The sequence below is a fragment of the Nannobrachium achirus genome (assembly GCF_963921795.1).
Source record: "Nannobrachium achirus genome assembly, chromosome: 12".
NCBI lineage: Eukaryota > Metazoa > Chordata > Actinopteri > Myctophiformes > Myctophidae > Nannobrachium > Nannobrachium achirus.
The window spans coordinates 48169196-48240399 of record NC_137832.1 but is presented as its reverse complement, the minus strand read 5'-3'; the positions used below and the strand labels follow the sequence as shown (position 1 = coordinate 48240399).

At 41.1% G+C, this 71204-nt stretch overlaps 6 protein-coding genes across 9 annotated transcripts in view; 4 read left to right on the top strand and 2 right to left on the bottom strand.

The window, feature by feature from the left end:
* malt1 (MALT paracaspase 1) overlaps positions 1–5950 on the top strand; it is a 12491-nt gene extending 6541 nt beyond the window's left edge. For both annotated transcript variants that reach the window (XM_080739012.1, XM_080739011.1), the window contains 9 exons: positions 306–509; positions 1246–1423; positions 1591–1662; positions 1891–2018; positions 2437–2586; positions 3237–3394; positions 3474–3599; positions 4129–4328; positions 4717–5950. In XM_080739012.1, coding sequence (XP_080595138.1) covers positions 306–509; positions 1246–1423; positions 1591–1662; positions 1891–2018; positions 2437–2586; positions 3237–3394; positions 3474–3599; positions 4129–4328; positions 4717–5038 — 1538 coding nt within the window. In that variant the 3' untranslated portion in view covers positions 5039–5950. The remainder of the gene's footprint in view (positions 1–305; positions 510–1245; positions 1424–1590; positions 1663–1890; positions 2019–2436; positions 2587–3236; positions 3395–3473; positions 3600–4128; positions 4329–4716) is intronic.
* A 3885-nt stretch (positions 5951–9835) lies between these two features.
* Positions 9836–14260, top strand: emb (embigin; the record flags this gene model as incomplete). The annotated part of the gene is made up of 7 exons (XM_080738709.1): positions 9836–9863; positions 11059–11130; positions 11751–11937; positions 12726–12817; positions 13193–13329; positions 13790–14072; positions 14226–14260. 7 exons carry the CDS (start codon positions 9836–9838, stop codon positions 14258–14260), a joined length of 834 nt encoding a protein of 277 aa, XP_080594835.1.
* Positions 14261–17192: 2932 nt separating this feature from the next.
* LOC308295658 (large ribosomal subunit protein mL65-like) lies at positions 17193–25942 on the bottom strand (the record flags this gene model as incomplete). Its single annotated transcript, XM_080738708.1, has 6 exons — positions 17193–17713; positions 18176–18352; positions 18917–19022; positions 19398–19543; positions 20254–20395; positions 25454–25942. The coding sequence occupies 6 exons, from the start codon at positions 25940–25942 to the stop codon at positions 17454–17456; spliced, it is 1320 nt and encodes a 439-aa protein (XP_080594834.1). The 3' UTR covers positions 17193–17453.
* A 2076-nt stretch (positions 25943–28018) lies between these two features.
* LOC308296095 (putative HIT-like protein) lies at positions 28019–32231 on the top strand. The gene is made up of 5 exons (XM_080739217.1): positions 28019–28200; positions 29688–29825; positions 30596–30700; positions 30896–30968; positions 31777–32231. Exons 1-5 carry the CDS (start codon positions 28120–28122, stop codon positions 31866–31868), a joined length of 489 nt encoding a protein of 162 aa, XP_080595343.1. The 5' UTR covers positions 28019–28119; the 3' UTR covers positions 31869–32231.
* Positions 32232–33869: 1638 nt separating this feature from the next.
* Positions 33870–56152, top strand: LOC308295979 (long-chain-fatty-acid--CoA ligase ACSBG2-like). Of its 3 annotated transcripts, none has more exons than XM_080739081.1 (15): positions 33870–34294; positions 38058–38126; positions 39068–39162; positions 41424–41665; positions 42245–42333; positions 43729–43849; positions 46345–46425; positions 47510–47659; positions 48142–48309; positions 49035–49216; positions 49929–50162; positions 51650–51867; positions 52492–52631; positions 53196–53439; positions 55334–56152. In XM_080739081.1, exons 2-15 carry the CDS (start codon positions 38068–38070, stop codon positions 55417–55419), a joined length of 2109 nt encoding a protein of 702 aa, XP_080595207.1. In that variant the 5' UTR covers positions 33870–34294; positions 38058–38067; the 3' UTR covers positions 55420–56152. The 3 variants fall into 3 exon arrangements, with proteins under 3 accessions (XP_080595207.1, XP_080595209.1, XP_080595208.1); XM_080739083.1 differs by having other exon boundaries at positions 33870–34365; XM_080739082.1 differs by lacking the exon at positions 33870–34294 and having other exon boundaries at positions 36045–38126.
* A 3811-nt stretch (positions 56153–59963) lies between these two features.
* Positions 59964–71000, bottom strand: LOC308296044 (flavin reductase (NADPH)-like). Its single transcript, XM_080739161.1, has 5 exons — positions 70923–71000; positions 67580–67723; positions 65516–65717; positions 63616–63780; positions 59964–62676 (listed from the first exon to the last, which is right to left on the bottom strand). The coding sequence occupies exons 1-5, from the start codon at positions 70935–70937 to the stop codon at positions 62519–62521; spliced, it is 684 nt and encodes a 227-aa protein (XP_080595287.1). The 5' UTR covers positions 70938–71000; the 3' UTR covers positions 59964–62518.
* Between the last annotated feature and the right edge of the window lie 204 nt (positions 71001–71204).

Genomic DNA, 71204 nt, shown 5'->3' with positions numbered 1-71204 from the left:
AATATTACCAGTTTCAACCTGCCTCCCATAAAAATTCAAACATTCTCAAAATTAGTGAAAATAACAGATCTTTAAGCTCACAATGTGTTGTGATGCAACGCATTATGAGCTTATACAGTAGATCAGCCAATCAAGCTACCCCTAAACATCTGCTGGTTAACAGTCATTTGTCTCACACTGAACTCATAAAAGCTCCCCCCAAAGTGCTCCCCTGAGGCTAGCACAGAAACGTTATTTACCCACAGGGATCAACACAAATACCCATACTTTCCCCTGTCTTTCCTTCCCATGTCCTCCTGTGTTAGCGGCTGACAAAGTGGCCCTGCTGATAGGCAACCTGTCCTACCAGAACCACCCCCAACTCAAAGCTCCCATGGTGGACGTGTACGATCTCACCAACCTGCTGCGGCAGCTCAACTTCAAGGTGGTGTCGCTGCTGGACCTCACCGAGTCCGAGATGAGGAACGCCGTGGACGAGTTCCTGCTGCTGCTCCACAAGGGAGTGTATGGTATGGAACCCGTAGTCTATGGCAGACTAAATGTAATGCCTCAACTCCTACATTCCAAGTGCTTGGGGGGGTCCCAGTTCTAATATGATTATTTTTAGGAGGTCACAGCCTGAAATTGAACACATATCAACGTACATATTATTATTTAATAATAACCCTAACCCTATATTATAATGTTTAGACTGATGATCTCTGATGAGGGTTCATCATCTCTGATGAGGGTTCTTGGTTTACCTATGATCCTAGAATACCGAGGCACTACATCAGGGGTGGTCAAAAGGTAGATTGTGATCTACTAGTAGGCATGACATGCCCCTAAAAATATATATAATTAAAATATAAAGAAATATTTATAAACAAAACTCACAAAACCTCTCATTTTAGCATCTGCCACTTGAATTGAGGTGACTTGATTGATTGACATTAAGAAGGGCCTGTCAGCTCCCTTCTCTGCCTCTAAAGTAGGCAAACCCCCACAATGCAATGCTTTGTTTTCAAGAGTCAGTAGCATTACAAAGAAAAACCTATCACTTCCATACAGAATGAGACTTTCCCCCTCACTATTTCCCTTCTCAAGTGCGTTTGTCTTATAAGTATTGCAAAGCCCCCTCAGCTCTTGATATAAGAGTGTTTGCTGAATGCCTTAAGTGTAAATTGTATTCCTAGGGTTGCTGTACTATGCCAGCCACGGGTATGAGTGTTTGCTGAATGCCTAAAGTGTAAATTGTATTCCTAGGGTTGCTGTACTATGCCGGCCACGGGTATGAGAACTATGGCAACAGCTTCATGGTGCCAGTGGACGCACCTAACCCATACCGCTCTGCCAACTGCCTGTGTGTCCAGAGCATCCTCAAGCTCATGCAGGAGAAGGAGACGGGCCTCAATGTCTTCCTCCTGGACATGTGCAGGAAGAGGTGAGTGGGAAAACAACCCAGAACAGGTCCATAAATTGTTGGACCCCCCAAGGACCACTGGTGGTCCCTGGACCACTGATTGAAAACCACTGACATAGAAGACATTTTCATTGATTTGATCTTATCTTGATGTTTAATGTTTTTTATTTAAATGTATTTAATTCCAGGAATATTCACGATGAAACCACTCCGAACATTGTACTGAGGGTCACGGCTAACATTGTCTTCGGATACGCTACGTAAGTTTATTGATAAATTACCAAATTATATTTTAACCACTTAAGACCTATATACTTAATCACATAACAAATGTGCGAAGATCGAAGATCAGCAAAAATTTGAAGAATCTTTTGAAAGTGTGATTGTAAGTAAAGCATACGAGAAGCGTTGTTTTGTCGTGTGTATAAATCTCTCTATTGCTACTCAGTTGTCAAGAGGCGTGTATAATTCTCTCTATTGCTACTCAGTTGCCAAGACGCTGAAGCTTTTGAGCTGAGCTCCAGTGGGTTTACCAACGGCGTCTTTGTCAAGTTTCTGAAGAAGCGTCTGCTGGACGATGAGAAGATTACAGTGATGCTGGACAGAGTAGCTGAGGGTAAGATTACACTAGAGATTACATTATCTAACACCAGTAACACTGAACCCCTATTTGCTCCTGGTGTGCAGGTTGGTGCCTTGCATTTGCCTGGCGGTGCCAGCCTCTATCACACACTTTGTTTTACCGCCAGGGGGTGGTGTTGTGTGGTCTGGTTTATTAACCAGGCAAGCCTTGCATGGTTTCCTCTTCCATCGGTGTATGAATGTGTTTGTGAATGGGTGAATGTAATGCACAATCCATGTAAAGTGCCTTTGATAAAGGTGCTGTATAAATGCACTATTTACCATTTACTGATTTAGAAGGCATTTGTAGGATCGGGCCTCAAGGTCTTGATGGTTTCCGAAAACAGTGTGCAGGAGTTCTTTAGTAATGTGCGAAGACATGAATGACGTTAACCATCTGTTGAGTCCTGCAGACATGGGCCAGTTTGATGCCACCAAGGGGAAGCAGGCCCTGGAGATCCGCAGCAGCCTATCAGAGAGGAGAGCTCTGACCGATCCCGTTCTGCCCGGCGACAGCGCTGACATGACCCTGCTGCACAGCCGCCAGTGGGCTAAAGTCCACGGTGAGATGCATGCACGCTAAGTAGGGCTATCACGATTATTGACATTTTACATGACGATTAATTGTCACTCAATTAATTGCAATTAATGATTTAGTTGTGTTTTTGTAGTTGACAATAACATTTTTGGCTTGTCGGCTTTGAAGTTGCACATGGCAAATATGACACATAACCTAAATATACAAATGACTGACATATTTGACAACTTTATACTTAAAAAATAACATTGATAGTTGAAATAGGTGATCAAGCTCACAACGCGTCGCATCGTGTTGTTTCAACATGGAAACGATTATGACTATTATGACAAAATAATTGCGATTATGTCAAATAATTGCGATTATGTCAAATAATTGCGATTAGACGATTATGTAATAATTGTGACAGGCCTAGTGCTAACTGGTTATCTATCTGTGTGTATGTTATTACTCCATAAAACATGAAACGAACATGCCATGGAGTTTACTCACATTATAGTGTCTATAATCGACGAGTGGTATATACAGTAGATATTCTAAAAACTTTTGCTTCTTTCTGTGAGGTTTGTGAACCAACTGTTCTGACTCCAGTCAGAGGAATTGTGGAGTGGAGTGGAGTTTTATTTTTGTATTTTTTTAAACCCAGGTCTTGTTGTTTGTCTGTGTTTGTCCCAGAGCTACCTGAGACCATGCGCCTGGACTTTGACTGTGGAGCTCAGATCAAGTTGGGTTTCGCAGCAGAGTTCTCCAACGTGCTGGTGATCTACACTTACATTGTCAAGAAGCCGGACGACATGTCCTTCTGCCAGGCTCACGTCACCGACTTCCCCCCGGTCAGAAAACTGTCAGGATTTCGAGGATATTTGTAGGTCTCAATGGGTTAGAGCTAACAACCACCCTTCCTTTCTCTAGGACCTTGATGTGGATCCTAAAGAGATGAACAGAGAGACTCCAGAGGAGACGGGCATCTACCTGCTGTCCAGCAACCTGCCCCAGCACTGCCTGTACACCAGACTGAGCTCCCTACAGAAGCTCCGGGTACAAAAACATGCTCATTATCACCTATTGATTGATTGATTGATTGATTGAAATATTTATTAGAAGTTTGCATAGGAAAATGTACAGTTGCATGACAGTACAGTTCACTGGTACACAGTCAACTAAAAGGATAAGCTCAGAAAAGCTGCAGCTTATTTACATTGAGATCCTTTTTTTTAACTCATATACCATTGAATGGCCCTGTCAGATATAACAAAGTACTATGCAGAAGTTATCATCAGAAAAAAATACAATGCAAAATAAATGGCATTTACAATAGAAGGGTCAGGGGGAGGGTAAGGTTAGGCTAGGTTTACTGTTACCAGTGTTGAGTGGCAGCCACTTGTAAGTGTTTTTTCAGAGCGGTTTTAAAGGAAGTTAGTGTAACCCCCAGCAAATGATATAATCGTGATGTTGATTTTGAAGTCATATTGCCCAAGCCCTAGGCTCCTGGCTTATGGTTCCAGAGGCTTACAGTACTTGCAGTACTTACTTAATGTGTGATACATGATGTCCTTCCTCTTTGCAGGAGGATCTGGTCTTCACCGTGTGCCTACAGGGCACCTTCGCCGCGCTGGGAGACGAGACGGTCCACTGGAGCAGGAGTGTGGACATCGGCAAGCCGCTGGTGGCCAGGCTGGACCTGCACCGGGCCATGCGCCGCAGCAGCTGCCTGCAGACCTGCCCCATGCCCCACAGCCCATCACACAGCCCCTGCCACAGCCCCGGGTAGGCCTGGCACAGGCATTACATACTCACCTAGTTGCAATTATTTGAGATAATCTCAGTTGTTTTGTATAATCGTCAAAAAAGGTTGAAAAAGGTTCATACGTTTTCCAAATCAGATCAACAAGCTTACAACGCGCCACGAATTGCTTGTAGATCATCTATTTCCACTATTTTAAGGAATACAATTAAATATGTCAGTGTGTATATATTTACGTTATTTGTCATAATCTGCCCTGTGCTATTTACGTATAACAAAATATACATTTTTTTATTCTCAATTATGTTTTTTATCTCCAATGTTCCAACGCCAAAAACACAAATTAAATTGTTTAATCACAATTATTTGCTCTGACAATTAATCGTCAACTTAAATTTCTAATCGTGACAGCCACAGCCCCGCACCCGAGCGCCACCTCCATCACCACCTCCATCATCCACAGCAGCAGCTAGCCCATGGCCGCTTGTCCCCCCAATATCCCAGTCCCTACCTGGAGGTCTACGAGCCTCTGCAGGGGGCTCTGGGGGTTGGGGGTGGCAGCAGCAGCAGGGTTTGCTGCCATCACGACAACCTCAGCGCCAGTCGGGCCTCCTCCGGTGAGGCGGTCCCGGTGGGCTCCCCGGGCGGGCCCAGCATCCCCATCGAGACCACGGAGGACATGAACGAGCTGCAGGCCGTGTTCATCAGCAGTCTGCAGCTCCAGCACCAGTGAGAGGGAGAGGGGAAGGCCGGGACCCATGCACGTATGTGCACACATAGACATCAAAGGGGGCTTGAGGCCCTGCCCTTTTACCCGCCTGTAAAAAGCACCCTCTCCAGACCATGAATGCAGTTTTTACTGTGGTGAAAGAAATGCAAAAGCCCCCTTTCCGGGCCATACCTGAAGGCAGCATTCAAGAGAATTGCCTTTTTCAAACTGAGAGTTGGACGAACGCAACGCCTGAGTAATGTGTGTAATGCGGAACAGTGCTAACGCACCCCCCAGTTTCTTGCCAATATGGCTGCTGTGCATAGAGCCTATTAACACAGAGGATTTTTCTGTGTAAAAACAGTGAGAGGAGAGGAACGCTGTCACTAAGTGCAGAGGACACTTGTCTTGTCTTGTGTGTATACGCTGTAAAGTCCCTTTTAACTCATAAAGAGTACATAAATGTAACACTCTCCGAGTTACAAATGGATGCATTTGGTTCAAATTCACGACTGGTTCTCAAACATTTTCATGTCAAGGACCCCCGCGGACCCCCATTTGGAAAGATTTCGTGCCAGGAACCCCCATAAGAGAAGACTTGATCATTTTACTCTTGACAAGTCTTGAGAGTATACAAATGTTACATTTGTAACACTCTGACTGAGTTACAAATTGATAAATGAACTGAGGATTTGACTGTGTTGGAAATAAGTTCTACAGGGTGGGATTTTATTTTATTTTTTTGATAAAAGATAATTTCCCATATATATTTTTAAGATGTATATTGTTCAGAGTATATGAGAGAGAGAGAGAGATTGATTGATTACTGTATAGATATATAGATTCTACTTGGTGACCAAGAAATGTTTGCTTGTGCAACAATACATTAACAGAAGCAAAACATACTTTAGAATTAAATTGTTATTATTTCCACAAGTGGGCGATGTTGCAAGCTGTAATAAAGTCTTACAGTTACTGGTAGAGTATGAAAAACTGAGATGATTAAACAAGCTGGCAGTTACAAAATCCAGTTGCATTCAGTACTTTTACAAAGGTTTGATCGAACCCTCTTCTTAACATTTCACCGTGTCAACACTTTGATACTAGTTAATTCTGTGTTGTCTATAAATTGGATGATACTGTTATTATTACTAGACCCCCTTCTATTTTAGCTATACACTACATATCTTTGCAGAAAATATCTATAAGCTCACATCAGGTTGCGACAACTTGCGAGCTTTCAGATCCAAATTATTTTAGACTAATGTTTGCCCCCAGAATAGAGATGCTAGTGTTCATGTGGTTAAACATTGAAGAAAAACAGCAATCGCTTTAGGCTTCTAATGGCCCTGGCCTTTATCCTTTCTCTGAGCACTTCCCCTGCCTTGGTCCATGATTATGATGATAATTTGTTTTTATTTATGAATCACTTTTTGAAACGGGGTTGCAAAGTGCTTTTCAATAGCATAATAAAATACAGCCATAACAACATTACAATAACAGTAGAGTAAAAATCTGATTAAATATCAATAGAAACAAATGGCAAATTAACATAACTTTAAACGACTTAAAACAAACATGAACAGGTACCCATGGAAATGAGAGTGGATAAAAAAAGGAAGAAAAACTGTGAAAAGGCTAAACTAGGTTATCAAATGCTGTTTAAAACAGTGGTCCTCAACCAGTGGTCTGGGGATCACCAGTGGTCCCCAGCTAAATGATGGAGACCAAATGGACTCTTATAGATCTTTAACTCTTGAGAACATAAAATGAAGCCAAATGCCGCTCTCAAGAGTTACATTATTTTTCAAGTCTACACAATTGCAGAATGTAGAAGAATTGTTATTTTGCCTGTTATGTCTCCCATTGTTGATTAATGTTAACTCATCAATACAGTGTGGACAAAATCTTATCCAACGACAACAAAATATTCAAAGTCTTGGGTTAGGGTTAGGATGATGACACTGACTTTGCTATATGGGGCGGCATAGCTCAGGGGTAGAGAAACCGTTATTAGAGCACGAAGGGTTCCCCCTGAGTTAATGTCGAAGGGTCCTTGAGCAAGACTCTGAACCCCTAATTGCTCCCGGTGAGTAGGTTGGTGCCTTGCATGGTTTCCTCTGCCACCGGTGTATGAATGTGTGTGTGAATGGGTGAATGTAATGCACAATCTATGTAAAGCGCCTTGGATAAAAGCGCTATATAAATGCACCATTTACCATTTATAGCCTTAGTTCCTCAGGTAGGGAGTGCCTAGCTGCCCAAGCGGCAAAAGCTTGATCACCACAGCTGATGAGGCGAGCTTGGAGCAAACTGATCTCTCACAACCAACCAGTGGTTCTCAAACTTTTTCATGTCAAGGACCCCCAAATTGACACTTATTAGCCTGCGGAAGATATATGTCATGCAGGGACCCCCATTAGATTTTTACAGCTCTAGCAGTGATTCTCAACCATTTTAATTTCAAGAACCCTCATGCATTAGGCTGAGCCCCATTTAATGGCATTTCTATGTCTGAGACACCAATTTATATTGTAAAATCAATGTTAATTTAACTCTGAGATTACAGACCCAATGAGGGTCCATTTGGTTCCGAACTTATTTAGCGGGGGACCCCTGGAACTCCCTCAAGGACCCCTGGATCACTTTGAGAACCAATGCCCTATACCAGGGGTGCCCACACTTTATTGACTTGAGAGCTACTTTTAGAATGACCAGCTCAACATGGTCTACACACCCCAAAGAAAAAAATTACCTGAGGGGGCTTTGGAATAGCGACACTGCAGCATTACATGGGACAAACTCACTGACTTGAAATGGGAAATAGTGGGGGGGGGGGAGTATTCATCCCATTCTGTATGGAAGTGGTGGGTTTTTGGGTTATTTGTAATGCTAGTGACTCTTGAAAACAAAGCATTGCATTGAGGGGTTTGTGAAGGGAGCTGACAAGCCCTTCTTGATGTCAATCAAGTCACCTTAATTCAAGAGACATCAACAAGAGGGGTTTGGTGGGCTTTTTATTTTTTAGGGGCATGTCAAGTGGTCTACCTGCACAGCCTTTGTGATCTACTGGTAGATCACGATCTACCTTTTGGGCACCCCTGTCCTATACTATCTGAGAATCCAAGCCTGTGCTTAGCCTCATATGTATATGGTACTGTACTCAAACAGTCATTGGCCCCCAAATTGATATGGTTAGGCCCCACAGAACCCATAACAATAGCAGATCTACAAGTAGTAGAACTTTTTTGTAGGGAGTAGGGTTAAAGTGGTTAAACTGATTGTAATTGTAATATAGTAAACCTGATTTTGCTGGGAATGTGGGAAACCACCCTGGAACCTCCTCAAGGACCTCTGGGGGTCCCTAACCCCTACTTTGACATCCACTGACATATGGGACTAGCATAATGTAAAATGCTACCGGGAGCCTGAGAGTCTGAAACTCAACCCAGCAGCAACGAGTTGAAGAGAAGCTATGATCTCATATTGTGACTGTTCCACTCTAGCCTGGCGTAGCCAGACTATATAATCATGCATTTAACTAACTACAGTATACATCCCTCCCTTATGTTAACATGGGTGGATAGTTTAGCTGTGCTAGGCTAGTTCCACTCCAGCACACATTTCTGGGGACTTAAAACCCAGTATATGTCATTGACTGGGGTGGCCCAGGACTCTACACGGGGTCCCCTCCTTTTCCCCCTCCACAACAAATATATTTGTTGAAAATAGCCAAGCTGCAGGCTTCTAGACCTGCCATTCCTTTTGCCAAATGTACACCAGTTTTCGCTGACCGGAATGGGGACGCTAGGGGTGCATCTGTTTGATAATATTCAAAGTGTGTCAGACAGTTGGCCTAATCTTAACCTAATCTTACACTCTGCGACTGCGTACATCTGACAGACTACCCCACAGTCTGACTTGGGCTACACCCCAACCTTATCTCTAGTCTTCATCATGATGACACACACATTTAAACCAACAGCAAATGTACAGACACACAAATGCAGCCGTACATACGTATGAATATGAATATGCCACACATTATAATCCTAAATACATTCTTAATAATAAACTAAATATTTCATATTTTGTTCCTTACAACCCTCTTAGAGTTGCCTATTCTGGAGGCGGCTGGGATGGGGTAACGGTCACTAAATATAGCAACTGTGAGCTTATTATAGATCTGCTATTTTTGGCAAATACATTTTCTGTGGAATAAAATCAGTCCAAGAGCAGTTGTAATAACTCCGATATATATATATATTTATACTAAGAACAGAGGGTTTCAGTGGTTAAACCGACAAGGGCTTTGACAGGACACGAGCCACACGTACGGTGTGTCTGTTTGAATAATGGATGGAAGGAGGAGGAGGAGGCAGCAGCAGGCACACAGAGCAGGAGGAGAGCGGCTGACTGCGTCACTGAACACTGCTGCTGGGCCGGGGAGGAGGGGGGGGGATCTGTTACGTAGTAGGGACCTCGGGTGAACAACATCCCACAGTGGAAAGGGTGCTATACCTATACTTTCTGTTTGAGAGAGAGAGAACGCTGCATGTGGCAGAATATAGACGCAGAGAACGGATTGAGAAAACCATGTTGGCTTCATGGACCTGGCTCCCTTTTCAAGTCCTCCTCCTCCTCATGTCATCCAGAGGCATCAATACAAGTAACTAAGAGTGTGTGTGTGTGTGTGTGTGTGTGTGTGCGTGCGTGCGTGCGTGCGTGCGTGCGTGCGTGCGTGCGCGCGCGCGTGTGTGTGTGCGCGTGCGTGCGTGCGTGCTGCACTGCCAGCTACTTTCTGTGGCTTGTTGCAGAGTCATGCGTGACCTTGCAAACAGTGGGAGAGGTCAGTCACAGTATCCTTTTATATCAGCACTGCATGGGGATGGGAGTAGCTTTCTGTACTACGTAGCTCTGCTGTGGAGTGGGTGTCTGACTGTGTTTACACTGTATCCACCCATTCATGTTATTTTAACTCAGAGAGAGTACAAATGTAACCAAGTGGACCCGGGTTCACTCTCTGACTTACAAATGGTTAAAGTGTTTGAGTCTCTAGAGATGTCATTTTCAGTTTGAACTGGTGTTATGATGCTGACATTTAATTATAGTATTGTATACAGAATATCTTGAATGATTAAGAAAAAATATATTATTGCTGCAATCCGGAACTTATTTTGATGAATTTGTATAATGAATTGACATTTACTCCAACTAGAGGTTCGGGCCTCTACGCGGCCCTCACATTTAGCCTTCAGACCTACGACGCACCGCCACTCCAATATGCCCAATTGCCCATCTATGGAGATCTCAGTCCTTGTCCCTTTTATGCCCATATATGGAGATCACTGATACACCATAGCGTTATATATAAATTTAGAGGACGGATTGCCCCACCCCAGCTATTCTTTTCAATGAAAGTTGCTCAGTGGCGTTTGATGCACCCGGAAGTCTGACGGAAGTACATCGATTGGCCTCAATATCGAGGCCAATAGAGCAGGTAGGCCAGAGTTATGAGCAGGTGCGCTATAGGGTTTCAAATGGTAGCTGCATGCGCAGTAGAATTTTTTATTAGTAAGTGCTATCCCATTTAATTAGTAAGTGCTATTGACCACCAGGCGACGGATGCTTCACGGCTCTACCGTGGTTCTGCATGCTGAAACAATGCCCACATGAAATCACTGACTGACATCACTAGTACAGTGCCCAAAAAATAAGAACATAAATGCATTTGAAATTAAATAAAAATGATAATTTTCAGGATTCAAATTGAAAAATTGCTAATAAACTACTCAGGATTCAAATTCTAAAATAGCAGATCGACAAGCTCAAAATGAGTCGCACTGTGACGCGTTTTGAGTTTGTAGATTGGCTACTTTTGCTATGTTTGACTGTATATGCAATGTGGCCCTCTGGAGTGTGAAAATATAGTGGCCCTCTCCATCATCAGAGTTGCCCACCCCTGCTCTATTATTGGGAGAGGATTTGAAAGTTACAGATTGCAGCTTTAGATTTGTATTAAATTCTGCTGTGTCTCTTTCTAGAAGAGGCCCCTGAACCACCTGGCCCTCCAGCGGTCCCCGGTGAACCTGTCCGGTTGAGTGCGGTCTTAAAAGGTAAACAGTCATTATGTGTAATGTGTGTGATAAATGTGATGAATTGTCTTGTGATAAAATGCTGCCCATTGTTCTCCCACCGTTACGTCTTGATCATTATTGCCGCTGTTAACCACTTTTAACCTGGTGTCCCTATATTATAAGCAAAAACAATTCAGATAATCAAAATAATTGCTAAAAGAAAAAACAATTAAAATACTTCTGGGGTCACTGTAATGCCTACTCTGGCTTTTATGTGACGTTGATTCAATATTTAGATATTTGATATTCATTTGATCAGACGCACCTGATCAATGTTTTGAAAATGAAAATATTGAAAAGGAAAAAAAGTAACACAAAAGCTAGAGTAGGCTATATGTTACAATTACCCCAGAAGTGTTTTGAAGTGAATGCCCTTTTGTTTTAAGGCAAAGTAGTTACTGTACAGACCAACAAAAAATAAAACATAGGTCTTTCTTTCTTTCTTTCTTTTTATGACAGGGACAAGGACTTTCATCAAAAGTTATTAATTCTGTTCATTAAAATGCAACTGTTGTGAAGGAACAGCTGTCTGATGTTGGCTTGTCTCTGTGCTCTGAAATCCCTCCCTCTCTCCCTCTCCCATACGCCTCTCACAACAGGGAAAAGTCACAACGTTGAGTATATTGAGGTGTTGAAACCCGTCAAATATGAGCTGCAGTGTACCTGGACTGGAACTGAAAGCAAATTGCCAAACATCACTGGGTTTTGGAGAAAGAACGGGGATTTAATTGAGAACAGCCACGTCATGGTACCATTGGAGAATAACCAATATAACCTCGAAAGAGAGTAAGTTACTGTATGAATCACAGTGGTGGGGAAAGTACTCACTTAAAAGTAATACTGCAATGTAGAAATACTAGAAATAAAAGTCCGGAATTCAACATTTACTTGAGTAGAAGTACCTGGTATCAAAATGTACTTGAAGTACCAAAAGTATAAAGTAGGCCTACTTGTTATGCAGAATGTCCCATTGCACAACGTTTCATATGTCTAAGATTTAAAAATATCTTCTGAAAATAGTAGATCTTTAAGGTGTGAGCTTGTAGATTGCCTTTTTTCCCCGAAATGCATATATGACTGTAGGGTTTAATGTTTGTTTTGTAATAATGATCCAAATAATGATCCAAGTAACTAAAGTTTTCAAATACGGTAGTTTTTGTGGAGTAAAAGTACAGTATTTTCCTCTGAGGTGGAGTAGAAATAAAAGTATTGAATATTGGAAATACTCTAGTAAAGTAAAGATGCATGTTAGTTTTTGCTTAATTACAGTACTTGAGTTAATATACTTAGTTACTTTACACCATTGATGAATCATTGAGACATACGAGGAGGGGGGTTACATTACATGCCTCTGCTTTTGATGCCCCTAGTACCCACCCCCAGGTCATAACTGAGTTAAAATCATGCATTTCCTTGGGAAATGCAGACCGTTTGGATATGTTTGACATGTAACAATCTAATTCAAAGTCTTGTCTGATGAGTTCATGTTCATGGAATTTCATTAGGCATACAGTAGGCTATATATATTAAGTGATGCAATTTTATCTTATCTTTATCTTGATTTTAATTTACAGGTTCAGCATTGTTGGTGATGAAACCCTTGGAAATTACTCCTGTGTCTTTGATGGGGATTCTGGGGAAGCAAAAATAGATTTTATTTTCGCAGGTACAGTATATTATTAGACATCCCATAGTCAAAATTGAGATTATATCTGTAGTAAATGTGGACACAATCAAATATCAGAATATTTTGGACCAAATACCTCGATATCATCATAATATTGTGATGCTAATATACATTTTCGTTTGAATTTTTCCCAAATCTTCAAAAACAGCGAAAATAGACTATCTACAAGCTTGTACTGTAGCCTATATTTGCTATTTTTCAAGTATAAAACAAGGCTTAAATGTGTCAAACCTGGAAAAGTAATATGGATATGCTAATACGCAGCTCTCCTCACACAATTCTTAGAAAGCCTTACAGGATAAGCTCCACCGTGCATCCTCTCACACTCTCTGCTCACTTCCTCCTTTCTACCAGTTCCTCAGATGGGCGAGGTACACGACAAGCCCGTTGTCAGCTATGTGGGCGATTCTGTGGTTCTCACGTGTAAAATGGAAGACCCCAAACCACCGCCCAGCACCTGGCACTGGTATAAACCAAACGGAACGGACAAGGTGTGTGGGATTTACTCTAGTCTTGTGTAATAATAGGCTACGTCCCAATGACTTAAAATGGCTACATGCCATGGTATGAATTATAATTATTGTGCCTACGTGTTCATTCATTAGCCACATTATCCTTGGCGTCCCTATTTCAGGAATCTACTGTTATGTGCACAACTTCTCAAAAAGATATATTATTTCATAATCATAATATTTGTTTTATAATTTCTTTGTAACATGAAAATGTTATATGGCTCAGGCCTATTTAATTTTATGAAAAATATGAGTAGAAATCAGCATCCATATTGTGGGTAAAGCTTTCCCAGAAAACAGCAGATCGACAAGCTCACAACGCAGCGAAAGCTTTCCCCTCATTAAGAGAAAACAGAAAAATAGCACCAGTACAGAGCCTTGAGGGACTCCGGTCGGGTCAACCATATGGGGGTTTACTAAGTGTGTGCTTTCGTGCCAGGCGCTCATCAACAGCAGCGTGGAGCATCGCTACGTCATCAAGAACGAAAAGGACCTGAAGAAGACCAAGCTGGTGGTGCACAAGGTGGCGCAGAGCGACTCCGGCGTGTACCACTGCGGCGCCGTCTACGAGGTGGGCACCAGCCTGAACCACTCCAAGCTGAAGGTCATCACCTTCATGGAACCTCTGGTGCCCTTCATAGCCATCGTTGTGGAGGTCATCATCCTCGTCATCCTCATTCTGCTCTATGAGAGGAGCACCAAGAAGACAACCGAGGCCGCAGGTACGTAAACGTAGCCACGAACTTTACAGTATAAAGCAGTGGTTCTCAACCTGTGTGTCCCGGGACCACCCAGGGGGGTCCCCATTCACAAAGTATTTTGGGGGGTCCCCAGATGATTGACTTAATGTGCAACATTGTTTTCTCCCTCAACAGTAAAGAAAACCAACCTAAAGTGTAAGTGTATCTAAGGGTATCTAAGGCTGGGTAAATGCACATTTCTTAAGTGACAATTTAAGGACGTTTTAATACCTCTAAAATGACAAATTAAACATTGGCCAAATTGTCAAATATTAGAGGCAGAAATTGTGAAAATAGACGATCTACATGCTCACAACGCCTTTCAACGCGATATGATTATTTTGGGGCCTGAAAAGGTTGAGCACCACTGGTATAAAGGATACCCAAGTCAGAGATGATTAATTGTAGTCCATATTTCTATGACCGTTTTCTTCTGTTTAATTGTGTTCATCTTTTTTTCTCTCTCTCTCTCTCAGAAGACGGGACAAATACTGATCAAACAAACCAACTGTAAGTAGTTGGATCTATTTAGATTAAGAAAATAACAATAAAGCACATACATCTGCTCACTAAAGACCAGGTGCCGGGGCCAGAATACATAAAGAAGAATAAGGTCTGCCCACTGGGTCATGCTCCAAACATTAAAATATTTATTTAGGTTCTGTTAAACCATGGATGTGACTTCCATGGTGTAAAGGAACCTAAATAAATATTGAAACGTTTGGAGCATTATCCAGTGTGCACACCTTATTCTTCTTTATCTATTTTGATTAACCCTCTGTCTGTCTGTCTGTCTGTCTGTCTGTCTGTCTGTCTGCCTGTCTGTGTACAGTTGATTTCTGTTCATGATATTTTTGTCTTTCTTTCAATCTTTGTACAGTACACAAGGAGAGAATAGTGAGACGACAATGAGGCAACGGAAGGTTTGAAGCAGTGAAGATGACAGATTCCATTCTCCAGATGATTCTCACCATGTCTGCATATTTCCTGCTGTTTGTGAAATTGGCCGATCAATGTTGCAGTCATGAGGATACACTGGTTTTGAGCATCAGTGCAGCAATAGGCTACAATAATATAGCAATACATAACATTACTGCACAATAATTAACCGCTTAAGACCCTGCGGGAAAAGTAGCCCATCTACATTTCGCCTACAATGACCTGCCAAGTTCTCTCTAAGTCTAAGGTAAATGTACACTGAGGATTTAACTGTGTGCACAATATCAAAACATGTTCATCAAAAAGGAGGGCAACAACTTTCACTAGTAACACCAAATATTCATCCGTATTATTCACTCATCTTGGCATGGACGTATTTTCACCACAATAATACAGTATATCTACTAATAATAATAATGGATTGCATTTTTATAGCGCTTTTCTAAGCAAGTTGCGAACTCAAAGCGCTTACAATGTTCCATTCATTCATACATTGGGTATATCTACTCCACTATATATATCTTCTCATGCTCACGACGAAGATGTTTGCTGATATGAAAGTGTGGTTTAGACATCCGCCACAAAAACTTTTCACGCTTCCTGCCATGGTACTTTCCCACGTCTGAACTCGATCATTCGTCATTCGAAACATGTGCTTGACAATTACACATTATGATTTGTGTGCAGTGCCTTATTCTAAAAAGAAAAGGAAAAAAAAGCCATAAACCATCTCCCCAAAAGAAAAGTACCTAATATCCTTTCTTTTATTCATCATCTCTGGTCATGACCCACGTTTATGAAGTACAGATTCCTCTCAAAAAATGTGAACATTGTGTAAAAGTTTATTTTCTTCTGTAATATAATTCACATTTTTCATATAAGATAAAGTAGTGAAATATTCAAACCCTTTTTTATGTCATACAACTCATGAAAATCTAAAATCCATATCTCATGTTACAATATTACACATGACCACTCAAAACAGGGATTTACTGATTCAGAGTTGCTTGAAGTCCAGTGTGAAGTTTCCGCAGTCAGTGATGATTTGGGGTGCTATGGTATTTGCTGCTTTTTTGCACAATATTCTAATCTTTTTCAGGGAGGGATCTGTACGTGCTTAGTGTTTTACCCATTTATGAAATAACTATACCCTCATAGATGAGCACCAAATACAGTTAACCACTTAAACCCTATATACTTTGTTATATCTGAGATAGCTGACATGTTGTGAGCTTGTAGACCTTTTTTCACAAGATGTTCACCTATTATGACATTGACATGCCACGAATAGGGACACCAGGTTTTGTGTGGTTAAATGATCATCACTCATGCATCTTGTCAAACTAATTGGAAGGGAAACGATTACCACAGAACTGTTTGTTGACAGCAAGTGTCTTACAAGCTTACCTACTGTATTCACCTTTAACTGCACTTTACCTACGAGTTAAACCTTTACCTGAATGTGTCATTAACAAGCCTACAGTGTATTGCATTCCCAAAGTTCAAGACAAATATCAATATTAAGGTATGTGTGCAAACACAAACATTAAACCTATAGTGTATAACAAGGTAATTGTGTTTGTGTCAAATAACGTTGTAAAGGGCTATTTTATGTGATAGTGTGCCCCCTAGTGGATGATGCTTTATTAGAGGTTTGCTAAGGAAAAGATACATAGTCAGGGGATATTAATACAACCTCATAAAGGTGTCTAAGATACAGTCAGGGGATATTAATACAACCTCATAAAGGTGTCTAGTAACATATCTAACAAAGTTTGAAATTCTAAATCCCTAGGGGAATGATTCTCCAAGGGATATTTCAAACTTTGTTAGATAAACTCACTAGTAACCTTTATGAACACATTGGTGAAGAAACTGTTTGATAAGGAATTTATTCCCAGCTTTGACAGGTATTCTGATAATATTCCCTGACTAACAGTACAATTCACTGGTACAAGGTCAACTAAAAGGATAACCACAAGAAAGCTTTTGGGCTTGTTTGAATTGGGGTCTCTTTTTACAACTCATAAAACATGAAATAAAACACAGTACTACTACCAAGATATGTAGTGACTCGTGCGCTGAAAAGTGACACAACAATGAACATTTGAAAAGCATACTTTTATTTATCTCTGCATAAATACACACACAATAATAGCAGTGATTCATGTACAACATAGATTGACAGGTTTCTATTTTTCCAACACATAGGATCAGATGTTTCCATGATCATTACATTTTATGCATCCACTTCTTCTATCTGAGGAACCGAGTCAAACTAAACGTAATGCCTCAACTCCTACAATTCCAACTGCTCGTCAGGGTGGAGGGGGTCCCCGATTCACATGATTATTTTGGGGGGGATCGTAGCCTGAAAAGGTTGAGACCCAATGCCTTAGAGTAAGAACCTACACAGTAGATGGGTTACGGTTTGTTCATGAGGAACTGGAGTAGGAGTTTGAGGACGCGGCCGTCCAGGCCCACCACCGTGCCATCCTCAACGCCCTTGTACAGACGCAGGCTCTCCGTGCCCCAGAACAGGTTCTTCCTGGGGTTGTCCGCGTCCGTCTCCATGGACAGAGCCAGAGTGTTGAGCTGGTAGCAGAAGAAGGAGAAGTACTGGCCGTCGGTGATGACAGCCTGGGACACGAACGGCCTGCTCACGTCCTCCCAGTTCCAGAACCCTGCAGAGAGGAGGAGAGTTGGATTGCGTCAGGGCACTGTAGATTTCGTTGACTAAAACCATGACGAAACATGTTTGTTGACTTACTACCTTATTTCACTGACAAAAACGTTATAAAAACTAAAGAAAAACTAAGCTACGATGACTAAAACTAAGAATAAATATATTGACAATTTTGTCAACAAATAAAAACTAGACTCAAATGTTAGGGAGGGACTAGTGGAGAAGAGATCAAGTAGAACTAAAAGTCAAGCCATTTTATGTTTGGTTGCGCTCGGGTGTTGTGCTCTGAAAATAGCAGATCTACGCATTGTGAACTTTGAAGATTTGCTATTTTCAGAGTGCAACCAGGTGTAAAAGCAGCCATTAGATTACGCCATCAAGGCCTGCCAAAATATTTTTTTTTTGTTGACAAAATCAACTGTAGATTTAGTTCACTAAAATCTCTGCCACGACAACCTACCTTGGTACATGGCCTGAGCTGCGGTCCATGCGAAGAGACTGGTGATGCCATTGGCCCGGAGGAAGGGCTCCACCTGGTCTGCCTCGTTACGCTTGGCCATTCTGTCCCGGTGATAGCGATCGGGCACCAGGTGGAACTGTGTGTGGCCGTAACAGGCTGGGTCTGGTAGCTTGGCACCTGGGACAGGGAAGAGTTGGGGTAATCAGAGAGTTGACAGGGGATGGAAGCCCTGTTGTATATACAGTATATGCAGTAGATAAGCTCTTTATTGATCCCAAGAGAACTTCAGTTGTCATGGCAGCACCATAGCACGGATGAAACAAAGATGCAGGTACGGGTAGAGACTAACGGCTATATTCTCGTCCATGCCTTACCCCTTAACCCTAAACTTCTTTGCCTTTTTTTTACTATTTTGAAAAACATTTCAAAATACTTCAAATAGCCGATCTACATCAACACATTGTGAGCTTGTAGAGCAGCTATTTGAAATATTCAAAATGTTTTTCAAAATAGTAATTATTTTTTAAATGTTTAGGGATAAGGGGTAAGGTATGGACGAAAATAGAGTCCTAAGTAGATAAGTAGTAGCGAAATACTAATTAAAACAACAACAATAGAACAATAAACAATGTAAGAGGCGACTTAACATCCGACCTGGCCACCTGTGCCTTGGTTAGGTTTGCATAATGTATGAACCATTAGTAGACAGAAGTAGAGGCATGATAGGACGGCTGCCATTACCTGTGAAGATTCTATTTTGGTATTGGCGCCTGAACAACGGCAACAAATCGGGAGACAGGCTGATCTGTGGAACTTCAGCTGTGTAGGAATCCTCCAGGGGGGCAAACTGAAACACACGGTACATGAGATCAGATCGTTAAAGTAACCTGAACGCTTGACTGTGTTTGCTCCTCCATTTTAGAGTCTGATCATCTATAATCAATAGCAACCTAAATATATTCATGCATTTTCTAGTTTTCTATTTTTTCATTCAAGTCAATGAAGAAAATGTATTCCTGAATAAATTCATATATAAATCATATAACGTAATATATAATTTATATATAATAACTATAGTAACATATCTCTTAGCAAATTTCCCAGATGAAGTGCGTGCTGCTAAACTGTAGGAGGAGTAGTGCGTCAAAATAAAGTTTATCCGGACAAATGGAAAGAAAGAAAGAAAGTCGTGCAAGTACTATAGTCTGGAAACACTAATTACCTGTGGCAGTTGTTGTGTTATCCTAATTTGACTATGTGGTTTATCATCAATCTGGAACCGGGTTGTCTCTATTCTGCCTCTCCGGTGACCTTTAGGGATTGTCCTTTGCCCTCTCAGCCAATAGAAATTCACCTGAGGGCTAATATCTAAAGAAAAGATATATCATGTTAGGGTGTGAGAAGTCATATACAATTACAAAGAGCAACAGCATGGACTGAGCAGATAGGAATGGAAATCTCAAAGTATGACTAACAAGACATAACTTAACATTTAACATATCTTAATCTCGTAGCCTGATTTTAGACTCAGCGCTGGCGGGTCTATGGGCTGGAGCCAGGCAACTTCTTTTGTGTATCATCGTCCTTGATGATTGGTTGACAACATTGTATTTCACAAGATTTCTTGTTACTTAGGGGAGGCCATGGGGCTGGCTGTCATCTTCTCCCCCTTGCTGACGTCGGCTTAGGCAGGGTTTGAAGTTTGAACCACTCACCTTCCGCACAAAGGGCATATGCACTAACCACTACACCAACGCCACGCCCCCGACATAATATCAAAAAATAGTTTCGAGATTATTAATTTTTTGCGGTTGGTTTGAAGTTCAAGCTCTATATTCCTTCTCCCCAACTATTCAGCACTTTAATAAACAGAAAATACATGTCAATTGTTTAGTGTTCCAGTTGAAAATGTGTCTTCTCATTTTGTGTTTCATTTCATCCCTTCCAATTCCAATGTTTATCCAGAATGAGAGAACCCTGTTACACACCGACCCTCCAGGGATATAGAGCTATTTAACTCAACACCCCCTTTATCTTACACCCCTGTGAACCCAAGAGGACTTGACTGTGTACTGTACCTAAACATGAATGGAAGAACACTGGGTTGTGTTTCATCAGCATGTTGGTGAGTCCAGACACCAGGTTCCGCAGGAAGGGAGCAGCAGAGTGCTCATGTTGTTTGTGCAGGAAATGTCTTTTTTTCTTCATGTGCCAGTAGTCCTGTAAAGCAGGGATAAAAAAAAATAGTTTTTTACGCAATATTTGATTTTTGAATATGATGAAGCTGATGAAGCTGAAGATGAACACTTGTCATTTTCTTCGGCTTGACTTGAATTACCAAATACACAGGAGAAGTGACGCGAATGACCAAATATGGCTAAGGCCTACCAAAAGAATTAGTTGGCTTCCGGTAGCCGACCGACCCTATTAAATACGTGCGACCCAGATGATTTTATTGGCATTTGGAGTAAAAAAAAAAAAAAAAAAAATTAAGTCAAAATCCGACCGAGTCGATCAAAAACGTCTTACAAAAAATATATTTGGTGCGACCACATTCGCGAAGTTTAATCAAAGTTTTCTTTCGTCTAAAATATCAAGTGCGCAAATGTTTTGTTTTACTATTCATGCGTCATTCCGTCTGCTCTAACTCCAGCTGTGCTCAGACCACAGCGTTCCTCTGTTCCCAATTCCCATGCATAGAAAGCAAGCAGGCATAACAGCAGTGACTGGAGTGGAGATGCAACACAGCAGTTGATAGAAAATAGCGCCCGATACAAGCTGTTGTAAACCGCATGATTGGTGGACTCTCTGCTTTGAAAACTGCCTGATTGTAATGATTTTATTCCTCTCCTCCACGGCTAAAGGAACGGGGCTAAAGCGCTAGCATGCTAATGATTTAGCCACGTTCTTTCAGGAGGAAAAACAACAACAAACGCAGGCTAAAAGTAACAAGTATGTAACGATGCAGAACGGTACGCGGCTGCATCGCTGCTGCAAATTGTCTTAATCTAAAACTTTTTAAGAAGTCCTCAATGTTATATGAGATACTTTAATGGTTTAATGGTTTAATGGTTTAATGGTTGAGATACTTTAATGGTTTTAATGGTTTCCTGTTGAAATAAGCTTAGTCTTTTCATGGATCTCCTTTTAGTAGACCTTGTACCAGTGAACTGTACCGTCATGAATCTGTACATTTTCCTATGCAAACTTCTAATAAAGCCTTCAATCAATCAATCAAAACTCTACTACTACATCACTGTTTACTATGCAGTGAGTGTGTGCGCTCGACACAACACAGCACCTAAGCCCCTTTTCGACTGCAGCTTTAGCACCACACCACACTACACCACACCACATAAAAATATCTATATAAGTTTGGCCCTGTTTGGCCTAGCTCAGACCTACTCTAGATTGGATACTTTTTAGTACCACAATTAGTATTACTTTCACACCACTCTACCCAGGTCCTTGTAGCACAAGTGGGTTTGGCTGCAGACCACAGCAGATTAGGGGCGGATTGTGTGAGGGATGCTATTGGATAGTATGTTAGGGGGCGGATTGTGTGAGGGATGCTATTGGATAGTATGAGAATGACTCAATCCGCCCCCTATGACGTTGCACGGACGGGGCACCCTCCTGATGGAGGAAGTTCCCACTTTGCTCTGGAGAGTTTTTCAAAGGAGGGAGGGGGGGAGAGAGCCAGGGAGCCTGGAGCTCGGAGCTCCAGGGCCCAGGGGCCGGCCCCTCGCCGCTCGAGGCCGACCTGGGGGGCACTCTCGGTGGGGCAGGCCGGCGACGGCGCTGCCCCCCCGGCCCTGGAGCTCCGGAGGTGGTCGAGTATGCTGGTGCTGGGCGGAAAGTGGCCCAGATGGGTGTCTCTACTCGGGTTTGGGATGCAAAAGGTGGTCCCTGGTTCTCTGGAGGTCCCGGGGACCCCCTGAGCTTGTCTCCCCTGCCCCTGCCTTTTAGTGTTAGTCAGTGCTTAAAGTGGGCACTGAGCCAGGGAGCCTGGAGCTCGGAGCTCCAGAGCACCAGGGCCGACCCTCCACACCCTCTAGGCCGACTAGGGGCTCCCTCCTCGGCCACACTCCACCCAGCGCCGGCCTCTATACCAGCAAGCTCCATGGGGACCTGTGGATATTCTGGACTTAGAAAAAATCTCGCATCTATAGCAGATACCCAAGCTCGCCAAACGCTTTAGGCTCCTATTCAACCGCCCTTTGGGCCTCGCGCTCGAGCCTGGTACCGTCGGAACCGGCTCGCCGCCCCGCACACGATGGTGCCATCGCGGACCCCCGCGGACCCCCAGGGCCGGCGCCAGGCCCCGAAAACCGGGCCTGGCGACCTCCAGGGACCACCGGGGACCACCAGCGGCGGTCCCCGGTGGTCCCTGGCGGGCCTCCGAGCACCGCCGCCCGGGGACCCCCTCCAGGGACCCCCCGGGCCCACCAGCCGTTTTTCTTCTAAGTCCAGCAGGACTCTGAAACATTTCCCTCACAAGCCGTTTTTCTTCTAAGTCCAGCAGGACTCAGAAGAAAAACGGCTTATCAGTTTTTCTTCTAAGTCCAGCAGGACTCTGAAACATTTCCCTCACCAGACTTCCGCCCCGTCCGTGCAACGTCATAGGGGGTGGATTGAGATTCCAGGGGGCGGATTGAGTCATTCTCATACTATCCAATAGCATCCCTCACACAATCCGCCCCCCTAATCTGTGGTCTGCAGCCAGACATGTCACAAGTGGGCGGTGTGGTGTGGTGTGGTGTTGGGCCAGTGGAAAAGGGGTCCTAGTACACACTGCAGCCAGGCAAACGCCTCATAGCGTTTGTCAAGCTGTGGGTCGAGACCCCAGAGAGGTCACAAAATGATTTTGGGGGGTCCAAAACTTAATGTGCAACATTGTTTTCTCACTCAACTGTAAACAAAACAACATACAGTGTATTGAGGGTTTGTCTAAAGTGACAACGTAAGGACTTTTTTTTAACCTCTGAAATGACAAATTAAATTGACAAAGGGTCAAATTGTCAAATATTAGAGGTTGAAATTGTGAAAATAGCTGATCTACATGCTCACAATGCCTCGCAACGTGAGGGGTTGTGAGCATGTAGATCTGCTATTTTCACAATAGAATGTTGTCAGGGTGGGGGGTCCCCAGTTAAAATATTATTATTTTGGGGGTCGCAGCCAGAAAAGGTTTAGAACCACTGCCTTATTGACTCACTGTGTTTCATTTATTTATTTAAAGACACATTTTTCTTTTTGACTAAAACTATTGACTAAAACTGGACTAAAACCTTTGTTTGGGTTCGTCGACTAAAACTTGACTAAAACCTTTCGAGTTTTAGTCGACTAAAACTAGACTAAAACTATCAGGGATATAAATGACTAAAATCTGACTAAAACTAAGAAGCATTTTGTCAAAAAGACTATGACTAAGACTAAATCTAAAATGCCCGCCAAAAACAACACTGGTGTAGGCCTATTTTCCTTTTTTAAATCGCTAAAATAGCGAATTTTTGAGCACGGTTAATTAACGGCCTGACGGTTATCGGTTGAAAAAATCTCCATTTGGCCATCCCTAACATGAACCATTTAATGATTTAGAAATTGGTAACTCAGGAAAACAGAATATATTAAAAAAGAAGCATATCGATCACTGCCATAAAAAAAAAAAGAAAAAAAAACTACCTACCCATCCTTCCCATGAGGAAATAAAATAAAATTCCTTGCTACCCATCATGCCCACAAAAAAAATAAAAAAAATAAAAAAATAAAAAAAATTCCCTACCTACTCAGCCCTAAAATGACAGCCAACCGGAACCCAACTAATTATTTTGCTAGGCCAGCCAATTAGGAGAAAGTGACTAGGTGACGGACGATTTATCCACCCGTTTCCGCGAGAATTTACTGTAGCGTTATTTGCAGGACACTTCCGGTTAACAGCAGACATACAAGCTCACGTCGCGTCGCGTCGCAGATGCGTGATTCCTAAACCCACCAGGCTTGAGTTAAGACCCGCCTCGCGGAAACGCGAGGACTTCCAGGAGTGGCTGAAATCCCTGCCTGACACATGGAGGGTGGATAAAGTCAGAGGCATGAAGACTTGTACTTGAGAAAAGCCTGCATTTGCACAATGCACAGCTATTAATTTCTTACAGTGCTCAAAATAAACTGTGCTAAAATTAATTGTGATTTAATTGTACTGTGCTTATTTAATAAAGGGAAAACTTTGTAATAACTTTGCTAAAGAGAAAAAAGTACTGAGAAAGCTATTAATTTGTCACTACTGTGCTCAAAATAAAAACTTGTTATGGTTTGGATATGGCTTTGGGCGTATTGTAATGGATCAGTAGGTAGTAGGTACTTTGCACTTGAGCGAGCAGCACTAACGTTCATGTGCACTTTCATACTTAAAGGGGCACTCCACCACTTTTCAACCTATGTTCATATAATTGGTCCTCACTCAAAAATAGCTTTTCTTTTTTTTTTTTTTTTTTTTTTCTCAGAGGAGGGCTGTGGGCAGGTCAGAAACCCATAGTCTTGTGACATCATCGATTACCAATCCAGCTTATAGAAACTGCAGGCTTTCTATTCCTGGAAAGTTGCAATTTTAAAGTGGAAGCCATTGTTCTCGCAATATTAAAAATCTAAATATTTTTTTCAAAAATATTTATTATTTTTTTTTTTTGGAAAATGATGATGTCACAAGACGATGGATTCTGAACTTCCCACAGCTCTCCTAGGAGACTTGGACTGAGTAGAAAAAAATTGTGATATTTTATCATGAACATTAGTGAGGACCTATTATATGAAGACAGGTTGAAAAGTGGTGAACTACTCCTTTAAGATTATCGAGAGGAGGCGGGTCTTAACTCAATCCTGGTGGGTTTAGGAATCACGCGTCGCAGATGCAACCGTTGTGAGCTTGTAGATCACTCTCGGCTGCGGCGCCGGAAGCTCCGAGCAACTTCTGCGCAATGCATGATGGGATGTTGGAAAGTTGTGGATAGACCAGGTGTGGCGACCTGATAAAAACAGGTTCAATTTACCTTGCATTTAATTCTTGGACCTAGAACAAATTACAATTCATGGGTTGCATTTGTAGTCCTACAACAGCCACTTTGAGGACCAACACAGGTGTTTTGATTAACGTAGAACATTGGTTCCATGCCAATCAGACAAATTGAACACCTGTGTTGGTCCTCAATATGGCCAGTTTAGGACTACAAATGCAACCCATGCCTATTGCAATCACACTAATATTGCGCATCCTTTTTTTACCTGTAGGACAGCATGTGTGACATAGGACCTGACATCATCCAGCAGCAGTGCCTCCTCTTCCCCTCCACCAGGGAGGGCTGATGAGGCTCTCTGATGCTCCTCTGTCTCCTCCAGACCATCAAAGTGGAACATCTCCGGCAGGCCGGGTAGGCGCGCCGTCTTGGTCAGGTGCTGGTACCATGTGTCCGCGTTGCGGGCGAACGTCTGCGGGTAAACCACGTACTTCTTCCGCTCGATCTTGGTGAGCAGCTGCAGTCTCTCCTGCACGTCGACGCCGCGCATCTTCTCCACATGCTCCATGGTCTGCCGCCGGCGCGCAGACTTGCTCTTGGCCGTGAGAGAGCAGACCACGGGCGGATAGACAGCCTGCGGGACCGCCGCCGGCACCGGCCGGGCCGCCTCAGCGCTGTGAACGAGCCGAGTTCTGAACACTAGAGGGGTGTTTTTGTTGAACGCCTGCAAGGGCAACCTGGCGGTGCGCGCCGCCATGTTGGCTATTCTTCTGTAATGTGTCAGCTGACCGTGCTTCGTTTAGTTTGTTTTTGTGTTTGACCATTGATTTCAGTTGAATACCGCCACCTGCTGTACCGGAGTGTGTAGTGTTAGTCCCTGGATCAGTCTACAAAATAAAATAAATGGTAGCTCTACTGGTTTACCATGACCAGGACAGTGGTGTCAGAGTGTTATTTAAATTGTGTGAGTGGTTTGGAAGATGATCAGCTATGGGCAACTGAGTCAAGGAAGATCTGAATGGTGTCATAAGACAATTTTCTCTTTGCAGATGAGTAAGACTGGCTACGCAAGGCTACATAAATAAGACAGATCTATTGAGAATCTTAATAAGATAAAATTGGTGGAGAATTCAAGAGCGTTGGTTGAATTCTTCCTTTGGTCTGGTGACCTCTCTTTTATACCGTCAGTTAGGCTACTCATGTCATCCTGACGCTTGAACCCTGGTGGGTTGGGGATTCACGCCATCCTGACATGTCACAATGAGTCACAGTGATATCCATATGATGAGTTGGTGATATCCTTATGGATTCCAGAGGTCAGCCATGTCCAAATATAGAGTCCCATGATGTCAGACTTGGATGTGACAGTCAGCTCCATATATGGGTTCTAGAGGGGGTCAATCGTACCATTATGGTGTCCTTGATGTGGCAATAACTGTAACAACAGGACTCACTCAAATGTAGTGGCTATGGTGAGATGGTGACCTATCAAAACAAACTGTATGTATGAGGTTTGTTCTCCTGCTATGCCACAAAAACATGGAACGCCCTACCAATGGCCTTAAAAAATGACTTTTTTTCTATTGATTAGTCACGCCATGGAGAGTAGAGTTCAATAATATTTTTTGTTTTTTGTCGCATTCCTTAGACAAAAATTTGATTTGAGTAAATTTACCCCCATTGATTCCGGATGGTGACCCGTTTCGAAACGGGTCACCATCCAGAACGAATGGGGGTAAATTTATTGTTATCACATTTTTGTCTTAGGAATGTGACAAAAAACAAAAAATATTATTGAACTCTACTCTCCATGGCGTGACTAATCAATAGAAAAAAAGTCATTTTGGGGGTGAACTACTCCTTTAAGGAGCGTAAATCCCTACTCTCCTTTAAAACACCCAGGGGCGTCACAAGGAGGGGGAAAGTGGGACTGGGTCACTAGGGCCCAAGGTGGAGGGGCCTTAATTATTTTATACTTTAGCTATTTTTGAAAAGTTGTGAAAGTGAGTGCAAATCTTTTAATATATGTATTTTTTAAACAAACATTTGTAACTCAAATTTTGCTTCTGGGGGGTCCCTGGAACTAAATATTTTGAGATGAGGGTCCGTGCTCAAATACATATCATTTTAGGGGTCCTTCATATGAAAAGGTTTGAACACCAGTGACATAAAAACATAGGATTTGAAATATTCAAAGAATTTTCAAGATTTTTCAATAGTTAAAGCACATGAAGAACATTCATTGGGGGCCCGCAGTGAATCCTTGTACCTAGGGCCCAGAATTTGGTGCGACACCCAAACACCTACAGGTGACTGTACTCGAAAAACTGGCCCGCCCTGCCCTTTAAAAAGTCAAAGCCATGGCCTTGACCCCCCCTTTACTGTACAAATGTTTTTATTATCCACTTGCGGAAAGGCCGCTACACAATTGCAATTTATCGTCATTATTATCAATCAATCAATTCAATCAATCAAACTTTTATATATTTCAGCATCTGAAATATTTGTACTGCTGCTCTTGAATGTGCCTCGGTCCTTCCGGCTGGACGTCACAAGCTTCATGCAGTACCAGTGGAAAGCTTGGTTTCTATCCCTAATTAACCCATGTGATCCGATTTAGAGCCCGCCTCGTGTATCCGGTCATTTGCACCACCACATACAAGCCCGCACCGTTTCCGTATCCGCTCAAGACTCAGACCGGATCAGCAACCTGCAAACTAAATCGATCACAGTCTAAGTTAGACGTAGAGGAAGCGCACGTTTTATTTCTTTAAACAGCCCCGGAGGAGTGCGGAGTTTTCATCTTTGGACCATAACACCAGCAGACATCCACCCCCTCCCACACGGGAGTGTAAATTAAAATAAGCAAACCCCCCCAATTTTCTTGAATACTGACTGTGACTTCTGGGTTTGCTTTTTGCAGCAATAATAATAATGATTCCTCGTGTAATAGTTCCACGGGCGCAGTTCTTCAGGAGCGGCTGTGTGTTTGTCCGTCGTGCATGTGGAGCAGAGGTACCTGTTCCAACTGTAACTGTAACTGTAATGCTGTATTTCTCTTGATAATAATAAACCTGCTGTTTACATGGACTGAGGCTGAAGTTGAACACAGTAGTGCCCGTGGATCAGACATACAGGTAGTCGTCGGTTTCCACCACCATAAGTGCAAGTTTGAACCAGTTGACCAGTGTCAGATATTTTAATTAAAACCACGATTTTTTTAATAACTTTGATTGATTGATTATTTCTTTATTAGCTGTTCGCATAGGAAAAAGCCACCAGATCTACTCTGAAAAAGCACAGGACAGTAGTTCAGATACAAGGTCCAACTAAGGACCCCCCCCCCCCCCATTTTTGTTTGCTTTTGATGTTAATCCTATGTAAAGTATAATGTTCTATCCGTCTGTCTTTCAATGTTATATGAGATACATAAAGTGGTTCCTGTGTAAATAAGATGGCTTACTAGGATCTCCTTTTAGTTGACCTTGGCTTGTACCAGTGATTTGTGCTGTCATGAAACCATGTAATCTTTTCTATTGCAAACTGCTAATAAACTCTTCAATCAATCAATCAATCAATCAGAAATAAAAAATATTTACAGTAGGATAAGTTAAAGTTTGAGTCCTTTATTTAAAATATCACGTTAGTAAAAAAACATTAGCAATCCAAATAACCTGCTGATTGCTTAAGTATCAAACATAAAAGTACTCATTCATTACTATGCAGAATGGCCATTCAGAATAATCTGACTTTAAATGAATTGATACATGGCTGCAAATTACAGTTTATTTATCTATATTCTGTAGTGGCTGGCTAGTACACCTGCTGAACCATATTGTATCATAATATCTTTGTTCTATCTATATTTGTATTAATAATCTGAATCTGCAATGTAGCCTAATAGCTTGTAATACATATAGTGGAGTAAAGGGTACAATATTTAAATCTGTAATGCAGTGGAGTAAAAGTTTAAAGTAGCAGAAAATTTTAGGCTACAGTACTATTATAGGCTAGTGTATAGGCACTTAGCTTATGTTCCACCACTGGATTGATGAAACTTTCTATGTGTGTGATCATTAATGACCCTTAGGATTACAAACCTTTGAATGTATGAACTGATATACCTCTAGACCTACTGCACATATAGCCTACAGTAAACAGAGCTGCTATATTTAAACACATTTTAGATCTGAGGCTTTTATTTGTATGCTATTTATATCATTCTGAGAAAGAAATGCTGCAATTTGTCCCAAAGTCACTGCAAAGGTTTTCAGCTATGTGTTTCAAAAAGCTTTTCTACCCTGTATACACAAGTGAGACATAGCTCTGTTTACACAATGCACCCCCTTCCAACTGTATATACGTTCCCCATTTCAATTGTTTTTATTCTATTTTGACACCTACATTGGCAATGTAAACATATGTTTTCTCATGTCAATAAAGCTCCTTTGAATTGTATTGAATTGATCATTAATAATGAACTCAAACGTTCCAATCCACAGAGACAGTTATGCACCAAAAGTGACGAGGTGCGCCTGGCAGAAGAGGCGAGTAAGAAGTATGGGTCCCCAGCTCCAACCATATTTTCCAAAATAATTGACAAAAGTATTCCTGCAAACATAATTTATGAGGATGACAAGGTAAGCAGATGCGACGTGTGTACATCGGCTTGTATATCGGCTATTTCCACTATCAATGTTCTTAATTTAAAGTATAAAGTTGTCATATCTGCCATGTGCAACTTCAAAGACTAAAAGTCAAACAGAAATGTCAACGACAAAAAATATTTTGTGGCAATTATTTGAGTGACAGCCCTAAATACAAGCATGCTTGCCCCAAAACACTCTGACCACCCGGGTCAAATCCAGCAACCTCGGAACGGTCGCCCCAAGGTATTCCTAAGTGTAATAACCTCAGTAAAACTATGCCTAAACCTTATTCCTAACCACAAAGGGATAATAGTTCACCCCCACATTTTTTTCTTCTTCTATGAACTCTTATTTCTCACCCCATGGAGACTTGAATTCATGGATATTTATTTTGTTTTTGTCACATTTCTAAGCCAATAATTTGATGACCAGCAGTGGTTCCCTATGGAGACACAAAGAGTCTCCTCAAATTATTGGCTTAGGAATGTAACAAAAACAAGAAACTATCCATGTAGTAATCGATAGGAAGAAATGTCATTTTGGGGGTGAACTATCTTTTAACCTCAGTAAAACTAATACAAGAAGCGCTGGGGGCTAGCGGTCCGCGAAAGAAATTAGTGGTGATGGAGTGTGTTTTGCACTTTTTTTTTATCATCAGTGTATTCCCATCAAAAGTCATCAATACTTATGAGTAGTTGGTCTGTAGCCAAATAACTTGCATGTTTTATGAAAGTTAATTGCTTCTGCTTTGTGTTCATCAGTGTTTGGCTTTCAGAGATGTCAATGCCCAGGCCCCTGTCCATTTCCTGGTCATCCCGAGGGTTCCGATTCCAAGAATTAGTGAGGCTAAAGATGATGATGCAGAGGTTAATATTATTATTATCATTATTATTATATATTTTAAATACAACTTTACTGTCTAAATGGCATGTCTTCTTCGTCAGTGATCACATTGTTGTACCCTATTCATCACTGTCCTTGTTTGAATATTTGAATATTTACTATGCAAATAGAAAATGCTTTGGTTCAGACCTCATATTATTCTTTTTCTCACCCATTAGCTCTTAGGACACCTCCTTGTTGTTGCCAAAAATGTAGCCAAGAAAGAATCTCTAGACGACGGCTACAGAGTGGGTAAGTTATTGTTTGTCGTAGTAGTGTGTGATGATGACTGGAGAGGGAACTGTATTCATAATAATGTCTGTACACTGTTAAAACCTGATAATAATAATATATTTTTTGTATTTACTGTTGTTTGTGTTTTGATTACATTCGCATGAATATTATGCGGCAATAAAGCAACCAGAACTTTATTTGGAAGGTTGATCTTTCTGAGCTTCCACATTACGAATAATGTGTATAATCAATATGTATGAATGAGGCATCGATTATATGAATTATTGTTTATGAGAAATATTTGATGGCGAGTATTCTGCATTTTTGAATCATGTATTCCTTGTGCATCAATAGTGTTTTAAGGCTTTGAGAGTATATGAATAAACCAAATGGACTTGTAAGTTAAATTTGGACACTCTCAAGGATTTGTTCCATTAATTAACAGTTAACATGTAACGCTGTTAAGATAAGAATTTCACTCTGTCAAAAGGAGTCATTGTAATGATGGATTGTGGTGGATATTTTTGTCAATCTTTTTTTGCCACGGACATACAAAATGAGTGGACAATAATATTACCAGAAACACAATATCAGAAACACATAAAGAGCAAGCCCTCTAGAACTCGGTGTAATTACTGTATGTGTACAAATGGACCCTACTGACATTCAGTAATTGGGTATTATGATCAAAATAAGAACATTATAATGGTGTGTAAATAAATAAATAAATACAACATTTGCAACGGACAAGGCTAAGTCTTTACCACGGACATATTGATGACCCCTGACTGTGTCACATTTGTGTTTTTGTTGTTGTTCTGTGCAGTGATCAATGATGGGAAGCATGGTGCTCAGTCTGTGTACCACCTTCACATCCATGTCATGGGAGGCAGGCAGATGACATGGCCTCCTGGATAATCACCTCTATGTATGTGAGTGTATGAGAGATATAGAGACTGTCTGAGTGTCTGTGTATGCATACTGTACATGTATACTTTGCAACATTACATATATTATTATTTTTATATGTATGTATATTGATTATGCACGTATAGATCGATTCCTTTCTTGTTGGTGTGACAAAGTTGCATTATATTCACAAATGTAATTTGTTCACCCAATCCACTGTACAATGAAAATCCAGTTGACTGAATCTTTCCCATGAAAGCAGAAATATTACCAAATTCCAGATGTACAAGAAACACCTGTCGTAATGATGTTAACAAAACAAATCAACAAATAAAGAATAGAGTCTCCAAACTATCCATTATGAAAACATAATTTATGGGCTCCAGCTATTTTCCATCCAACACCGGCAGATAAATTCATTAATTGTATTTTTCTGTATGAAAGGGAAGTTGATCAGTAGTTGTTTAGTTGATATCTCGTGTGGCCAGACTGTTGCCTCCCACAATTTTCAAACGCTTCCGTAGCATTCAGAGATTGTGGAATAGCTGTCTGGCCACGCAGGACTAATATAGATAGATAGATAGATAGATAGATAGATAGATAGATAGATACCTTTATTATCCCAAGGGGAATGTACAGTATCACTTGCAAGTCCAACTGCATGACTGCCAAGTATTTTTAGGGCATTTTCCTACTCCAAATGGACCTGTAAATTAACATGCATGTCCAACTGCATGGCCAGACGTTTTTTGACTGGGGTGGCCCAAATGGGTAGAATGAAGTATGGGTACGGTAGTAGTAGTATCTGAATAATTACCATTTTGATTCTCTATTATTCGCTATATTGTTTGACTGGGGTGTCTCTCCTCTACCCAGATCTACTTTAATGATTTATATTTCAGTCACTCACATCCCTGTGTTTAAATTTAACTTATGATGAATAAACATACCAATGGCCTCCTAATAGAGTTGCACCATACATGGGTAATATTGTAACCCAATCATGCATGTGCTAAAATCCGCTCTGATTTCAGACCATTCTGATATCAGCTAATTTGATAAGTCACTTATCAGTTTTGTCTTTTTGAAATGTATTCAAATTAATGTTTAATTTGATCCCATGTGTAAACATTACACATAGATGCATTTTTGAATACTCTACTCCAGAGTAGGCTGTCAAAGAAGCACAACTATCGCATTTTGCAATGACTGCATCCAACCATCATTTTTGTCATTCAGTTTTCACTCAAGAGTTGGCGCGTTCTCACCTCTCAGAGTGGGTGGCACCTAGGCTGGCCAGTCAGAATCCAGGGTGGTCTGTGCCACCCCAGACCACCACCCCCTCGACACGCCACTGACTGCATGACAAAGTATTTTTAGGGAATTTTCCTACCCATTAAAATAAACTTGGTATTAATTTAATTCTGAGAATATACTAATCGAACAAAAAGGACCCTTAAGTTCATTTGGTTCCATTTGTAACACAGTGTTAAACTATACCAATGAGGTCTTTACTGTTTACTCTGTTGTGTTTTGTGTGACCAACTACAGTGTTTGCCCATGGCCTTACAGTTGGCACGTGTTCACACACACTAGGTCTAGGGCAGCCAAATGACTCTTACCAGCAGGCAGGCATATGGGGTGACCATGTGGTACGACTAAATAAACGACCTTGCCGCAAATGATCTAGGTTACTGTCACTTGAGAACCGGCTTGAACTTTCACCTGTATTTACCACAAAACAATTTCACGCTCCTTTCCATAGCCGTCATACAAGGCTCGACAAAAAAGCACCAGCTGGTGCCAGTGCAAGCCAAAGGATTAAATAAGACCTTGAGTGGCATTTTAAAGACATGTTATATCCAGAGTGTAATATAAATAAAAGAAAAAGCATATGCCTAACATCTGATCCTATTATCAAAATATTGTTTATGTAAGCGCTGTACTTGCACAATTTCCTAACCGCATTAAAAACCATATTGAGGGTTAAAGTCTCATTTGACCTGATAAAACCCAAAGAGTTTATCTGGCTTTATGATCTAGTCAACTGATATGACCAGCTTGATGAAAGTAAAAAAGAAAAAAGTCTTGTGTGCTGTGCTGGTGCTTTGGTCTCTCTTGCGTCTTGAGAAGGTTACCTTTGGTCAAGTGTTGCTGGTGGATCTTTAACCGGCAGTTGGTTTAGGGGAGCGTAGCATTACATAAGTTTCCATGACTCCGGGATAACCTGGGTGGGTGTGAGTAAGTGAGTGGGACTGGTATCACCTCACACACAAAGCCCCCTATAGGCTGATCTTTTCCTCAGAGGCGACAGACAGTTGCTTGTAGTCCCGTGCCAGGCAGGCAGAGGTTGATCCACACACAGCACTGCCCACCTGCACCTGTCATACTGTTGTCAACTTGATGTCATTCAGCATCGTCTCTCTCTGCACAAGGTAGGCATGTTCTAATTCCATGACATTGTGATGATATTCCAGTTAAACGGACTGTGGGGCAGTGGTGAAAGGTAACTAAGTAATTTACTCAAGTCCTGTACAATTTTATATTTTTGTATATATTGAATACTCCTACAGTGCCCCACTACATATCAGAGGGAATATCTTGCTTTTTACTCTGCTACAATTATTCGAAAACTTCTAGTTCATTTGTAGATTCGACAAAATATTCGATGTACAACCCCACAATGCATTGCAATGCAACTAGTTGTGAGTCTGTAGATCAGCATTTTTTAAAAGGTTTTGACACATTTTGACAAACATATTGATGCCAATGCCTTTGTTTTGCATCATTCCATTTTCATATGAGGCTCATGTTTTCATGCTTTGATGTGGTGCTGCTGGTACCACCGTAGCTATGCCAGCACGTGTTGTGTACTAATACGTCTGCGCTGGCAAGAGTGTTTCATTCAGACAACAGCTGACCTTCTAACGTTATCATATCGCCTCTGTCGGTCGGGTGGAAACCTCATATGTCCAAAACTGTTACCTTTCAGGATTCAAATTCAAATCTTATAGATCTGCTACTTTTGGATGCTTTTGTGTGACACTGTAGCAGTGTAGTACAGGGGTCGGCAACTTTGTTGACATGAAGTGCCACATTTTATTCTCTTGACAGTCAGTGTGCCATATCAACATTAAGTTTATTTTTGACACCACCTCAAAATTAACCGATTTTAATTGTCCAAATCCTTTGGTTTTTTTCTCATTAGACTCAGAGCAATAACCCCACCTATCACCCAGACTCCCTCACTCCCCACTTTTGAATGCATGCAGAATTATGTGAAGGATGTAATTTGCATATAGATGTGAGGGATTTGATTTATTTAATTGAGATTTTGAATGTTTTGTTTTAAAAGAAAAATCCTCTCTCTCACACTTATGCCAGTGTGCTAGTGATCACCCTCCCCTGTGCCAATGTCGGCACCTGTGCTTAAGGTTGCCTACCCCTGCTGTAGTGTATACAATACATATATGTACTTGTATGATCAAGTATGGCATTCATTTACGAAAAAACACAAAAAGTTAGAATATGGAGATGATATATGTATGTTAATTAGAGTGAGAGGCATTTAACATGGTGAAGGGGGAAAAATGTATACATCTTAAATGTTAAAAGTATTTTGGACAAACACAAATGACCTACATATGCAGACGCACAAGTTTGAAGTGAGCGACTCCCTCGTGTTTTATTGTTTGGTCAACAGAGTCACATTCATTCTTCAGAGCCCCCCTGCTCAGCCTAGCCAGGGGGGCTTAGTAGTTAAAAGCTAAACAAACACTGGTGACTGCGGAAGCGTGCAGTTTCACACTGTTGGATGTTATCTTCTGGCGCGGACTGGAGTATCATACAGATTGCTGGAAAATAACATTTCAAACAGGAACGTAAGGACTTACATTACTTTATTACTTGAAAACTTGAATGTTGTCATATTAGAATATTTAACTTCTTAATGGAGTAATTCACACCCATTTTTATTTATTTTTTTCCTATCGATTATTCACCCCGTGGAGACTTGTATTTGTATTTGTCTGAGACAAAAATGTGATTATAGTAACTTTACCCCCATTGATTCCGGATGGGGACACAAATGCAATTTTGGGTCCCCATCTGGAATCAATGGGGGTACATTTATTGTAATCAAATTATTGTCATACGAATGCGAAAAATACAAAATATATCATTGAACTCAAGTCTCCATGGCGTAATGGGTAATCAATAGAAGAAAAAAAAGTCACTTTGGGGGTGAACTATCCCTTTAAGCCATATTTTATACTTAAAAAAAAGAAAAAGACTGAAGTCTCTTTTATGAGTGTGAACTGGCCAGGAGAAGAGGCAATAAATGTTATACAGCTCTGCCAGTAACGACAAATACAGGACAATAACAATGGCAGACATAACATCTGTTAAAAAAAACAATAGCCACTACTTAGGAAACTCATTGGAAAACAAATAGAAATCTACAAGTATAAAACTAAGTGCAACGATATTCATTCAAAAGAAATTTGTGAAAATGTATTATGAATGACATGCTCCAAATAGGAAGTTGAAAGTGGTTCAAGGTCAAGTCTTATTCCAAAGTAGTAATGTGCAACAACCATAGCCTGAACCCTGTACAAAAGAGGAATTTGTCATTGGGAAGGTCAGTGAAGAGCACTTAAGAAGCAGTTTGCATAATGCTGAGCAAAGGCTATTTCATAGCCTCTTCATATTGCTACACTGTAGTTTTGTAATTAGAATGAACTTTGCCCCACATAAATCTTGACCACACTTATCTTAGTGTTATAAGGTCAGATTGTCTCTCTGCGTCTCTACAGCTGTTATAAAGTTATCAAATTAAGCATGTTAAAACGTATATCATGAATTTGTTGTAACATTTCACGCTATCCCTGGCCTCATCTTAGGCTGAATTGAATTGATTAGCCTATTTTGTGTCTGTGTAACTTGTATTGCATTTCCACAGTTACCCACTAGATGGCAGGATTTTACTGTCTGCATCATAGAAATCAGATATAGTGCTGCATAGTGCTGCATAAAGCAGCACTATGTAACTTTTGAACAAGTACAGTATAGAATATTATGTCCCATAAAATTATAAAGCCACATGTTTAAGCAATAAATAGCCTATAAGTACCCCCTCCCACAAACCTAATTGTGATGGAAAAATATTTAAGGAATAAATAAATAAGATATATATATGTGAATAATGTGGAAGACAATTGACTGACTTCTATGTAAACCATACAACAAAATCATACTTATTATGCTGCAAAGCACCTCACAAAAACCCTATCCTATCACCTACAGTCCATAGATTTAGCATCTGGCAATGATCTGGTCTGTTCAGTTATCGATACCCTAAGTGAGAGAATCTCGTTTGTCGTATTAGTACTATTCAGTATTGTTTGTTGCCAAAATTCATTTGCCCCTGCTCTAAAAAAAGCCATCGCCCCATAGCCCTCCAGTCACAACTATCTGGAGCCGCTGCTGATGGGCCCTGCCATGGCCTTGACTCTATTACTGTATGTATAGGGACACTGCGTTTCATCCTAAAGTAAAGGCACCAAGGCACTGGTCAATCACAGCACGTCCTCGCCTGACATACTTAAAGAGACTCTTGGGTAATGAAGTCAAAGACGTTGGCTGCCATGTTATTTGTGTCCAAAGTGGCAACTGATACCCCAACATTTTCATCTCAACATTATTTGCATTTAGTTTTATACTGGCCCTTATCATGTAATTGATTGGCTTTTACGTAGGCCTCTACTGACACTACAGTATGTGCTTCTCAAAATGGGGTTCCGGGGACTTTGTTACGAGAAAACATTTGAGAACCATTTTATGTGGTTAAACTAACCTCTCAACCCTAGATGACATTTTTTGGGGGACAAAGGTTATTATTAGCCATTCAGACTGATGGCTCAACATGCTCTGGCATAACATCCACAGTTTCAACACATCATGATGGAGCAGTTTTACTACGTGATTGTCTTGACATGACTATGTCATTGACAGTGAGATGTTGCAACGCAGTGACCTCTCTGTGAACAGATGTGTCATCATATAAAATGTTGCAGTTTTATTTGGAGCAAGTGACTTGTGCGATGAAACGGTTGAGAAAAGGAATCTTGTATGGTAACTTGTATGGTAAACTTCACCCGATGTGCCACTGAATAAAGCTTTTTTTTCCACTTATTCAAGCTCCTAGAAGATGTCTGACCAAGAACATTCTGTTATCAGCAACGGCATCCTGGAAGATATCACTGAGAGGTATGTGAGTAGATTGCATTTCGGGTCATCATGCGCATGAGGTTTTGATCCCTTTACATATGCTGTAGTAAGTGACGCGTTTGTCTTTGTGAAAATAGGTTTGAATCACTTCCTGTAATCACTGACTATGTTGACTATATGGCCTCTCTTCAGCTTTTTTCCTTTAGTAAACTAAACAAAGAGACTTTTTTTTCTTCAGGTCAGGATACCAATTCCATCCCATCAGGACACAGAAGTCATACAATATAATAATCTAACAAACAAGTGAAATTGGACGGTGATGAAACAAAATAATTTGTAGACAAAATTGGAACTGGAATGCTTTCAAATTTAAGCTGATAAATGGGGTCTCTCTTGACTGCATGAAATTGGTGTCCCACCTGTCAGAATATATATATTTTTACAAATACTTTTTGTTTTAACCAAAACATATTTACATCAACTTAAAATCTTGGTCATTTGAGTTTTAGTCTTTAACCCTGGCCTCCCTATTTTGGGCGTGTTATTATAGGCAATGTTAAATATGTCTTTTTAGCCACAATAAGCCCATTCCCAAGATGCACCACAATCTTTCATGGGCAGATGTGATCATGTGACTTATGGGGGCTAGTAATGTTATTGTAAATAGTAATAAAGAAATCGCCGGCTTATTGTGTCTAAAAAGACATATTTAGCCAACTGTACTTGTACGCTTGTACCACTGAAATCAAAATTGCTAAAATGCCTAAAAAAATTGATAGAAAGCCGTAAATGAAAACATGTAAGTTTTTAACCTTTTCTCTGATTACAATCTATAATATGAACCCTTGTTGTAAAAAGGTTGTCCTTTAAGTGATATTTCATTTTTCTTTCAAGAATCCTCACTGCAGGCAATTTGTTTAATAATGATGATCTGACATAAATGAATGTTAGATTTCAAAGCTTTTCACTGTGCATTACAGCATAACCACCCTAAAGGTGTCCGATCCACTCACCAACGGAGGAGTCTGCACGTCAGCCGCACCCGACACAGCACAGCACGAAGTGGCACCGAACGGTAGGGGTGCATTGCAACAGTTAATCGAACCAATCCGTTTCATCGATAATCAACAATTTCATCGATTAATCGATCAGTAGTTCACAATTAAATTAAAAGCTGATGAACAATTGTTAATGTGCTTAGTAAACTAGTTAGTAAACTAATAGGCCTACATTTACTAACAATGTAAATAGTACAGTAGGAACAACATCAAGTGAAACCTTCAAAATATGACTGTAATTGAAAGATCATCACGATAAATGACATGGTATGGGAATGGCATAGACTGCCATACTCACCGATACCAGCATTTTAGGCAGTATCTGCCTAAGCTTTTCCGACACTGGTATCGGTGTGTACAACCCTAGAAAAAACATGCATGGCTTGCAGCCCTGATTCGACTCAGACAAGAAGTCTTACAAAAGTGAAAATCCACACAGAACAAAAGACACAAACATATTTCCGTGTCGTTTGATGATGATCGATGAGTGAAAACTGGTTTTGTGTACCCTACTTTGAAAGGGTACAGTAGCCTACAGGTAACAGGAGAGCACATCATTGTCAATGTGGTCAGAAACCATGAATCTCCATGTTTCATCTTTAATTTTTTTTCTTTCATAAATGAGTGCCCTACAGTATCAAATACTTCTTATTGTGTGACAAGTAGTGAAGATCAATCTTTGCTTTGAACATTTTGAGCATTTTTGGAAATGTTTCACCCACGAGATGCCCAAAATATAGACCTGTGTGGAAAGCAAGTGTTTAAAGGACAACTTTTTATATCATTTTAGCTATTTTAGAGAGTTTGATTTCAGTGGTTGGGGGCACAAGTGTACAAGTGGCCAAATATGTATTTTGAGACACAATAAGCCCATTCCCAACATGCACCGCAACCTTTCATGGTTAGGTGTGACTTATGGGGGCTAGTAGTGTAACTGTAAATAGTAATAAAGAATTTGTCAGCTCAGTGTGTGTCTAAAAAGACATATTTAGCCACTTGCACGCATGCCCCCACCCTCGGAAATCAAACTCACTAAAATGGATAAAACGATAGAAAGAAGTAAATAAAAACATTTTAACAATCATCTTTTCTTTTCTCTAATTTACAGTCTAAAATATGAACCCTTGTTGTAAAAAAACAAAGTTGTCCTTTAAGGCTTTCAGTGTTTTTTGTTAATAAATATTTCTCTTTATCTACAGTACACAATGTTGTATAATCAGATCGTGAAAATGTGAAATAAATTACAATATTCAGAAACAGATTTGTAGCACTTTCTGTTGCTACAGTGGTTTCCCCTTAGCCACATTGGTAGGACAGACACTGGACACAGGTTAACTCCTTTATTCACTTCCACACAGACATTTGCTTAAACATAATTTAAAACACTCTTGGTGCGAAATAAAGTCAGTCCTGCCGTGCTGGGAACATTGCCTGCCATGCGGATTTCCAGTAATGTTTAATTTTCACAATCACAAGTTTATTTTGCACAAGTAGCTTTATGGGGTCAAATGATGTACCCTGCCACGCTGTGGTATAGATCTCAAAATCATGCAGCTACTGACACATTTTGCACAGGAGAGCAGATGGTTCTCTTCTGTTTGGACAGTGGCTCTCCCTCATTAAATGTTTGTGGAGATGACTGATTTATCCTGTTGTCCCTCGATTACCTCCATGCTCAACTGGTGCGCAGCCACACCCAGCTCTGAGTCCAGTTATAGTTTGACTCTGGCCAGGTGTGTGACTGCTTAAATCATTCATGCTCCATCTCACAAAATGTGAGCATGTTTTTGACAATGAAATATAGGTTACACATACAGTATAGCAATGACCTTTTGTCACCGTCATGCTAATGTGTGTGTGTGCATACTGACATGCTCCAAATCGCGTGTATCTGTTATCCATTGTGTCAATCTTCCCCAACCAAACCTGATTGGTCGGTTGGTGAGGTACATTCCATAGCTTCCTGTTTTATCTCGAGTAACCTGAAACAAACCAGCCCCCTGCAGCTCTAAAGGACCTGAAATACACGCTGAGACAGCCCTGCTCCTGAATACACACCCACAAGGTGCATATAGACATGTCTGCAGCCTTAGTCTGTCCGTGCAGTCTCCACTCTCTCTGTCAGTTGTAGACTTGATTGCTGTCCTGAGTGTTGGCTGTTGTGTTTGGAGTTAAGTTACTGTAGTTGGACCTCATTGGGACTTTTTGCTGATGGCGGGTAAATGCAACTGTTGTGGTCATGACGAGCCTAAGGCCATCCCTCTTCCGAACGTTGCAGCGACTCTGAGCCCGGCCGACCAGCTATGGAGCATCGCCAAGGACAAGGGGGTCAAGTTGAGAATGGAGGGCTCCGGCCCGGGGTCAGAGACTGCGGTGAATATCCATCAGATGTTCCTGGAGACGGTGAACAGCTACGGTGACCACGCAGCGCTGGCCTTCAAGAAGGAGGGCCAGTGGGAGAAGGTGTCCTACAGACAGTACTACGATCAGTGTCGAGCAGCTGCCAAGAGCTTCCTAAAGGTATGATTGTTAACCGCTTAAATCCTCTTGACCTGAGTTGTGGCTCTGTACATTGGTCCACTTTTCCTCCCCCCTACACTAAATCTCTTTGCTGAAAATGGCTGATCTACAAGCTTGTAGATCTACTATTTTCTGGCGAATGTTTCCAGAATAAGGATGCTAGTGTTCTCTTTCCTATGCAATGTACCCCAAAAAGTTTAGCATCAAAGATTGATCAACGACATACAGGTTTTTCTGTCTTTCTCAGTTCATTGTTCTTCTGCAGCCTTTTTTTTTTACGGTGTGAGTGTTTATGTACTGTAGGTGGACAGAAACTACGTTCATCTCTCATTGTAATTTCCTTCATGGTGTGAGAATGGGGCTGCTGAAAGCCAACACTTGGGTGTGTGGGGATTTTGACAGCTTATGTTTCTTCTCTGGTTTCATGGTCATGTCCGTGCCCCGTGATGCCTCTTGAAGCATGATGTAGGTCAAAAGTTACCGAGGCACTGTGCCGGGGTCCTGTTAAAAAATGCAAGCTGCATATTCAACAACAGTGAAAAAAAAAACACATCTATAACTCCTCATGTCTAATTGCAGTTGGGGCTGGAACGCTACCATGGTGTCGGGATTCTGGGATTCAACTGTCCTGAATGGTTCATCGCAGACATTGGCTGCATCCTGGCTGGGTAAGATTACATTTTCATTTGTAATGTTAGGACTGCAAGTATCTTTTTCTAAAATACTTTTAGCTTATAATGACATGCCCAAAATGGCTATTGATTACCAAACGATTGTTTTATTTCACTGACTCACTCAAGTCACATTTATACATTCTAATAAGTGAGTGACATTTCGGCCTGACAGACCTGCCTCCAAAAACAGAACAAACCTTTTGTTGGTTTTGAGGAAGGCCTGTGGGACGAAATGTCAAACATTAAAAGTTACTGCACATGGAGCCACATTGCAATGCTTTGGCATATATTCCTAACACCTCACCACAACCTGTGGTGTACATAATCTTAATCAGCGCTACATTTCAATAATTACCAACAAGATATATTGAAGATTTATGCACTGATATCCAGGTGAGCCAAGTAAATGACTGATGTTCAGTCATTTACTTTCAATGATTAACCAATCAAGCTCATGGTGCACTGCCTTTTGTAGGTGATTAAAGAATACATTCCACTGTGACATTACTGTGCTGACAGATGCATGAATGAAACTCTTAAAGCACCTACAGTAGTCCCCCAGGGCTAGGCTCCCTCATGGTTTCACTCTACACACTAAATTCCAATTCCTCTAAGTACTACTTAAGTAGAATTGTTAAGTATTTTTTACTTTCTTTTACTTCTACTCCACTACATCTCAGAGGCAAATATTGTACTTTTACTCCACTAAAATTATATGAAAACTTTAGTTGCTAGTTACTTTGTAGGTTTTGATTATTATTACAAAACATACATTAAATAGCCACTTCAGCCCTATATATAGTTCGGTCATTTGAAAATGGTAATTTGAAAATGCCCACAAAGCGTTGCGATGCAACACATTGTGAGCTTGTAGATCTGCTATTTCCAGAATATTTTTTTATACAATTTGAACTTGTGAAACAACTTGTTCCTGGCAGCCCTGTCGGGGCACAATCCTCCTCAGCCTCATTCTCAGACAGTTCTTATAGTCCATTCTAACCGAGATGCTCTCCTAAATGGTCTTATAAGGATATAGGATATGTACTAAAGATAAGGCCAACATACAAATAGATACAGAAGTAGGGATTCGCTGACGGAGTAGGAGTGTAAGCATGGGGGAGGCAGCTCAGCTGTTAGATTGACAGCTGTGTTTGAGTTGAATTGGCACATGTACCGTGAAAGCTTGCTGACCATCCATTCAATGAGATTGAATGGAAGGGCAACATGTTCACAATACATATATTTGGCAATCTATACATTTCTGCCACCACACTTGTAAACGGAGTACCTCTACATTGCAGTATTGATACTTTTACTTGCAGTAAGTAAAACATTTGAATACTTTTCCCACCACTGCTAAAATATCTTCTCTTGTTTTGTGTTCTGTAGGGGCCTGGCTGCCGGCATCTACACCACCAACTCCCCAGAGGCCTGCCAGTACGTGGCCCAAAACTGCGAGGCCAACGTCCTGGTCGTGGAGAACCACAAACAGCTTCTCAAAATCCTACAGGTCTGGACGACACTCTCTCTCCCACTACTAGTTGCATTTGGTGTCGCAAGAGATAGTAGCAGTTGATAATAAATACTTGGCGTGAATGATATTGGTGAATGATAGGGGGAAAAAACATTCTCTGTTTAACTTCAGTGGCTCTATTTGGAAATAATTGGTAATTCTAGCAATGATCATGGTGATATCAGAGAGGGAGAAATAAGTCAGTTTCTCCATACTCTGGTGGACTCAACATTGTGTCCAATTACTAGTCACCTAGATCAGAGATGTCTGCCTACAGATACGTATAGTATGGGAACTAATCTAAACTGATCTAAATTCAGTGAATGGGCTAAATGCGGGTGGAAACAATTTGCATTATGTAAAACAGCAGACTTTAGTGCGGTTCTTCATACCGGGATGGTATCATGGTTGGCTTTCAAGGCAGCACTAAAACTGTTGATTCTTTATTCAATAAATGGGCTAGTAACAAGTACAAGCAGCAGAATGTTGGTGGGACCTGTTCTGCAGAACCGTCTTCACATAACAATACAACAAGAACAATGCAATACAACAATAGATTTCCCCCAGAGGTATCAGTAGGCAACTAGGCAGGCACCTCTGATCATCTGGCTAAGCGAGACTACTAGTAGGCTAGTCAAAGTCGTGATCTCCACACAATATGAATAATGCACTCTGCAAAAGCAGGGGGCTCCTATGTGCATGGCTGAAAGAAGGGTGGTGTCTGCTTGTCTGGAAAAGATACAGGAGGGCTCGTGTCACTGTCTTCCAGTTCAAAATATTACATTACAGTAGTAAAGCTGCTTTATCACACTAGGGTCGGGACCCATTTGTGGGTCATGGGCCAATTTTTATGGGTCACGATTGATTGATTTACATTTAAATAAATATATGAATTTTAAAATGTATATATATATATATAAAAAAAAAAATATATATATATATATATATATATATATATATATTTTGTTTGTTATACATCTTAAAACAAACAAATCTAAGACACTCCATACATTCTAAAAAATATGCTAATTAAGAAGTAGTGAAAACTCACTTGTTTGGGTCCCGGGCAATCGTCTCTTTTGGGTCTCGACCTGAAAAGTTGGGGAACCAACAATGAGCCAAACGCAATCGATCATTTCAATTATCATTTTGCAATATGTGAATATTACATTTAGTCCATGGGCCAGACGGGTTGTCGGTATCAAAAAGGTGGCAAAGGTTACCATGCATTTTTGAAAAGCTCTATATCTGTAGATTATATTTTGGTATGATAACCCTTTCTTAGACACAGCTAAATTGGTGTTATCAGCCGCTGGAGGTGGTGTCCCATTAACTTTACATTACAGGGAAAAAAAGCAAAAGAATAATCTGCTTTTAGTAGCATAAGAGGGGTCAAACTAGGGGTTTGTCATGATGCCGAATCCATTGCAAGCATTTGTTTTGCACAAAAAACATTCCTTGGGCTATAAATGGCCTCAGAAAACGATGCATGTATGGGTGTGCATTCATGTTAGTCAGAGGCCTTAGGGTTTTATTTCTCGTGCTAATCAGTCTAAAAGCGCCAGATTTTGCACAGATGTAGCCCAGGGCATGCTCTAATGATTTAGATAGGGCGCCCGAGTCGGTGACCTTCGGGGTCGCCACAGCTCCAGAAAAACAATGGTTTAGTGATGAAAAGTGATGGGTCATCACTTTTCAGAGTTTTGTGGATGTTTTCTGGAGCCCGAAGGTCACAGACTCGGGCGCCCTAGCTAAATCATTAGAGCATGCCCTGGGCTACATCTGTGCAAAATTTGGCGCTTTTAGACTGATTAGCATGAGAAATAAAACCCTAAGGCCTCCGACTAACATGAATGCACACCCATACATGCATCGTCTTCTGAGGCCATTTATAGCCCAAGGAATGTTTTTTGTGCAAAACAGATGCTTGCAATGGATTCGGCATCATGAAAACCCCCTAGTTTGACCCCTATTATGCTACTAAAAGCAGATTCATTCTTTTACCTTTTTTCCTGTAATGTAAAGTTAATGGGACACCAACTCCAGCGGCTGATAACACCAATTTAGCTGTGTCTAAGAAAGGGTTATCATACCAAAATATAATCTACAGATATAGAGCTTTTCAAAAATGCATGGTAACCTTTGCCACCTTTTTGATACCGACAACCCGTCTGGTCCATGGACTAATTGGTGTACACTGTGATGTCGATCGTTCACGGTAAAATCCAATGTATCCATTTGTAAATGTAACCAAATTAACTCATACCCACTTAGACCGGAGGCCTTCTAAATCCTAAAACCGTTTACTTTATATATTTTTTTATTCAAAACATTTTTAAAGATTTTAAAGACGCTATAATATATAGCTAAAATCTGAAATGATCGCGGATGTCAAATTAGCAAGGAGGACGTGTCGTGAAGTATGATTGATTGCACTTCGTTCACCTTCACTGTGTACATTTTACTCATTCCAATCTGTGATGTCATTTCAGGTTAAAGATCAGCTACCTCACCTGAAAGCCATAGTTCAGTACAAGGACGAGCTGCAACAGAAGCTACCCAACTTGTACACGGTAGGTTCTTTACGTATGTTGAGTCACGTTTGGAATGTTGCCAGACTCGGTCTCTGCAGACGACTGAGTCGAGTGGTTTGCATACTCATGCATACTATCTGTGTCAGCATCAAAATGCCACTGGCGTTTCTGGTTTAAACTGTGTGTTGCCGTCACGCCACAACAATTATTGGCAACGCATTGCAAGCATAACTCAGCTTTGGCCTCAGGAGGGGGCACGGCGGCGCAGTGGTTTGCACTTCGCCTCACAGCTAGAAGGTCCTGGGTTCGTTTCCCGCTGGTGGGCACTGGGGGCGTGATCTCCCTCTGCGTCATCAGCGCCCACACCCTAGGTGGGGTTGGCGATAGGGCCTTTCTGTGTGGAGTTTGCATGTTCTCCCTGTGTCTCCTAGGGTTGATACCCTCACAAAAACATGCAGTAATCCTGGTCTCAATAATGCCTCCCCCTGGCCAGCCGGGGCGCCTGATGGAGGGGAAAGGAACTGGTTTGAATAACGTGTTCCTTCCACGCCCACTGTCAGGTGAAAAGAAGCAACTTGGACTACTCATGCATAGAAGGAAGCATGAGGTCAGTCCGTTGTCTCCCCAGGCGCGGCAGAGGGAGAGCAGAGCCCAGGATTACATAGGCAATTGGCACTGGGTGAAAATGGGTTACAAAAAAAAACTTTTACTTTTGATTTTGTTTAGACCTTTTGGCTTATAGTTTTAGTTGAGTGATTTTTGAGTGATTAGAAAGTGTTGTATTATAGTTTTGTTTGTAATAAAAAATACAAGCACACAAAAAAAATGTATCTATCTACCGTTAAAACTGGCACAGCTAAGGACCTTTTCTTTATTATTATTATTATTATTATTATTATAGTTAGTTTTAGTTAGTTTGGTAGTTTAAACCTTGTTTTTATTTTTTATATCGGTACCAAAATCTACACATTCATAGTTATTTTGTTAGTTTTAATTATAACAAACATGATACTGGATGCGTTCGGAAATGCGAACGCTAATGCGCACTCAACGCACACCAGTGCCTTGAGTGCGCATTTCCAAACGCACCCACTAAGTTCAGTCGACTTGTGTGCCTCTGCAGTGGGCGGAGTTTATGAAGTTGGGAGAGGACGTGCCCGACTCGCAGCTGGACACGGTGATTGGCAGCCTGAGGGCCAATGAGTGCTGTTCTCTCATCTACACCTCTGGGACCACCGGCAACTCTAAAGGAGTCATGCTGAGCCATGACAATGTGAGTGACACAAGACAATCACCATTAAACATGTTTCATTAAAGGATTTTATGTTTACTGGCTGAACTAACCATTGGCTTTTTATTTATGTTGATGCACATCTTTACTTAACTAGACCGATTCATTAAGACCAAATCATTATATTGTTTATAACGATTGCCTGTTATGTGCAGAGAGGAATTTTAAGTACAATGGCAGGTCAGCCAGTAGGATACAACAGCAGTGGCAACACAAAAATATGTGGGGAGGGTTATTTGGCATAGCAAAGGGTAGAAATAATTGGCTACACTAAATAAAAACGCGTATTTTTATTTAATTTTTTACAATAATGTAACTAACTAGACGGTTAACCAGAAAAATCTAGGTTGGTGAGCAGATGGAAACGCCAGTTTGTGTCAGACCATTTACTTTGGGCTGAACACAGTAAATGACCAGACATTTAATGGACACGTTCTGACACCCCCTCCTCTCTTCACATGCAGCTCACCTGGACCTCCTTCCAGGCGGGTTCCTGTCTGGACTTGAACTACGGCGAGGAGATGCTGGTCAGCTACCTGCCGCTCAGCCACATAGCCGCCCAGATGAACGACATTTGGATCTCCATGAGGTTTGCTGCCACCACTAACTTTGCTGAGCCGGACGCCCTCAAGGTAAGGCTGGCTCTCAGCGTGGGGTCCAGGGACCCCCGGGGGTCCTTCCTTAAAGGGGTTCTACAGGGGGTCACCAGCAAAACGAGTTAATTCAAAATCGAAATCGGTTTAACCAACTTCACCCTATATGCATTTGCTATTTGAAAATAGACAATCTGTCGCATCACGACTTGTTGTGAGCTTGTAGATCAGCTTTTTTTTTTACATTTCAACAACGCAAATCTGGTATCTATAAATTATTTTCAAATCTGGTTACGCAGCCAAATATATATTAATTTGTGGGTCCTATAGAACCACTGGTCTAGTGTGTCTAGGCAGAAGTACTGGAAGTGCTGCTACTTTAAGCTGGATATCATGTTGGCAACATGATGATATCCAGCTCTAACACGACAAGTACAGGAAGTAATTACTTCCTGTACTGTCGTGTTTAGACACTTTCGCCAATGGTTCTTTTCCAGGCTCTTTGTTTCATCTCTCTGTTGTGAAGTATCTTTTAATTGACTATCAGTACATTCTGTGTATCATTTCCCAAAACAAAGGCGATGGCTCACCAAATTCGCTCACCAAAAACAGGTGATTTACAAGCTAACAACGCGTGTTGTTGCTCGCTTGTAGATTGGCTATTGTATATCGGCGCATGATGTGCAACCGAATAAGACTCAGGCTTAACACTTTGGATACCTGATCATATTGAAAGTTTGTAACGTGCATGAACAATGTCCTAGGGCTCCTTGGGGACCACGCTGAAAGAGGTGCGGCCCACGTCATTCCTGGGCGTCCCACGGGTGTGGGAGAAGATGCAGGAGAAGATGAGAGCTATTGGTGCCAAGTCATCTCCCATGAGGAAAAGGATAGCAGACTGGGCCAAGTCCATAGGGCTGCAGTACAACTACAGTGCCATGAACGGGTGAGACGACATTCAATACAACAACAAGGAGTGCAATAATGTCCATTTGCACTAAACTGTATATTCAAACCATTGTACAAACTGGTTCATATATAACACCTTTTAGAAACAAACATTTGTTTGTCATTAATGTACAGCTTAGCGTATGGGCTAAACATGCCAGTATGCTCGATTAACCTGACCGTATTTGTTCTGTACGTTTCTAAAGGGATAGTTCACCCTTTTTTTCCTATCTATTACTCACCCCATGGAGACTTGAATTCATGGATATATCCTTTAGTTTTTGCCTCTTTCCCTCGCCAACAATTTGATGACCAGCAGTGGTTCCCTATGGCAGGGGTTTTCAACTGGTGGTGAAGTTTTCGTGAAAGTAGTGCCTGTGGTCCTTGACTATGCATTTAGTAATGTTGGAAAGTGAAGACTAGTTGAGAAACAGTGCGCTAAATGACCTGGTGACATCAGGTGTCAAGAAATTCCTCTGTACCACTGGCATATTTCAGTTAAATAATGACTGTTAATGGCATGTTTAAAAATCGTTGTGTGTAGTATTGTCTTGCATCGAATTAACACAAGCCCTCAAGTAATTTATTAAATTTCGGGTTGATTCTTAAGTCAGGTTGGTGGACCATTAAATAAATCTGAATCTGACTAAATCTGACTTCTAGGCCTAACGTATGTGTGTGTGTGTGTGTGTGTTTGTTTGGGTGACCAGGGAGAACCAGGTGCCCTGGGGCTTCATGCTGGCCAACAACCTGGTGTTCAAGAAGGTGCACGCGGCGCTGGGCTTGGACCGCTGCAGGGCCTGCTTCACCGGAGCCGCTCCCATCACCAAGGACACGCTGGAGTACTTCATGAGCCTCAACATGCCCCTGCTGGAGCTCTACGGCATGAGCGAGAGCTCGGGCCCACAGACCATCTCCTGGCCTGAGAGCTTCCGCATTATGAGGTCAGTTGTAGAGTTGGTTTTGTCGACTATAATCTCTCAAGTACAGATTTCTATAACAAAACAGAGATGGCGCTGTTTTCCCTTTTCTTTGATTTGACGATCACAACGCGGCGCAGCGCGCTGTGTAAAATCAGGCATGATGACACCATCAAGGCCCACCAAAATACATTTTAGGAGACTAAATTAACTGTAGACTTAGTCGACTCAAATCCTATGATATTTAGTCAACTAAAACTAGACTAACACTAAAACATTTCAGATGACTAAAATATGACTAACTAAATGGAATTTTATTCAAAATCTGTTGTCAAAATCAACACTGAGTTAGTGGTGGAAGTACTCAGATTTTTGACATAAATTGGATTACCTCATGAGCATTGAATATGCGGCTTTTCGAGTTCTACAGCATACGTGAAAAGTTCAGGGGCGCAGACCCATTCTCCTGGGCTGACAATTAGCGCATTATGAGGTCAGTGTGGCGTTCAGCGGTAAGATCAAGTACTCAGATTATGGGCATGCGGGACAAAAGGACTGTCTGTCCAAATGAGGAGAAGTCACTGTCTAGATTAGAACTTAAAAATATGTATCTCTGAAAGACGTTTCGGTCCTTTGACCTTCATCGGGACAAACGGAGCACAATTTGAGTAAAACTGCAAAAGTATTGACATCAATATACCAAAGTACTGGCTCTTGAGTGGTTACTGTATCTTTTGTTGTAATAATAATCTAAATCAGCAATGTATCTTGTACCTAAAGCTGGAATCTCTTTTTGACCAAATATGGTAAAAATTACCGAAACTTCTATATTTCGCGTTACTTTCTCCTCAGCTTTCTTGGTGACATCACCACCTCAGCAAAGGCTAGTCCACAAGGCGCACGCTGGTATAAAATAATTTCTTGTCTTGTTAAATAATGAAGTAAAGCACTGTACATGTAATGTACCTCAGTACTGGAGTAAATAAGTTACTTTAGACCACTAGTGGCATTCTGGGACATTGGTAACCTGTGCCGACTGATGCACGTCGTTGATAACACATTTTTTTTAAACTTCGAGGCTTGCGCTGAATACTGATTAAAAAGATATGAACAGTTGCTCCAAACATACAGTAGAGAAAACTATGCTCTGCACTTCCAAATGGTATCAACTCATTCTGTCTTTGTTTTTAATTTGTTTTAGTGTTGACTTTATTGTACAGGGTATTTGTCAGACATGTTGTAATAAAAACTCAGAGTACACACCATGAAAAAATCTATTCACAGTTTAAACTTAAAAAATTGGAAGATAGACTTTATATCCATCCCAGATACTAGCTTTATGTATGAAATAAACCTAAACTGCTTAGAAACTAAGCACAAACCAAGGACACTTTTCTGTGATTTTAGTTTGTTTTATAAAACCCGCTTTTCAGTCAAAGAAAACTTTTTAGTAGTTATTTAATTTTCGTTTTTCAGTCAACCACATTAACCTTGGGTCTTTTTGCACACAGCTGTGGGAAGGTGATGAAAGGCTGCAAGACGAAGCTGGACAAGCCAGACTCGGAAGGGAACGGAGAGATCTGCTTCTGGGGGAGACACGTCTTCATGGGCTACCTGAACATGGCCGACAAGACGGCCGAGGCCCTGGACGAGGAGGGCTGGCTGCACTCTGGGGACCTGGGCAAGCACGACAGCAACGAGTTCCTCTACATCACCGGGAGAATCAAGGGTAAGGGAGGGGAGCGGCTTCTACACAGATGTTGTGGGGGGTTTCGTACCCGGGACTCACCATCAGATTGCATAATGTGGTACGCGCCTTCAAGGAGTAGTTACACCCAAGAAATTACTTATTTTCTAATTACACGCCTCATGAGGCCTTGAATTGATGGATTTTGTCGCATTCCTAAGCCAATAATTTGAGTCTCCGAGCAGGAAACCATTGACACTCCATCGGTCATCAAGTTATTGGCTCTGTAATGTGACAAAAACAAGAAGATCTCCATGAATTCAAGGCTTCGTGGGGGGTGTAATTAATAGAAAATAAGGCATTTTTGGAGTGAACTAATCCTTTAACCACTCGGCCGTCAGCGCCACAGATGTTGCTGTGTTCTACACTATGCAGAACAACTATTGGCATGTTATTATAGGTGAAAATGTAAAAAGAAAAATTGCTGTTCTGTTTGAAAAGGATGTACAAGCTCGATGTGCTATTGGCTTGTAGATTGTCTATTTTACAAATGGCAAATGACAAAAGGAAGGTAAAAAGCAAGAGAACATTTGAAATGGTAGTAAAGGGAGAAGGGAAATGAAAGACACCAGATTTAAATTGGGTCATTGTGTTTACTCTGGACAGAGCTGATCATCACAGCCGGTGGTGAGAACATCCCTCCGGTTCCCCTGGAGGACGCGGTGAAGGCAGAGACGGCCATCATCAGCAACGCCATGCTGCTGGGCGACAAGCTCAAGTTCCTGTCCATGATGCTCACTCTCAAGGTACTACACTCTCTTACATCAGTGTTGATTTGGACAAGAAATTCTGGTTTAGTTTTAGACTTTTGAATAAAATGTAAATTTAGTTTTAGTCATATTTTAGTCATCTGAAAAGTTTTAGTCTAGTTTTAGTTGACGAAATATCATACGATTTATAGTCGACTAAATGTACGGTTGATTTTGTCGACAAATGTATTTTGGCGGGCCTTGATGGTGTCACAATGGCTGATTTTACAACGTGTTGTGAGCTTGTAGATCTGCTATTTTCAACAACCGAGCTCAACCAAACATAAAATGACTTGTATTTTCGTTCTACTGGATCTCTGCTTCACTAGCCCTCCCTAACATTTTAATTGTTGACGAAATTGTCAATATATTTAGTCTCAGTTTTAGTCCAGTTTTAGTTATTTAGTTTTCGTCAGTGAAAAAAGGTAGTCGACAAACATTTTCTGTCACTGTTTCGGTCGATGAAACCAACACTGCACTTACATATCTGCCGCTTAGGCACTACTACTAAATAAGTCACTAGAATGGCCCCTGGTTAATGACCCTTCTCTCTTTCCTTAGTGCGTGGTGGATGACAACGGTGATCCCACGGACGACCTGAGCCCCGAGGCGCTCGCCTACTGTCAACAACACGGCGTCACGGCAACCAAGGTCTCTGAGATCATCCGCAACAAGGAGCCGGCCATCTACAAGGCCATCCAGGAGGGCATGGAGCGCGTCAACGCTGTGGCCACCTCCAACGCCCAGAAGGTCCAGAAGTGGGTCATCCTGGAGAAAGACTTCAGTGTCGGGGGAGGGGAACTGGGTAAGTTTATTGAAGAAAAAAGAAAGTCACAAGCAATGATGGAAAAAGTACTTTGTTACTTAAGTAAAAGTATCAATACTGCAATATAGAAATACTGCGTTAGGCTGTACCCACACCAATGTACCCATGAGAGTGGAATCCCCATTCCGCCAATGCATTTCAATGGGAATGGAGCGTTTTTTTTGCAGAAATCCTCTACTTGCATGAAACCACTCCATTCTCATTGAAATGCATTGGTGGAATGGGGAATCCACTCTCATAGGTACTTTGGTGTGGTTGCAGCCTTAAAAGTAAAAGTCTGGAAAACAAAGTTTACTTGATTAAAAGTACAAAAGTATTGGTATAAAAAATATTTTTAAGAAGTAAGTACTCATTATGCAGAATGTCCTATTTCAAGTTTTCAAATGTACAAATCTTTTGAAAATGGCAGATCTACAAGCTCACAATGTGTCGCATTGCAACATATTGTGAGCTTGTAGATCGTGTGTTTTCTAAGTGGTTACTGTATGTTTTGTGACAATCAAAATCTGCAAAGTAACTAGTAACTAAAGTTCAAATAAACGTAGTGGAGTAAAAGTAAAATATTTGGATCCGAGATGTAGCTGGAGTAATTGGAAATACTCAAGTAAATTACAAATACCTCAAAATAGTACTTAACTGTACAGTACTTTTACATTAGCATTTAGTTACTTAACAACACTGGTCAGTGGCCACAAGGGTTTATATTTTTATTTTATTTACTTTTATGTATATGAGCTTTTTTTCAACTTGGCCTCCCTGTGTGGGCGTGTCTTTATTGGTGAAAATGTTCAAAGACTTTCAAGAGTTTCAAAAACAGCCGACTTACAACTTTTATTTTATTTTTATTTAACCAGTAAATATATATACAGAACCATGACAAAGAGACCTATACTGTAACATCTGTAAAGACAACACCCACACTAAGCGCAAGGAAGTGACTAAAACTAAGATCAACAACATTTGCTACACATCAAAACAACTAGTAAGATGTGAACTTGCTTATTTTGTAAGCTTGCTTATTTTCTCAGTCGAATCATCATATGGCGAGGTATAAAATGGGACTTAATTGGTTCAGGAAACAGGAGGTGAATACATGTCATACAGTATCCACAGTACCAGCCAGAAACCTGTTAGCATTTAGCAGCAATTGAACATTGAATGAATTCCCTACTGCGGAAGACTGTGAGATAACCACCACAGAGACAGTGAAATAAGACTTGTCGTCTCATGGCTTTGTTTGGTGCCAAGCGGCATTCCTTTTGTTTCTGCCACTCACATGTTGCCCTCGCCTCATTAAACCGCTCTGTTGGCATTTTGCAGGCGTCAGGGTTTGACTTTTTGCCAGCAGTCACAACATAATGGAGAATTAATCCATTATTTTCTCAGCGACTATTCTATCAATTACTTTGTCGATTAATCGGATGATCAAAGAAGCACGTTTTTATAATTGTCTATAGATCGATGAATCGATTAGCCACTTATACGTTAGGAAACCGCCAGCCACACAAGCATACTGTATGGACAGTGATTTTTTTATTTCCGTTCCATGTTTTTCCACTAGCATTCTCATTGAAATGCATTGACCAGAAGTCCTCCTGTAGCCAGGTTTGGTCACAATAAAAGCTTGTGAGTGACGCTTTTTTGGTGGTCTCTGCACCGTTAACCCTATACTTCCCCACACAATGGTGTCTTCAAAATAAAATGGCTGATCTACAAGCTCTGAGCTTGTTGAGCCTTTTTTTCACTCTTAAATTTCTTTTGCCAAGTAAATGAAGTAATTACATGACCAATTATAGTATATTCTTTTAAATAACTGATTTTAAGTTTGATATCAATAACTGACACATTTCTTCCATTTTGTTTGTCTCCTCAGGGCCCACCATGAAGCTGAAAAGGCCCTGTGTTGTAAAAATGTACCAGGAGAAGATAGACCAGCTGTACGCAGTGAACCAGGAATAACAGACAGCCGAATGTGTACACTCACTGAACATGGAATGTAGGGCAATGGTGAATGAGAACAAAAGGCCAACACTGCGAAGAAGAATCCTGGCCCTTGGCTACACTTAGCACCAAGCACCTCAATATATATTCCAGCATGTAAAAATACTATTTAATGTTGATTTATTTTCTTTTTTTAAACTAAAGTAAAGAGGCTTGATCACGATAATGTTTTGGCTCTGGTTGTGCCGTTATTTAATGATTGAGGTTTTTGTAGACAATTTTTGTGTCAATTTTACCGTGAACTGGAAGCAACACCATCACTATTTAAGTTGTTATAAATGTAGACTACATGTGACTTGAAATGCACTTTTTTTGTAAATAAACCACATATTCAAAGCCAAATTCTGCCATCTACACCGTACACATGTAAACTGTACAAACACAATACCTGCAGAGACAAATTAAACTTACAAGCCTCTTTATTATATTTTTGATGCAGCAGTATCTTTGTATATTTTTGCAGTAATAAGTACGATCCTATTTTGAGGAGCCATTCTTCAGACATTGCTTTTGAGTAAAGGGAGTTTATGTTGGAAATGAACAACTATTGCTGTTATGTATTTAAGAAATAATGTAATCAACAAGCAGGGGCGACAATGCCTCGCTATGTACAGTTTAAGTAATATTTAAATGTATTTTTTTTGACGCATGTTCTTTCAAATGATGCTTTGTCAATAAAATAAAATAAAATAAACAATGATTCAGGAAAAATACTTGTGTGAAGTGTAAATTCATTTGACATTCTGAGGACATACACTTTAGGAACTTGGTGTTATAACTTTTTCAGTGTCTTCAAACGTTTCTCTACTCAAGTTCCTTTAAAAAAATAAAGACACAGATCAACCCTTTAATTATTAATTAGCCCATAATTATCTTCATTACCAAAAACACCAGTGGGAGGCGAGGAGTAATTAACAGGATGGGAAGATAAAAAAGCCCATCCCCAGGCTAAATACAGTCACCTGGCACCAGCACATTCCACTGGTCCAATACACACTAGCGCACTGTTTCTCAAACTGTGGGTTGGGACCCATCTTTGGGTCGCCGACAATTCTTTATGGGTTGTGAGTAAATATTTCTATATTATCTTTCCTCTGTTCCCTGCTTTTAAAAAGAAAATATGTATTTTTTCAATAGATGTAAAAAAAAAAAGTATAAACTCAACTTCATCAATTTAAAACAAAATTCTTCTAATTTCCATAAATACAGTTTAAAAAAAGTGTAATAAGTAGTTAAAATAGCAGATCTACAAGCTGACAGTGTGAAGCAACGCGTTGTGTGCTTGTAGATCTGTTATTTTCACTATACCTGTAGTTAGGGTCCCCGGGCAAACGTTTAATTTATCTTTCGGGTCTTTTGCTAGGGTTTGGGAACCACTGCACTAGTGGTTCTCAAAGCATGGTTTGGGGTCGTTGAAAGTGTTCCTGTGGTCGATCCCCAGCTAATGAATTGATAGTCAGGAACCAAATGAACCCTGTACTTACAGGTCTTTAACTCCTGTAAGGTGACAAACAACTGTCTAAGGCACTAGAAAGGCTGTCAAATGAATCATCTAGGCCTACAGGTATGTATGTACTCTATCACCAGTTATTAGTTAATACCCATTTAATTTGAATAGTATTTGAAGAATGATGAACTGAATACTTTGTTCCCTGACAGTGACAGGGTATCATATAATATAACATATTCATTCATTTCAAAGAGGATACAAGTACTACAACAGTGTTGTAATTATCATTACGATGATGTGCTCTTAAAATATTTGAAATTATTGCTTAAAATTATTATTATTATTTTTTTTTTTTCCACATTTATGTTAAAAAATAAATCATGATTCTATCCATTTTGAATAGCTTGAATACATGATTACTATGCAATTGACAGATTGTTGATATTATTGACATTGGTTCTCAGTTAGTAGTATGTATACTATATATATACATAGTATATATATAGTATATTATATATATATATATATATATACTATATATACTATATAATATATATATTATATAGTACTGTTATAGTATACTATATGTTGTTATATGTTATAGTATACTATAACAGTAGTATGTTTAGAAATGGTAGTGGTACGGCCCACCCTGCTCGCTGTAACTTGTACATGTTTAAAATACAAAATATGTCGTAGCCCCGACCCCCTGACCCTACGAGGTGGTAGGGGGTCCCTGCTCCATCTCCCCATCAGTTTGGGGGTCCCCGGCCTGAAAACGTTGAAGACCCCTGTTCTATAGTGTTTAGCCTGGAAACCAGACCAAAAGATTTTGCCCTCGGACCGAATCACACAGAAATTAACTTATAAGACTGCAGTCGAGTTAGCTGACTATTCTTTAGAGGTACAGAGGTTTGTAAAATGGTGTGATGACAACCACCTTGTTTACAATTGGGAAGACACAGGAGGAGATGGTGTTCGACCCTATGAATTTATACTTCTGCCCTCTGGTAGAATATACAGCAAACCTGGCTCTGAAACAGCATTGACTATGAGAGATTACATTAACCACTATTTGTGCACTTGTGTAATGTTGTGTCCCCCCCTCTGTTATGTATTTCTATTATGTATTTTGTCCCTCCCTCAGGTGTTGTGGCTGTGGGAGTCACTAACCTTTTGGAGATATTTGGTCAGATATGCAGGCACTGTGGGGGTTGAGGGCAGATTTGCATTGACTATTTTGAAAGTCAATCCCATTTTTAGTTGTTTAACCCTGTCTTCCACGTTGAGCCATCTTAGGCTAGCAAAATGTGTGGGGGAAACGTGGGTTGTGGGCCCCGTGTTGAGAAGTAGCAGAATCAGTTTGTTTTGGGAGGTTTGGAGCTTAGTCTTTAGTGGCTTTTTGGTGTTGGAGTACCAGGAGGTGCAAGCATAATCAAAGTGGGACTGAATGAGGGCCCCATGCAAGAGTCCTGAGGGCACTTTTGTTGACAAAAGTGGAAATTCTTCCCAGGAATCTTGTTCTTTGGTTTACTTTTTTGATCACCATAGTTACCATGCAATCCCCAGACAGGTATTTGTCAAGAATACAGCCCAAATAGGTAATCTCTTCCTTGCTAGAAATTACTGTGTTATCAACTTTGACCTTGAAATCGTTTACATTTATCTCACTTAAAGAATGTCTGGTCCCAAAAAGAATGGATTCTGGTGTTTGGTGTGTGGCTGCAGCAGGGGTGAAAGCCCAAGTAAAATTTCCCTTGTGTACAATAAAGTTTACCTTGACCTCACTCTATTTTCTGCCGTGCATTTTTAACCTAGCTGTTTTTGCTATTTTAGTTTTGGCACTTTTTCAAATTGCTGCAGGTATTTGTGTATTTTCTATTGTGTCATTGTTGTTTGGTCATACCAGGCTACCACAGAGAACTCAGTCAGGGAACTGGTTTTGCAACTTTACCGTAAACATAAACATACAGTATATCTTCCGCCTGAATGTGGGATAGTAGGGCAGAGGTCACAGACGAGTTAGTCAAACAGCATTCAGTCTGCCTCGTTTCATAACAAACTGTCACTAAGTTCAGTTGTCTGAGAGATTTCACATTTAAATGGCTGTCTAGTTATGTTTATAACCGTGAACAATATGTGTTTGCTAATGGTTGTTCATCCAAAATTAAGATGTCATGTGGTGTTCCTCAGGGGTCTATACTTGTCTTGGACCCCTATTATTTCTTACTTACATCAATGACCTGGCAGCTGTATCCTCATATTTTACCCCGATTCTGTTTGCTGACGATACAAATTTGATTTTAACTTTGAATCAAGAAATCTTCTAAGGTATCCAAAGTTTCAGGATCACTTGGTATCATCAGAAGAATCAGGGGCTCGGTTCATCAGGCTTGCCTCTTCACCCTTTATTACAGCTTAATGTATCCATATCACATTTACTGCAACATTGTCTGGGCAAGTACATAATAACCATCTAATTTACACAAATTAGGCCTACTCATTCAAAATTCATTTGTAAGAATAGCAACTACCGGTATTTGGCTCCATTTGCTTCTGTTTAAAAAAAACAAATGTATTGTCTATTGTCTATGACATTAACACAGTCCAGTCGTGTGCTTTCATCTATAAATGCACATTACCTTTCAAATATGCTTGCTACACCTTCCAAAGAATATTTTATGACTTGCATGATAATCGCATGATTATATACTAGACAATCCGACAATCTCCATCCTCCTTCCAGGTGTACCATGTTCCCCACTTCTGCTTACACAGAGTACACATGTGCAGATACACGGTGCACACGCTCTCAAAGACACACACAGGCTCCCACACATCCAGATGCACACAAGCTACTTGTTGTCTGTCTGTCATGTCTTATCTTTGATTATTTTTAGCTTACATATTGTTTATTGTTTTAGGTGAGAAGTTCTGAGAAGCTTGTCCTATATGGGTTTCCTTTCTCACCTGCACTTATTTTCTGTCTGTTAATATTGTTACCTTTGTACTGTTTTTATTGTGTAAATAAATAAATCAAATCAGATATGACAAATAACCTTTAATTCAAAAAAATTACTGACGATGACCAGTATCAATAATCAAAATAATCTACTATTGTCAAAACCAATATTATTACCATATTACTTAATAATTACCGGTATATACTTTCCTATATTTAAAAAAATAGCCGATCTACAAGCTCACAACGCGTTCACATTGAGATACGTTACAGAGCTTGTAGGTGGGTTGTATTTGCCATTTTTTTTGCAATAACAGATGAATTCATACATGAATGGAAAAAGTGTGATTATTTCAAATAATTGCAATCATGACATTACCGTATGTAATAACTGTGACAGGCCTAGTCATTTCACAAAGGCACTTGTGTCATTTACAAAATAAAAATAATAATAAAAAAAAGCCACAATCCAGAACTTATTTGAATCCTTCCTGCGTTATTTTAACCAATGTTGTTTTACTGTACAAAAGCATTAATTCAACATGTCCTGTTGCATTGTTCTGCATGTTTTTTCACTGTACTGTCCATGCCTAACAGAAACAAACTTTACAGTATACCCGTATGCTTCCAAGATCATCGGACTTCCCTCACCCACACTTGCTGATATGAACAACAAGGCCATCACACAGTTAGCACGTTCAATAACAAATGACACTGATCATCCTCTGTATCGCTGCTTAGACCTTATGCCATCTGTGGGAAGATATTTTTCTTTTTCTTTACATATCTACTGCATAGTACTGTGTTCTATTCGTCTGTCATTCAATGGATCTCCTTTTAGTAGACCTTGTACTAGTGAACTGTACCGTCATGAAACTGTACCTTTTCCTATGCAAACTTCTAATAAAGTCTTCAATCAATCAATCAATCAATACAGAACCCTGACGTTGTTGGAAAAGGTTCGTTTAAGCAGAAGTCTTGTCCCCTCAGCCATTGTGGCACAAAACAAACTGCCCCGTCAATAGGATGGTTTTATGTGTTCTGTTCTGTGTTTTGTGATGTTGTTTTGTGTTATATGGTTACGTGTTGTTTTGTTGTTGTTGTTTTTTTCCCAAAAACCTGCTAGTTGACGAGTAGCAACGGCTGTGGCATAGCTCAGGGGTGGAGAAACCGACATCCGAGCACGAAGGGTTCCCAGTTCGAATCCGGGCTCCCCCTGAGTTAATGTCGAAGAGTCCTTGAGCAAGACTCTGAACCCCTAGTTGCTCCCGGTGAGTAGGTTGGTGCCTTGCATGGTTTCCTCCGCCATCGTGTATGAATGGGTGAATGTATGCACAATCTATGCAAAGCGCCTTGGATAAAAGCGCTATATAAATGCACCATTTACCATTCACGAGTAACACTGCCTGAACTGAAGCTCTTAGGTCCCACACCAAGCAGGGATTGCATCTTGGCAGAAAGAAAGAAATGTTGTTTCTCAGTCAATAACCTGGACTCAAATCATTCGTAGGACATGAAAGTTACGGATTACAACTTTAAATAAGATCTTGGGCCCTATTTTCGTCCATGCCTTACCCCTTATCCCTGAATTTCTTTGCCGTTTTACTGTTTTGAAAAACAATTAAAAAATACTTCAAATAGCCGATCAACATCGACACATTATGAGCTTGTAGACCAGCTATTTGAACTATTTGAAAAATTGCAAAGACATTTTTAGGGATAATGGGTAAGGCATGGATGAATATTTGTGTTTGGACCTGCTTATTTAACCCACTATACACAGTCTACTGAGTATAGCACATATTATAATAAATTATGCTGGCATATCAGATGTGCGTATTTGACACATACAGTATGCAAGCCGTCATCTCTCACCTAAGAAGAGCTGTATATCTGATATATAACCCCATCCTCTGCATAGGACAGCCAGCTGTCATGTTTTACACCAGCATAGAAATTCAACTGACAATGATAACACATGGCAACATCGCCCTCATGTGGTGAAAATCTGTCAAGACAACCAAATGCAATTTGCAGGGTGATGTTAACCACTTAAACCCTGTATACTTTGTTGACCGGAGTTCCCACAAGGTCTGTATTTGGCCTCCGCCTATTTTACCTCTATGTGGAAAACAGGCCATCTACGAGCTCACAGCATGTCCCAGATGCATTATTAAAGGAGTACTTCACCCCCAAAATGACTTTTTTTCTATTGATTACTCACGCCATGGAGACTCGAGTAACATATTATTTTTGGGTTTTTGTCGCATTCCTAAGACAAAGATTTGATTACAATAAATTGACCCCCATTGATTCCATATGGGGACCCAAATGCATTCGGGTCCCCATCCGGAATCAATGAGGGTACATTTACTATAATCAATTTTTTGTCTTAGGAATATGACAAATACAAAAAGATATTCTTGGACTCAAGTCTCCATGGCGTGAGTAATCAATAGAAAGAAAGTCCTTTTGGGGGTGAACTACTCCTTTAAGACATGCCCGGAATTGGAACACTTGGTTTTAAGTGATTAAAGCAGTGGTTTCCATTACCGTTAATGAGGCATGTACAAGTTGCAAGATAAAAACATACAAATTGAACGTGCGCTAAAACGCCACAGTGTCAGCCATGACGACAGCCTGGCTCATGGGGTCGCGATCGCAACCCCTTTCTTGACCCAGGAGTCGCTGTTGGCCTGAGACAGCATGAAGCGGGCCACGTCTCCCCTGGAGATCTGGGCACCAACAGGCCGCCCACTGGGGTCAGGAACAAAGTAGCCCTCGTGGGTCAGGAACTCTTTGTCTGTGGAGCACACAACAACAAAGAAAAAACATTAGCAATAACCAGTGTTGGACAGTAACTAGTTACTAAGTAATTATTACTTAACATAACTTATGTTACTAGTTGTTTAACCTATCACAATCGTACCTTTGAGTTACTAAGTTACAATTAACGTGATTTGTTTTTGACCGAGATAGACTATTTTATTTATACTGCATAGTAGGAAGTTGTCGTGTGCAAAAGAAGAACATATCTACAAGCTATCAACGTGTTGCGATATCAAGCATTGTTAGCTTATAGATGTTATTTTTTAAGCATGCACCCCCGCACCTTAATTTACAACACACTGATACTCTTCTTGCACCAATGTCTATATCAAAAACAGTATTTAACATGTAACTACAGTAGTTACTCTTGACAGTTAACAACAAGTTAATATATTACAGTAATACAAGTGATTACCCTTTAAAGGAGTAATACGTAACTAGTAACCTGAGTAACTTGCCCAACACTGGCAATATCAACTTGATGATTATCAGTCAAATGGAGATATTCTCCTCAGTTGTTCCTCTGATGCATGAAAAGCATAAGATCACAGTGTAATTTTCAGAGTGTCCATTTAACTCTGGGAGTGTAAAAAATTACTATTTTTACACTCTCTGGGTTAAAAGAACAGTTTGAACCCCTCTAGGCAATGTTGATCTTGCCTAGAGGGAAGGAAGACCAATTCATTCACAGGAAATTCACAAAGAAAGTGAAAACTGTCATGTATTGTGTGGACTGTAGATGACCTTTTAAGTCAACAACATACTAGCAGACTGTGACCAAATGGAGCCTGCTGAGGCCCTTGCAACTCTATAGTGGGTCTGTGAATCAGGGGTGCAACAGTCAATCTAATGAATCGATTAATTTAATAAATGTGTTCCATACTTTCTCCTAAAAGCTAGTTGTATATTTCACCTGTAGCAGGCAGGTTCTTCAGACCCGGCGGTCGAACCACGGTCCAGTCGATGTCCTGTACACCATTCAGGAAGTGCTCCATCTCATGCATGTTTGTGAGGATGCTACGAATCATGGGCAGCAGCACGAAGCGGACCAGGTAGGATGCCTGAGCTGCAGAGTTGGCTGAATGGGGAATGTTGGGGAAGAAGTTACCACGTTAAAAGAAAAAAAAAACTAACTCAATGTTAATTTTTTGTTTTTTTTAGTAGGCTAATTTCATGAAGAAATCAAAGAAAAATCTAGGAAATTCCATAAATTAGAAAACAAATATTTAAGAAGTAGTGAGAATAGCCGATCCACAAGCTCACAATGCGGCACGAAGCATCCTGTTGTGAGCTTGTAGATCTGCTGTTTTCACTAGTTTGGGTCCTGGCAAACGTCGATTCTCTTTTGGGTCACGAGCCGCAAAGTTTGGGAACCACTGGTGTAAAGTAACTAAGTACATTTACTCAAGTACTGTACAACACATTCCCAGCCACCCCAGAAATGGCTGTGTGCTTATTCTGCCAGGGAATTTCTGTTATTTCAGGAATAAATTGAAAATTATGTGACTGCATTGGTTTTACAAAACCACCAGAGCGCCAACTACATGTCTATCCGTTACACTGAATATGCTACATTGATTCACATGCGGACGCAACAGGGCCAACGTCTCCATTGCCCAGCGCTAGCCAATTTTAGCGAAAACATCTTTCCTGTGGGGGCGCTCCGCGTGCGTGATCAGTGCACGTTCTTAGAACGGTTAGCATGGTCTCTTACCACACTCCATGATTGCGACCGTAGGTCGCACTTACTACAGAAAGCTCCACCAGGTGTCCGTGCGTCAGTCAGTCAGTCAGTCCGTCCGTCCGTCCGTCCGTCCGTCACACGTCAGACGTCACACTTTTGCCCTGCTCATATCTCCGCAACCGTTGCCCCGATCCATGCCAGATTTTGCACACACACTCCTTACCTGCCAAACTACAACCTCCAAGGACCCCCGGAGTCCCAGGGACCTGGGGTCCCTGGGGGACCCCCAGGTGTAAAAAAAATACCAAATGTGCAAAAATGACCAAATGACCACCCCCACGGGGCTGCTCACGGGGAATTCCCGGGGACCACCCACTCCTGCTACTCCAGAACGGATGCAAAAGTGGTGGCGCCCCCAGTGGAGGACCCCCTCCACTGCAGCTCACATAAAATGCCCTAACTCGGCCTAGGAGCGTCCGGGAGAGCCGGGGCCGGTACCTATTCGTCCGCCAAGGCAACGCGGAGACCCCACCCCTCATTTCTCACATGGCCCTCTTCTAGCGAGACCTACGGTCGCTTATCTCCCGATTAGGGAGTCTTACTGGTAACTTTTTTCCGAATGAAAATATGACCTACAGTCGCAGAGATGTTGATTTTAAGTTGTAATGTGTTGCAATGTAATGAATAGCAATGGCGACTCGCAGTGACTCACGGTTCAACGGCCATGATCATTTGCGATTATCGTTTTTAATTAAGAAATACATTTTAATCCGTTCTGGCTGATTGGGACTACCAAGAAAATCAGTTAAAATACATTTTGGCTGGGAGTGAGTTTTTTACCTGTCAAATACGTAGATAATTGTGAAGTGAACGGTTGAAAATACTGTTCCTGAAGAAACAGTGTTTGAGTTGCATGCTAAGTACAGTATGATGATGATGCATAGATCCACAGGATGTCACAGGGCATTATTGTCCAATCAGAAAAGGGATGTACGGATAGAGGACGCACATGGACATACAGTACACACGTATTGGAGCGCAGCAGATCTAGAAACTCACAATGCGTTGCATCGCAATGTGTGTGTTGTGAATGATGTAATATACTGGGTGACAGGCCTACTGTACTCACGCTCAGTGAACCAGGAAGCCATAACCACGATCCTGCTGACCTGGACCTCTCGCATGGCGCTGACCAGTGCGCTCATGGACTGGGTGTAGCCCGTCACCCCCGCCATGAAGGACGGCGGGAAGCCCAGGCAGGACATGATGACGTCATGGCCTTTGATGTGCGCTTTCAAACCGTCCACCGAGAAGATATCCGCTTCCACCACCTGGGCAAAAGCACGAGCGGAAAACGAGGGTGGAATGTTAATGACCGAGGTTCACAGTTCACCTCATAAATCCCGTGCACAGAAAAGGGCAGTTCCACCATTGAGTGCATGATATTCTAATAAGTGAACATGTTCGGTACATAGTGTACACACTAATAAGGCTGCGTTCAGACCAGTACGCACCAATTATAGCACAAGGAACAGGTTATCTCTGCCCGGCCGAAAGGCTGGGAGGCGGAGATCGTGCTTTTTTCACCCCATCCATGTGTCATTTCTTTGTTTTTCTTTGTGTTTTTTTAAAGATATTTTTGGGTCTTTTTGCCTTTACTGATAGTATATCAGGTAGGTAGGAAACAGGGAGGGAGATGGGGAGTGACATGCAGCAAAGGCCGTCGGGATCAGGACGCAAACCCGCGACCCGCTGTCAGGCATCAGAGCCTATGTGGTATGCGCCTGGACCTCTAGGCCAGCGGGCGCCCCGTCAGTGTCATTGTTTGTCAATCTGTGGACAGGTTATCTTGGACGCCGCTGGACTGATCGGTGTGAAACTTTGGATGCACACTCCCAGTAGGCCAAGGAAGAACCTCCGCCCCTACCTTAAATTGGCCTAAAGGTTTCGCTATAAACAGGCCATGTTTTGGGCCTCTAACACTTGAACTGTACTGTAGGTCATACAATCAAAATGTCTGTTTTACATTTCTTTAACTATGGCACTTTAACCATGCACATGAACTTGGTTTAATATAGCTGCTGCTTTTGCATATGCTGGAACTGTTTTCCACCTGTACATGAAGCATTTCGTGCCTTCTGTAGAGCTATTTATACAACGCTATGTTTAAGTCATGCCCCTTGTGTATATTGGACTTTGTATTTGATTAGACTGTGCCTTCCTGTTATTTGTTCTGTGCCCTGCGTTCCTTTCTTCTTTATACTCTTTCCCTTTTCCTGTAACTGCAAATGTTGAGAGCTGGCACAAAATAATTACTTTTACACCCTGTAATCGTGTGATGATTGTAAGAATGATGTGAGAATAACGTTCATTCTGTTTCTTGATTTAAAAGGCAATAATGAGTTTTTCTTCCATTACGGAATGGAGCAGGAATTGTGCCGAGAGAGAAAGGCAGTTTAACTGGTGAAACTAAAACATTACAATTGATTGACACTTCCCTGCGTCATTGGAGCGCTGAAGAAAAGTCAAAGCCAGATCAACATTGCAGTGACAAGTGCCGGGCGTCACTTTGTAGCTTCATGTCGCTGGCTTCAACCCATTAAGACCTGAGGCCGATTCTACGAATACCTTCTAAATCTCAACAGTTTTCTGAAAAACCTCTGTTGCTACAGCTAAAATCTAAGATGACACAGATGCTTAGGATATTTTTATTTTTTACTGTCATAAATAAGTACAAAAGAGTGAAATTATTTTGTTTTGGTTCCTCAACTCAGCATTGCAGCAGCAATAATAAGCGATAACAAGGTTTCTGCCGACCTACAAGTTACTGTAAAATCTGCACTGTACTGGTCTGTGAATAGAAACACTTTCAAACCACTTTCAGTTAACCAGAAGGAAGAGTTTTGACTTAATCATTCCTTATCACTTATGAGTAATTACTTAAAGAATCAAGATGTGTATTTGTTCTCATATACTGGTACACAAGAGTGAAATTGTAAGATCTACATATAACTTCATCAAATATTTTGTTGTCCTATCGCTATTGATGTTTATCATGTTGACATGCTGCTGCTGCTGCAATGAATGAATGGATGAAAGAATGAATGAATGAGGAAAAGTACACTTTACCCCCTATGTTACAGTACCTGCACGCAAGACGTAACAAAAACTAAAGAACCTTGAACCTTGGTACCTTGAGATTGTCGTGGTGTGCGGTGAGTTTCCCAGGGTTCCTCACTATGGCAGTGACCTCATGTCCCTGTAGCAGAGCCTGTTCCACCAGATGCTGCCCAGTCTGCCCTGTGGCTCCAAGCACAGCGATCTTCATCTTCACGCTCTGGGAACAAAATAAAACTCAGTCGGGGCTGCAGAGCGAGTTAATCAGTACAGTGAGCATGTCTGCGCAGCCAAGCCAAGCATGCCGCAGGATTGCTCCCACCACCACCACCCAGTTTCGCAACTCAAAGCAAGAACGCTTGATTTTATTATGGTACAATAAACAAAAATGCTGCTCAGTGCTACTTTCTGCCTGGTGTGATCTACATGACTACATCTAGGCTTACTGAGATACAGTAATGCAATATGGGAAACATGAAACATATTAATTAACCACTAACAACAGCCTCATCAGCCTGGCTCTGTTTCACTCTATATTTCATCAAATATAGGTATTAAAATATAAAATATGAAATAGAATGGTAAAATAAAAACAAAATCTGAAAATTCTAAGAAAAAATCACACCCGTGTGAACTGAGCGGTGGTTTACCCACCTCATAGATCATGTGTACCGTTTTTTGTGACATTTGAAGAAAATATGTAGGAAAAGGAGCAAAAAGTGTGTTTTGGAGAAAATTCAAGATGGCGGAAAATCTATCCTGGCGCAAATGGGCGTGACCTATATGGGGAGATGCGTCTTGACCCAAGGAATCCAGGGAAAAAAGAATTTTAATTTTCCGATCTACGGTTCAAGAGTTACGGGGCAAAACGTAAAGTGGGCCGTTATAGCGCCACCATGAGGCCGAGTGATGTAATTATTTTTCGATTCATTCTCAAAATCATTATGAATCTCCTCTCCGAGGTTTGAAACTGTAGCTCCTATGGTTTACGAGAGAAAAATACTTGAAAGTGATTTCTTGCATTGTCCCATTATAAGTCAATGGGGACAATTAAGCGTCGTTTTTTGCCGATTACGTCGGCATGGTAAGGCGGATCGGAACGAAAGGTAATAGCACACCATTCCCGGCCAAGCCGCACATTTTGATGTATATATTGCGCGAGTGGCGTAAATGGTGCGGCACTAGTTACGCGCCGAAGTTTAGGCTACATACACGGACTGAGACAGACAGACAGACAGACCCACACACACGGCCACGCACACACGGCCACGTATAGGAGCGTTGTGACCACCGCTCAAAAAGGAAAAAGGTGAATACAGGCCAGTAGCAAATATACAAGCTCACAAAGCATTGCATTGCATTAAGACTCTGAAGTGAACCGCTATTTGCTCCCGGTGAGCAGGTTGGTGCCTTGCATGGTCAAACAATGAAACTATATGGAATCTATGAAGAAGTTGTGGGGGTCCCTGCTTCATCTCTCTCTCTACTTAGGGGTCCTTGGCCTGAAAACATTGAAGACCTCTGTTCTAGATGTAAAAGTAAAACTTGCGTTTTCAAACCTCTTCATGTCAGGCCGCCTGGCTAGTATAGCCATGAAAGGCAGCAAGTTCAGGTGTCAGATGTGTCTGAGGGAATACAGGAAAGGTCGACCTAAAACAAAGTCGACCCAAACTCGTTTCCCAACGGGTCTGTGGCCTTAAGCTAGATGCAGAATAGACCGAAATCTAATCTTTGCTTCTGGGGTTCCCTGGAACGAAATATTTTGCGATAGGGGTCCATCCGTGAAACTAAATATTTTGAGATGGGGGTTAGGGTTTTGGGGGTCCTTAACCATGGGCACATTCTAAAAATGTCTTCTAAATAAACAGTTTTCCTGAAAAAGCTTATGTTGCTATCATTGTTTCTCAAACTTGTCATGTCAAGGACCCCCAGAATGATATGTATTTGGCCACGGACCCCCATCGCAAAATATTTTCTTCCAGGGACCCCCAGAAGGAGAGAGCAAGAACACAGAGCAAGAGCATGTATGAAGGCACAGTAAAATCATATAGGCCTGCCCTAGGCCTAGTCCAAAACATATAAAGTGAATAAGTCAGTGCGCATTCATTGGTTTCAGAGTTAGGGTTCAGTAAATGCATTGTCAAAAACAATACATGATGCATTATAATGCACAGTATTTTAACTCTCTCTCTCTCTCTCTCTCTCTGGAGCGCAGAGAGAGAGAGAGAGAGAAAGAGAGAGAGAGAGAGAGAGAGAGAGAGAGAGAGAGAGAGTGAGTGAGTTAAAATACTGTCTGTAATATTATTATGTCTTCTAATTGTTATTATTATTATTTTTTTTGGCTGAGAAACTTTTATTTGTATTCCATATTTTGATTCGTGTAATATTGTTTTGTCAACCACCTCATTTAACAGTCGGTGTGTTTAAATATGCAGGAACCACGTGTTTACATAGCTCCTTTCGGAACCCTTACTCCACTGCTACGCAGCTCCGAGATGGGGTTCCTACTGGTAGCATATGCCGGAATCCTGCGGCTGGATCGCCGATCCGCCGTTAGGGAACACTTCTTACCTTTGGTGAACACTCTATCCAAAAAGTGACGGGTCTCTGTTCATCTATAATCGTTTTACTTCTTTAAGGTGGAAGAAACTCGAAGCACTGGGGTGAAATAAAGACTTTATATCGCTCAGAAGAGCAGCCGGTTCTGTGTTTTTAGACATTCCGGAAGTTGCGGCCGCATAGGAAAACATTACTGCCTCCCCTGGTCACGTGGTGTACACACAAGTTACACAACGGGGAAAACACAGAACCGGCTGACCTTCTGAGCGATATAAAGTCTTTATTTCACCCCAGTGCTTCGAGTTTCTACCACCTTAAAGAAGTAAAACGATTATAGATGAACAGAGACCCGTCACTTTTTGGATAGAGTGTTCACCAAAGGTAAGAAGTGTTCGCTAACGGCGGATCGGCGATCCAGCCGCAGGATTCCGGCATGCTACCAGTAGGAACCCCATCTCGGAGCTGCGTAGCAGTGGAGTGAGGGGTTCCGAAAGGAGCTAGTGTTTACACAATGAAGATACCACGCCCACGTCAAGACGGTGTGTCAAATAAAGGACAGATCTACGACTACAAGCTTGTAGATTCATCTGTTGATTCTGACCCGACGACACGGACACCCGTCGTACTGCGTAGCAAACTCAGAATCAGAATGGTGATAGTTAGACCTAGAAATGTGTTCCATAGTGTTGTGTAAATTAAGTAGGCTAGTAGGCTACCAACCAATAACTGAAATTGATCATTGAAATAAGTGCGTTTACCAAACGACAAAATATAGGGTTCAATTCAAAGGTCAAATATGTTGAAACTACTACTTAATAAACGATTTTTAGTCATATTTTAAAATAACGTAAATGTCTTACCGCCATGCGGATCATGATAGATCCACTAACACAATCAATCTGGTTAGGTAAGGTTACAAAACACAACAGCTGGCCGCCGTCCACAGCACAGAGTGGGAGACGTTCAAGAGCTGCACTGTTGCATGCCACTGACTCAGTCAGTCTGACTGTTACTGACTGTAGAACGGGTGAAGTTAAAATAAATTGCCTACTTTAGGATGTATAATCATGTAAGTAGCCTATTACATCTCTGAATTGTTGTTGTTGTTGTTGTTGTTATTATCATCATCATCATTATTAGCA

Coding starts and splice junctions, on each gene's coding strand:
- LOC308296095 (XM_080739217.1), top strand. CDS start 28,120: ATGATTCCTCGTGTAATAGTTCCACGGGCGCAGTTCTTCAGGAGCGGC. Junction 29,826..30,595: donor TAATTTATGAGGATGACAAG/GTAAGCAGATGC, acceptor TGTGTTCATCAG/TGTTTGGCTTTCAGAGATGT. Junction 30,701..30,895: donor CTAAAGATGATGATGCAGAG/GTTAATATTATT, acceptor CTCACCCATTAG/CTCTTAGGACACCTCCTTGT.
- LOC308295979 (XM_080739081.1), top strand. CDS start 38,068: ATGTCTGACCAAGAACATTCTGTTATCAGCAACGGCATCCTGGAAGAT. Junction 46,426..47,509: donor AGCTACCCAACTTGTACACG/GTAGGTTCTTTA, acceptor GTGCCTCTGCAG/TGGGCGGAGTTTATGAAGTT. Junction 49,217..49,928: donor AACTACAGTGCCATGAACGG/GTGAGACGACAT, acceptor TTGGGTGACCAG/GGAGAACCAGGTGCCCTGGG.
- LOC308296044 (XM_080739161.1), bottom strand. Junction 63,781..65,515: donor GGCTTCCTGGTTCACTGAGC/GTGAGTACAGTA, acceptor TTCCCCATTCAG/CCAACTCTGCAGCTCAGGCA. Junction 62,677..63,615: donor GAAGAACCTGCCTGCTACAG/GTGAAATATACA, acceptor TGTGCTCCACAG/ACAAAGAGTTCCTGACCCAC.